Genomic DNA, 72,089 nt, shown 5'->3' on the forward strand with positions numbered 1-72,089 from the left:
GAACTGGAAGAATTAATATTGTGAAAACATTCTATTTTAACTACCAAATTGACTACCCAAATCAATCTATGGATTCAATGCAAAACCTATCAATATACCAATGTCATTTTTCATATATATGGGAAAAACAATCTTAAAATTTACATGGAATTACAAAAAGCTATGAATAGCCAAGACAATCATAAATAAAAACAGAACAATGACAAAAATAAAAAGCTGGAGGCATCACATGACCTCATTTCAAACTATACTACAAAACAATAATAATTAAAACAGCATGATACTGGCATAAAAATAGACCCACACTGACCAATGGAACAGAATTGATAGCCCAAAAATGAGCCCATGCATTTACAGTCAACTGATATTGGACAAAAGTAGCAGGAATATAAAATGGGAAAAAGAAAGTGTCTTTAATAAATGGTTTTGGGAAAAAGAAAAATGAAATTGGACCCTTTTCTCACACCATATACAAAAATCAACATAAGATGAATTAAAGAACTAAACATAAAACCTGAAACTGTTAAACTACTATAAAAAAATCATAGAGGAAAAACTACATAACATTGGTCTCAGTATTGCCTTTTTACATTTAACCCCCAAAGTGCAAGCAACTAAAGTGAAAGTAGACTAATGGGATTACATCAAAATAAAAAGCTTGTGCACAACAAAGGAAACAATTAACAGAGTAGGGAAACAATGTACAGAATGAGAGAAAATATTTGCAAACTATACATCTATCAAGGGGTTAATATCCAAAATACATAAGGAACTAGTCTGATAAGAAATGGGCAAAAGACATTGATAGACAATTCTCAAAAGAAGACATAAAAATGGCTAACAGATACATACAAAAATGCTTGACATCACTAATTATTAGGAAGATGCATATTTAAGCCACAATGAGGTATCACCTCACACCAGTTAACATGGCTATTATCAAAAAGACAAAAGGTAAAACAAATGTCAGTGAGGATGCAGAGAAAAGGGAATCATTGTATACTGTTGATGGGAATGTACACTAGTAGAGCTATTATGGAAAACTCTATGGAAGTTCTTCAAAAGTTAAAAATAGAATTATATAACTCAGCAATCCTACATCTAGATATTTACTCAAATATTTGAAAGCAGTTATGTTGAAGAAATGTCTGCATATCCATGTGCATTGCAGTACTAATAGCCAAGTTACAGAATCAATCTAAGTGTCCATCAGTGGATGCTTGGATAAAGAAAATGTGGTATATATACACAATGAAATATTATTCAAACTTTAAAAAGGATGAAATTCTGTCATTTGCAACAACATGGATGGTATTGGAGAACACTGTGCTAAGTGAAATAAGCCAAGCTCAAAAAGACAAATACTGTGTTCTCACTTATATGTGGAGTCTTAATCCATTGAACTCATAAAATCAGGGAGTAGAATCATAGCCACCAGAGTCTGGGTGTTGGGGGAATAGAGAGACGTTAATCAAAGGCTACAAAGCCTCTGATAGGAGTAATACATCTGCTGCACAGCTTGGTGAATATAGCTAATAACTGAGTGCTGCACATTTCGATACCACTGAGAGTAAATCTCAAATGTTCTCATCACAAAAAGTCAAATATTTGAGGTGATGGATAGATTAATTAGCTTAATTTAGTCATTCCACATTGTTTTAAAAAATTACAACATCATTTTAAACAGTGTAAATATAATAAATATGCAGGTTTCACATCCCATAAGCACTGTATTTTGAGTTTAGTTTTAAAAAATCTATGTATAAGTGAGCCCATGCAATTCAAATACCTGTCCCACAATAGGACATTTGCAAGCTGAGGTGTAAGAAAGCCAGTTTGAGTCCCAAAACCTCAAAAGTAGGGAAACTGACAGTGCAGCCTTCAGTCTGCGGCCAAAGGCCCGAGAGTCCCTGGCAAATCACTGGTGTAGGTCCAAGAGTTCAAAAGCCAAAGAACTTGGAGTCCAATGTTTGAAGGCATGAAGCATCCAGCATGAGAGAAAGATGAAGGCTGGAAGACTCAGCAAGTCTTCTCTTCCAGCCTCTCCTGACTGCTTTATTCTAGCTGCACTGGCAGCTGATTAGATGGTACCCACTCAAATTGAGGGTGAGTCTGCCTCTCCCAGTCCACTGACTCAAATGTTAATCTCCTTTGGCAACACCCTCCCAGACACACCCAGGAACAATACTTTGCACCCTTCAGTCCAATCAAGTTGACACTCAACATTAACCATCACACCCATCTTGTTACAAAAAAATAAAATAAAAATGAAATTAAAAAAAGATTTTGATAAAAGATCCATTCCACAGTGCATTCCCTGGCGATGAGGTTTCTGTTCATAATTTACAGCCCAGAGGTTTTGTCTGTTGGAAGAGACACTTAACCAAAGACTCCCTCCAACCTTGCCAACTCCAGTGGAAAGACCTATATTAGGTACTATTGACTAATCTGTGTACAGCAAAATTAGAGGGTATGGACTCGTTCATTCACATCTCTCATCTTAAAAACGCACAACTTTCTGAGTGAGCTGTAACTCCCACCAAAGATTTTCACCTCCAGTCACTAAACAGTGATGATCTTTGACCCAGAACTAGAAGGGGACTGACTATAGCTGTTTTGGACTGCTTTAACTCAAGACTCTGAACCAGGTCTGTATACAAATTAACACCTATGTTTATCATATAATAGTCACTATAATTATTGTCCTAAAGATACTGGCAGTTTTTATCGCCTTATGCAGAGAGGAACATGTGCCTTGTCTGTTTTAATGTCCTTTTTAGTAGTTAAAATGAATTTCACAACTTCACTTCTACTTATCCTCTGTCCATATGCTTTCTTGCCACTGCCACCCACTGTTGCCCATGAAACAAACCTGTTTCTACAATGGGCCCAGGATTATGTAGACAGATTACAATAAGATGTCTGATGGATATGCAGACTCATGCCTCTTTCCAGTGGCTCTAGCCTGCCATGGTGGGTATCTCCCTTCCAAGGTCAGCACTGGATAGAATACCAAAATTTTAATACATCACAGAAATAATCTGGCATCCTTAGCACTGACATAAGAAAAGACAATATGTATCATTGACCTATTAATAACACAGAAAAGGACAAGGGACATGGAGAATGCTTTTCAATGTTGTGAATGTTGTGGCTCCATTATGTTGTGAATGTTGTAGCTCCATACATTATGTTGTGACACATACCATGGTGTCCCTGCCACCTGCCATGGTGGTATCTCCCTTCCAAGGTCAGGACTGGATAGAATACCAAAATGTTATTACATCACAGAAATGATCTGGCATCTTTAGCACTGACATAAGAAAACACAATATGTATTGTAGACCCATTAATAACACACTAAAGGACAAGGAAATGGAGAATGCTTTTCAATGTTGTTAATGTTGTGAATATTGTGGCTAAATTATTATAGTACAAAGCACTGACTGGCATGCCACTGACTGGATGCAGTGACTGAGCATTTATTGGCTAGCTAAAAATGGGATATATGGCCTTGTGGCACTAACTTATGGATGTGGTTGCTCTTACTCTCACTGGACACGTTCTGTATTCCAATGGTACAATCACTTAGCTTCTATCTTTATACCATAAATGAGAATTGAAAATTTCATATGGCATATAGAGGACTTAACAAATGAAACCCAAAAGGCCCTAATTTATAGTTGATTAGTATCTCCTTGCTAAACAATGAGGTCTCACTTATGAGAAAAGCTGTGCTGTAAAATTGTATGACCTTGGACATACTCCCTTCAGAAATAAGGTAGAAATAAAAATGTTCCCATACAAACAAAATCTAAGGAAGATGATTTTCCCAAGGGTATCCTGTACCACCATAAAAACTGACTGTTGTGTTTATAACCCAGATTAATCAATAACATTACTTGACTTATGACTGATATGAAAACACAAATAATCAAGCTTTCAGACCCAAAACTCTCACGAATCAACTGCTTAAGTGGTTGGTTTGGGTCCTGGGGAATTTGGTGGCAAGAGCTACTGATTATAATAGGAATAATAATAACTTATGTTCTGCCTTGTTTTTTCTTACCATATTGTTAGGGCATATGTTTCCAACTAAGTCAACATGCAACCAAAAAGTTAGAATAATGATTGCCCCAAAATTTGTTCTGATTGAGGAGGCGGTAGCATAGCCTGAACCAGTTTTGAGGATTGCTTTCCCTTTGTTGCTATAATCTGGCCTTGGTTCCTTTTCTCCCCTGTTTTTTCTTTCTCTCCTCCTTCTGTTTCTTTCTCTCCATGAAACATGACCTCCTAGGAATGAGCCTTCTTGCAATGAGGGACCTAATCTTCTAGGAATAAACCATCCTAGTGACGAGTGATCAGATGAAATCTGTGAGTAGAGATTCATTTTCTTCTGCAATGCTTTCTCTAGAAGATTTTGAAGAACAGTGGGGAAATGTGAAAGAAAAACAGAATTTAGGGACCCCAAATTCATTATGCCAAAGGGAGAGTTAGGCTTGGGAACTGAGTCATGCCAAAACAAACTGCCTTCCTTTTGTTCTTAAACAGAGAGCTGCAATGACAGAAGGCCACATATCCCCCTGAGTGGCCTTCCTCACAAACTGCTCAGAAGGAAATTCTCTGTAGGCCCCAAAATCTTTCATGATACATATATCCCCAATAAACTAACCTTAAAACAGAGTTCTGTTGAATCTCGCCCTGACAATGTAAATTAACAGCTTACCTTTACAGGCATGGAACACAGACAAGACTAGAAGCAATCTTTTTGTCCACCCTGAGACAAATGCATAATTGACTTCATCCACTACTTTATGGTTACTTTATCTTATGTAAAATGTAGATATACTGAGTGTGAGATGAAGGCGTAATTGACAATCATCTTTTTGGTTTACAATCCTATACCAGTTTCACCATTGTACATTAGAAGCACAAAACTTCTTTTGTTTTTTATTATACTTTAAGTTCTAGGGTACATGTGCACAACGTGCAGGTTTGTTACATATGTATACATGTGCCATGTTGGTGTGCCGCACCCATTAACTCGTCATTTACATTAGGTATATCTCCTAATGCTATCCTTCCCCCTAGCCCCCAATAGGACCCCGTGTGTGATGATCCCCTTCCGGTGTCCAAGTGGTCTCATTGTTCAATTCCCACCTATGAGTGAGAACATGCGGTATTTGGTTTTCTGTTCTTGCGATAGTTTGCTGAGAATGATAGTTTCCAGCTGCATCCATGTCCCTACAAAGGACACGAACTCATCCTTTTTTATGGCTGCAGAGTATTCCATGGTGTATATGTGCCACAGTTTCTTAATCCAGTCTGTCACTGATGGACATTTGGGTTGATTCCAAGCCTGCTATTGTGAATAGTGCCGCAATAAACATACGTGTGCATGTGTCTTTATAGCAGCATGATTTATAATCCTTTGGGTATATCCCCAGTAATGGGATGGCTGGGTCGAATGGTATTTCCAGTTCTAGATCCTTGAGGAATCGTCACACTGTTTTCCACAATGGTTGAACTAGTTTACAGTCTGACCAACAGTGTAAAAGTGTTCTTATTTCTCTACATCCTCTCCAGCACCTGTTGTTTCCTGATTTTTTAATGATTGCCATTCTAACTGGTGTGAGATGGTATCTCATTGTGGTTTTGATTTGCATTTCTCTGATAGCGAGTGATGATGAGCATTTTTTCATGTGTCTGTTGGCTGTATGAATGTCTTCTTTTGAGAAGTGTCTGTTCATATCCTTTGCCCACTTTTTGATGGGGTTGTTTGTTTTTTTCTTATAAATTTGATTGAGTTCTTTATAGGTTCTGGATATTAGCCCTTTGTCCGATGAGTAGATTGCAAAAATTTTCTCCCATTCTGTAGGTTGCCTGTACACTTTGATGGTAGTTTCTTTTGCTGTGCAGAAGCTCTTTAGTTTAATTAGATCCCATTTGTCAATTTTGTCTTTTGTTGTCATTGCTTTTGGTGTGTTAGACTAGAAGCACAAAACTTCTTAATTTCACAGTGTCACAGTTAGCGAGGAATTTGCCTCAGTATGAATTTTGCCTTGGGTCTCACCCACATCTGATTTAAATGAGACTCTGGGCTTTGGGCTTTTGAGTTGATGCCGAAAGGAGTTAAAACTTTTAGGACTATTGGGGTGGAATAAATTTTTTTATATTGTGAGCAGGACAGTAATTTAGTGGGTCTGGGGTGAAATGTTGTGGTTTGAATGTGTGCCCCAAAATTCATGTGCTGGAAGCTTAATCCCAAATGCAACAGTGTTGAAAGGTGAGGCCTAATAAGAGGTGATTAGGTCATGAGGGCTCTGCCCTCATGGATGAATTAATGTTATTATCATGAGGGTAGGTTAGTTATTTTGAGAGTGGCTTTGTTATAAAAGTGAATTTGGACTCTTTTGCTCTCTTGCTATCACCCTCTCTTACCCTTACACCTTCCACAATGAGATAACACAGCATGAAGATCCTCAGAAGATGCCAGCACCATGCTCTCTTAGACTTCTCAGCCTCCAGGGCCAGGAGCCAAACAAATGTATTTTCTTGGTAAATTACTCAGCCTATGGTATTCTGTTATAGTCATACAAAACAGGCTAAGGCAGCATTATTACCATTGTGGAAAGCAAAATCCAAGCAGCAATCAGAAGGATCTGACCCACACAGACCTATGGCATTGGCTAATTAAGCATGGTGTTCCTAGAAGTGAAATAGATGACAAGCCTATTAAATTTTTACCTAATCTATATAAGCAGAACATTTCTAGGTTAAGTAAACAAAATTTTAACCTGAGCCATAAAGTCACAGCCTGCTTCTCAATCAAGTCCCAGACTACAGATCCAGAACCTTTGAAAGAAGGGGAGGCAAGGTCTCCTTTAGGAATAACTCCAGTACATTACTGAAAATTTGTACTGTTAATCTTTCTCCCAGCCTTCCCTAAAGGACCTACAGCCTTATACCAAAGTAAATATCCATTGGGGAAAGGGAAATAATCAGACTTTGCAGGGACTGCTGGACATTGGCTTTGAACTGACACTAATTTCAAGGACCTAAAATATCACTGTGGCCTTCCAATAAGAATATTGGCTTATGGAGGTCAGGTGATCAATGGCGTACGTCACTGTGGGTCCAGTGGGTCCCCAACCCATCCTGTGGTTACTTTCCCAGTTCCAGAATGCATAACTTGAGTAGACATACTTACATGCTGGCAGAATCTTCACATTGGCTCTTTCACCTGTAAAGTGAAAGCTACTACGGTGTGAAAGGCCGAATTTAAGCCATTGGAAGTGCCTCTACCTAGAAAAACAAACCAAATGCAATACCTCACTGGAAAAATTGCAGAGAGTAGTACCTTCATGAAGAGCTTGAAAGATGCAGGGGTGGTGATTCCCACCACATCTCCATTTAATTCTCCTATTTCACCTGTGTAGAAGACGAATGAATCTTGGAGAATGACAGTGGATTATTATAAGCTTAACCAACTGGTGACTCCAATTGCAGCTGCTGTGCCAGATGTGGTTTCATTGTCTGAGCAAATTAACACATCTCCTGGTATCGTGTATGCAGCTATCTGGTATCTTTTCCTCCATCCCTGTCCATATGGCCCACCAGAAGCAGTTTGCTTTCAGCTGGCAAATCCAGAAATACACCTTCACTGTCCTATCTTGAGGGTATACCAACTCTAAAGCCCTATGCCAGAATTTAGTTCAAATGTATCTTGATCACCTTCCCCTTCCACAAAATATGCTGGTCCACTACATTGATGACATTATACTGATTTCACCTAGTAATTGAGTAGCAGCAACCACTCTAGGCTTATTGTTAAGACATTTGTCTGTCAGGGAGTAAGAAATAAACCATAAATAAAATTCAGGGGCCTGCTACCTTAGTGAAACTTCTATAGGTCCAGTGGTATGCAGCCTGTTGAGATATCACTTCTAACATGAAGGATAAGTTGCTACATCTGGCCTCTCCCACAACTAAGAAAGAGACACAATGCCTGGTGGGCCTATTTGGATTTTGGAGGCAACACATTCGTCATTTGGGTGTGTTACTCTGGCCCATTTACCAATTAACCTGAAAAGTTGCTAGTTTTGAGTGAGGCCCAGAACAAGAGAAGGCTATGCAACAGGTTCTGGCTGCTCTGCCACTTGGACTACATAATCCAGCAGATCCAATGGTGCTTAAAATATCAGTAGCAGATAAGGATGCTGTTTAGAGCATTTGTCAAGCCGCTATGGGTAAACTGCAGCACAGGCCTTTAGGATTTTGAGCAAGGCCATGTCGTCATCCACAGATAACTACTCCCCTTTTGAAAGACAATTCCTAGCCTGCTGCTGGAACTTAGTACAAACTGAATACTTGATCATGGGCCGCCAAGTTACCATGTTACCCAAGCTGCCCATCATCAACTGGGTTATATCTGACCCACCCAGCCATAAAGTTGGGCATGCACAGTAGCACTCTATCATAAAATGGAAGTGGTATATATGTGATCAGGCTCGAGTATGTTTCAAAGGCATAAGTAAGTTACATGAAGAAATGGCCCAAATGCCCATTGTCCCAATCTGCTCCTGCTATATTGCCTATTTTTTCAAAGTTTCCTGGGTCTACAACTTGCAGGCAGTAGACTTCTCAGCCTCCAAAACCATGTGTGCCAATTCCCAAAATAAATCTGTTTCTCTGAGATATACATTGGTTCTGTTTTTCTGAAGTACCCTAATACAGAGATCTTTCCCTTTAATATGCATGCATATCTACATTTATAAAAGTGTGAAAAGAAATACAACAACACTTTAAATGTGGTTTTTACCCAGTGGTAGGATTACGCTGCTTCTTCATTCTGTTCAACTATACATTATGATTCTAGGATTTGTTTGCCCAGAAAACAGAAATGAAAGAAAAAAATGTTATTACAAATCAAATTTTAAAATATAAATTACATATTTATCCACTGAAAACACAGCAAAATTGAAATAATTATAATTCCTAGTTTAGAGCCTTTTGCAGAGAACTGGGTACCCTTTTAGAATGGAAATAACAGAGTAACCGTGTAAGTTGACACAACTTTATAAGTGGGAATTTGACTATGAAGTATAAGTTCTTAAAAATGATCTATAATTTTGTTTTTAATGTTAGAAGTATCTGTTATAGAAACGATTATGGATATAACTGTAAATTTAGGTAAAAGACAGTCAACATAGTGGTCTGAAATTAAAGGATAATTGAGGACAAATAAAATTTCCAACAACGTAGGAATGAAAAACATGAGCGAATTCATATACATAATAAATATTCAAAGACCATTTTAAATGATATTAAAAAACATGAAAATATATGAGGTCTATTATTAAACAAAGATTCCAGAAAAATGTAAAGATGTAAAGCATGATTTGGTATTGTGTATATATATATATGTAAATCATAATATGTAACAATATGTACATATTGTACAATGCCGTCTCTCTCTCCGTGTGTATATATATATATAGGTATGTATGTATATGTATATAATATAATCCTAGAAAGCTACTGACCAAAACATTAAAAGCAACACTAAAGATAGGGTTATAGGTAGTTTTAAATTCTTTTTCTTATAGCCAGAAATTGCTAATATTTTGTAATAAAACTTTATTTTCTATTTAATTGAAAAAGTGTAAAAATTAAAATCATATGTACTATATAGCAGCAATGGAGTACTCCATATTTGTTTGTAAGAATGTTTGTTCAGGAAACAATACTGAATGAAAGCAATGATTTCAGCATCAGAATATTCTTAGCAGCTTTGGTTTCAATGAGGAAACACCAGAAACAACAAACACCCAAATCTATCAAAATTGGAGGAGAGATGAAGGTGAAATCTATTGAAATAGATCCATGGCATAGATCAAAAGGTTGGCAATTATTATATATGGATAGGAGAATGATTACTGATTTTTATTTTTCCTATGAATGTTATTTGATTTCTTTTAAAAGTGAAGTTTCATTATTTGAATAACAAAACAAAACTTTTAAAAAAATTAAAAAGAAAAACAAAAAGTGAGATATGGTCCTCATAGCATTATATTGGCAAAAAAAAAAAAAAAAAAAAAATCCAAAGTTTAAAATATCCAAAGAGATACTTGTGCAGGAAATGGACATTCCCTAAAGTACTAGTGGAAATATAAATTGGTGTATTCAGGCTACTTGATAATATAGTTAAAGAATATTAAAAGGTTTCTACTTTTCAACACCCCTTTTAAGTATTTATCTTAAGTAAATAATACAAGAATGCTGCTGCAGAATTATTTACCACAGATTCATGTTTCTGGGAAAAATTTAGAAACTACTTTTTAAAGCCCAACGTGAAGAAACACTTAAAAAAACAATTCTGATCCACTTATACAATGGCAGTGAGTTGCAGGAGAATATTTAGTAGCAAAGGATGTTTTAGATGTATTTACAATATACTTAAATAAAAATTTTGACAGAATACTTTCACTATGAACACAGAATATACATTTAGTATAGAATATATTCAGTATGATTTTATAATGGTTTTAAAATTTACAAAAGGCAAAGCCTGCAAAGGCATAATCTCTTTAAAGTGGCTATTGTGCATATATAATATGTGTGTCTTTTTAAAGTAACGCACTTGTAAAACGAAATAATTTTTTAAAACTACAAGCCTAAATAATTTCCCATAACTTAAAAAAATACTAACTTAAGGAGATGGTAAAGGAAATATGCATTCTCTTACACTGTTGGAGGGCATAAACTTTGTGGAAGAAGCATTTGGCAGCAGAGAGCAAGGTATATAAGGCAATTAAATATTTCTTGATGTCAGCAAACATTCAGCTCCAAATGTGTTACGGAAAAGTCATAGCCATTTAAAAAAATATATTGAGGGCAGGATTTTGGAAATTATAGTTCATCTGTAAAATGAAACACTAAGTAAAAATAAAATTATAGGAGACTATTAAAGAATTTGGAAAGATGGTAAGTAAAATTTCTTATGCTGAAAATATACCATAATGAAACATACATCCTATATTACATTTTTGGAGGTATTAGTTATTTTCATGTATGTCTCAAATGCTTCAAAAGTTTTTTCTATTTTCGTCAAGTGGTAGAATCAAGAATGATTTTCAATTTTTTCTTTAGAATATTTTAAAAAATGCTTTTAGTTGATAATGTATTGTCTGCATAAAGATGAATGTTTAAAACAAATAGAAACAAAAAATCTCAAATTATAAGTAATTTAATATCAAGTCTCAAAAACTGTACAGGTATCCAGGTACACTCACAATATCTGCGTAGTTTATGAGGGTAAATTGGTACTATCTTTATCAATGGTCACTTACTAAAGAAGGAAAAAAAAAGATTTTAAGCCTCCCAATCTTTTCATCCTTCAATTATACTATGAACGTTTGTTCAGGAAATAAACATGAATGTAATGTTTGTGCACTGTGATCCTGTTGGCAGCTTTGGCTTGTGTAAGAAAACAAAATGAAACAACCCAGATGTCCAACAATTACTTAAAACAAATATATCCCTATATCTATATCTAATATGTACATATATCTATCACTCTATCCAGCCCAATCACACATTAGAGCACTAAACATCCATGAAAACTATTTTAGAAGAATATTTAATGACATGAAAGTTCAAGAATATCTATAAATCTATGTCTATAATATATATTTATGTGTGAAAAAGCAGATATTGAAACAGTATATACAATAATTTCACATATATATCACATAAAAATACGGGGCAGATACAGATGAAAATGTTTCAGGAATGTATAAGTAATCATCAGAAACGATTACGGGTGACATTAATTTTTCTCTGTTAACTTGTCTGCTTCGTGATTATTTTTTTTTTCCAGCAATGACGCTGAATTACTTTTCTGACAAAAGGGAAAAGGACAGGAAGTGGGCACAGAGGAAGGGGGTATTAAACAGTGTTGGATTGCAGCAGAACCACCGAAGACAGCGAAATACCCTTTGCAGCCCAACAAGCTGGCCAAGACACACACACAGACACACACACGCACGCACACACACAGGCACACACGCACACATGCACACACACATACCATCAATTACGGTGACCAGGAGACTATGCAGGGGAAACGGGCATACTCTTTACTAGCTGCGCTGGCCGGCACGAGTGCAAATCGGTACAATGCTTATGAAGGGGGCCTTTTGGCAACACACAGGAAAAGTCTTTAAAATGTCTCTATGTGGATCTTGCAAGTCCACAGTTAAGGAGACCACCCCACCGGGATGCTGGCAAAGATTTGGCTTGACAAGGAAGGATTCACTCATCAAAGCACAGAGCACACAATGTTGGTCTTAAACACAGGGAAAGAACTAGGCACCACCTGAATGTCCAACAACGTGGGAATGATTACAGAAATGTTAAGGTCCACGGATACACTGGAGCACTCTGCAGGCACTGAAGATGACGTTTCATAAGCCTGTTGATAACATGGAAAGAAGTTCAATGGGTTGATTTTTGTTTGGTTTTAGTTGCTGAAAAGCAGGTTAAGAAACACCACATACATGAACCATTCTATAACAGTGTGTTAAAAGGGAAGGCGGGGTGGGAGTGAGCAAAGGAGAGAGAGGGAGAGAAGAGAGCCTGGAAAAGCAGCACACCAAAAAGGTAAAAGTGGTTCTCTCTGGGGAGTAGGACCAGGGGAGCAATTACTCTCTTGTTTCTTCCCTCATCTAACATCCTTCTCCTTTCTGATGTTTCTACCATGAAATGGTATCACCTGTGCAGTAAACAAAGAGAGAATGAAAATGCTTTTTAAACCAAACCACAGGGAGAAGAGGCAGCCTTTAACCTACAAATGGCACAGATTAGTAAGATTATTCACAACGCCCTTGGTAGGGGTGGGCGGGGGAGAGGAAAGGAAGGAGAGGAGAGGTGGCGAGAGAAAATAGGAAGGGGGGAGCAGAGAGGGGGAGAGAGAGAGAGACCTGCACTCCCAATACAATAAATACACTGCTGGTGGGTTGGCGGGGGAGGGCTGGGGGTGGGGGGTTGTAAACCGGGTGTGAACCAAGGTTTGGCTCTGCTGGCTGGCTAGCTCCTGGGATGTCTTCATCGCAAGGTGGCCTCCTCGTCGGTGTCTTCCTCGAAATCCTTGACGTCAGCACTAGTGGACTGCCTGGCCCAGGCTCCCCTTTCGGCCTCTCGTTCTTTATGCGACTTGAATCTCCCGACGAAAATTTTGCGGTAGTTCAGGAACATGCCATTCATCACGTCGATGGCCCGCTCCGCGGATTCCTGCTTTTGGAAGTGCACGAACCCGTAGCCCTTGGGTCCCTTTTCGTCACAGGCCACTTTGCAGGAAAGGATGTTGCCGAACGCCGAGAAGATGTTGTACAGCGCCTTGTTGTCGATGGTCTTGCCCAGGTTCTTGATGAAGACGTTGCCCACCCCGCTCTTGCGGAGCGACGGGTCCCTCTGGGACCACATGATGCGCACTGGCCTGCCCTTTATGACATCAAAGTTCAGGGTCTCCAGGGCCCGCTTGGCGTCCACCGGTTGCTGGTAGTTGACATATGCGTAGCCCAATGAGCGGCGGGTGATCTTGTCCCTGCAGATGCGGATGGAGAGGATGGGCCCAGCTGGACTGAATTTCTCGTACAGCATTGCCTCGGTCACCTCAGGGTGCAGGTCGCCCACGTACAGGGAGGCCATCGGAAAATCTGGGTTCCCCTCACAGCCCCCGCGGGTCTCAGCATCCGCATCTGCATCGGCGGCGGCCGCCGCAGACGCCACAGCGGCCGCCACCCCCTCATTCGCATCCGCATCCGCATCCGCCTCCCCCAAGGGGGTCCCTGCAGCCTCCGCTGCGGCGGCGGCTTCGGCCGCGCTGCCCTCCGCCACCGCCACCGCCGATGCCGCCCGGGCGGCCTCCGCCTCCCCAGGGGTGGCCTCGGATGCTGCCTCCTCTATTGAGGCCTCGGCCTCCACCTCAGCCTCCACCTCTGCTTCCGCCTCCGCCACGGAGGCCTCCGCCACGGCCTCTGCCACGGTCGCCGCCGCAGCCTCCGCCGCCGCCGCCGCCGCCGCCGCCGCAGCCGCTGCCGCCACCGCCGCCGCCACTGTCGCTGCTGTCGCCACGGTCGCCGCTGCTGCCGGGCCGCTGCCGCGACCTCCCTTCCCACGAGCTGGGGGACGGAGAGGCGGGGGAGGGCAGGAGGGCCGGTGGGTGCCGGAATCCAGACCCGATGCGCAAGCGGGAGCTGGCGCAGGGGAACCGAACTGGCGAGTTCAAGTCACCTGGGATGGCAGGTGTTGCCAGGAGCGCGCCGGTGCGAGTCGCAGCAGCCTGCAGCCAGCTGCTGTTGCCGCCGCCGCTCGGTCGTGGGCTAGCGCGCAGGGTGCGGGGCGCGGGCGGGCAGGCAGCGTGTGGTGGGGGGCGGGGGGTGTTGGCGTCTGTCGTCCGGGCAGCTGGGAAGGCTTCTGTCTCTTTGGTTCCCCCTGTGGCTGCTGCGGGGCCGCGGGGCCGCGGGGCCGCGGGGCCGCGGGGCCGCGGGGCCGCGGGGCCGCGGGGCCGCGGGGCCGCGGGGCCGCGGGGCCGCGGGGCCGCGGGGCCGCGGGGCCGCGGGGCCGCGGGGCCGCGGGGCCGCGGGGCCGCGGGGCCGCGGGCGGTGGGAGAGGACGCCAGCAGTAGAGGGAGCGGGGGGCGGGAGCGGGGGCGGGAGTGCTCAGCCCCTCGGGTCGCCTGGATATTTATGAAAAGGGCGCCAGGGAAAGGGCTGCGCTGTAGACCGAAGGGATAAGGGTTCGATTCGGAAGGGAGCGTTATTTGTATCCCCTCTCTCCACATAGTGGAACGTTTAAATGATTAAATCAAGTACCTTGCAGGAGAGGCTGGGGTGGCCTTGAGGATACACTCAAGGCCTCAGGACATGCAGTCTGGAAGTGGTGGAATCAAGAGCACCCTGTCCCTAGTACTGTCCTCAATGATAAGGTGAGGAAAGCCAAACCCAGGGCTGAGAACAGGGCCTGGTCCAGAGCCAGGCACTTGTTTATTCTTGGCTCTGCTCTCAAGGCGCTGAGGTTCCCAACCTGGACCAAGAAGTACATATTCAGGTTCAAAAGATAAACCAAAACAAAACCTGAGCTCTCTCTCTAGAATGAAGTGCCTGGTCCCAGATCACCAGCTAATATTTATGGAAAGCTTATCAGGTACTTGGTACAGGGGGCTAAGGGGCCCACAATGTGTTAAGTGAGCAGGGAGTGTCGATGTGTTGGAAGTGTGGAGCAGGGTGAGAAGAGGTGAGCAGTGTGTGTGCGGTGAGCAGAGAGGCCACACAGAGCCAGATGCTGGGCGTATAGACAAGGGAGCCACCATGAGAGCTGAGTGTAACAGAAGCTACAGTCCCGCTTCCTCCAGAAAGGAGAACCAACCCCTAACTCTTCTTGGTAGCAATTAAGTGAGGCTGCACCAAAGACAGAACCCCCGAGGTGGGCTCTGAAACATGAGGAGCAGTCCACCATGTCAAGGCAGGAAGGAAGGCATTCTGGCCATGCCTAATAATCTGGCAGGGCCAGAGCTCATGGTCTCCAAGAGTACATGGTAGCAGACAGGGCTGGAAGGTGTGGGACCCTGAGAGTCAAGCTAAGGTGCTTCTACTGTATACCCAAGGTCACAGGGACCACTCAGCGTGTTCAAGGAGGGAAGCAGTATGATCAGAACTTTAGAATGAGTACAAATTAAACATCAATGTGCATGTATAAGTGCACATTTACACGTACACGCACGTACAAAACCAAGACAGGGCTGACAGAACACAAGGAAGAAAGTCAGATGTGACCAATTCAAAAAGAGTCTGAACAATCCTTCCCTCTGTCCCTTTTCATTCCATAAATAGGGGTCTCACATTTACCGTGAGCCAGTGGGGCCAGATATTTAAAAAGAGAAAACCCTAGTGCCTTCCCTCAGGATGCCTGCACTCTGCTAAAGCTCAGCCTGCCCCCACAGAAAACAGAAGTGTCAGCAGAGGACTGTAAGTGCTATGTGATTGGACTATGGTGGCCATGGAATTTCACCTGCCCGGCACATATTCTCTCATCCTCTCCTCCTCTGCCTTGTTTGGGTAAGTAAAGCCGTGTTCTGTGGTTGCAGTGATGGCTGGATCTTGTCCGTCATACATGATAGAACAACCGTGAACCTGAGGAAGTGACTGAGTCACTGTGGGGTGCGAGGCAGTGAGAACTCTTCATCGCTGGCTGGAAAGCATCCCAAGGTGGCTGAGAAGCAGATACACAGACATGTACCTCTCCAGCTTGCAAAGTCCAGCTCTCTGCCTGTAGGCAGGGCTAGAGCCAGCAAAGGCAAGGGACAGAGACCTAGGAAAAGCCTGCTGTACAGCGCATGCCTGACCAAGGTGATCACTGTCACTGCTGTTAAGAGCCATCTCCTGGGGGTCTAGGTTGCTTGCAGGCAGGGAACAGATGAAGCTGTGCCTCGCCATTTCCAGGTTAGTGTCCAAGAGGGACCTGAGAAGGCAGAGGCCAAGGGGGAAGCCATGCTCGCAGAGGGGTAGGGGATGTGGCGAGGATGAGAAGAGCTTCTCGGCCCATTGTTAGGAAACAGAAATGACAAGGAAGACCAAGTCGAGGACCAGGACTCAACAAGATCTCCTTCTCTGGTGTTGGTTTCCAGTACACAGAGCCAACCGAAATCAGTGAAACAGCAGGAGAAGGAAGTTCAGGGAAGTCATGCAATGGCTAGCAAATCCCCAAACCTGAAAACAATTCCTAGGATCCTGAAGCTCTAGCAACAGGAACAGGGCTACCAAAGAGACAAGGACACAGCTGGGACTGCTCCCCAAGTCCTTTCTCAGGGGCTTCCATGGAGTCGAGTTTCCACCTCCCTTTTGTTTTTTGTTTTTAAAGTTGCTTTGTGGTCAGTTTCTGCCACCTGCAAATGGAATGTGTTCTGACCATTACACACTGTGACGGGGCAAAAATAAAGAACCCTGTGGAGCCTCAACAGAGGGAGGGGAAGTTTCCTTTCCTGTGGGAGGAAGTGCTGCTGATTTTATTTATTCAGTGATTCAAGAAATATTCCTGGAGGGTCTTCTATGTACCGAGTATTCTGCCAGCCAGACTGTCCCTGCACTCAGGGAGCTCATTTTCTAGTGGGGAGACAGACAATGGACAGATGAGGGAATATGAAAACAGTTAAAGGTTGCTGTGAATGTTCTCGGGCATATAAACAAGGTGATTTGGTACATATTGCCTAGAACCCCAGAAAAGTGGCAAAACGGGAGACACGAAGCTCAGGGAAGGCCTTTCTGAGGACAATGATGAGCCGCCAGTCTTTCAAGGAACCAAGGGGGAAACCTGCCCAGCAGAGGGAACAGCAATTCCCCTGGCCCTGTGGCAGAAAAGAGAGGGTACTGGGGGTGGGAGTGGGGGCAGAAAGGGTGCCAATGTTGCATGGAGCCCAGTGTGAGCGGGGATAGAGGAAAGAAAGGGAGGAAGGTGCAGTGGTGGGTGGTGCCATGATGAAGAGTCTGGTTCTTCTTCAGAGGGCTCAGGAGAGCCAGAGAAAGGATTGAAGCAGGTAGTAGCATAATCTAATGCTTATTGAGTGGTTTCTCTCTAGCCCTTCTGTGTGGGCAATATCACAAGTGGGCAGGGCACAAAGGAAAGCAGGGAGACCAGTTAGGAGGCTCTTGCAGTAGTCCAGTCCAGAGAGAGCAGGGGCTTGTCCCAGACTGGAAGCCTCAATGTGGAGACTAGTGCATGGATTCACATGGTGTTTTGGAAGTGGGAGAGACAGCACTTGCGAGTGGATTAGAGGCAACCAGGGAACAAACTTAAGAAATGAACGATTACTACGAGAGTGTTTTCTTGGACATCCTCATCAGAGGTCTATGTACGGTCATAGGAAAGACAGAGAGTGGGCATGGTAGATTTGGAGAAGGCAGAAAGATAGATGGGTGTGTGTGTCAAGAACTCCTATTTGCACAGGCTTAGTTACTGAAGTCTGCTTGTCATCCATAGAGGCTGGAGAAGCAGAATTGTTGAGACAACAGGACACAGTTAGGGTTTAAAGTCACAAAACTGAATAGGATCACCCAGAGAGAGTATAGCCAGGAGAAGAAGGTACAGGGCTACTCCCTGAGATACTCTGACATTTAGAAGTTGGGTGGGGAACACAAGCCAGCAAAGGAGATTCAGAAGGACTGGACAGTGAACAGGACTCCTCTCTAAGGCCTTGCATGTCCAAACGTGTCTAAACTTCTCGCCAAGGCTTTTCATCACCAGCCTCAATGTCCTCATTGAGACTCTGCTCTCATGCTCCTAGCTGTACAATGCATGGGAGTTGGTTTAAAATGGGACAACAACAACTTTGTGTGCTTGGGTTTGGACTTCGCCTGCTGATAATTTCTCAGTGGAGCTTTCAAAAGAGAGAGAGGTTCAGATGCAGAGAACTTCAAAGAGTGGGGTAGGCACTGCTCTGCTATTTCATGTGGCCCATCTCCCTTTTCCTTTCAGGAGGGAGAAATCAGAAGGAGTGGGAATGCAGTTCAGAGAGCAGAGGAGAAGAGAAGAAAAGAAGGAAGAAGGAAGAGGACTGGGGGTGGGTGTGGGGGAGGACACCAATGGGAAGAGGGACAGATCAACTCTACACACAAAAGTAAATCAAAACACCAAAAACAGGGGTCTATGTAAGGAAGCCTCTTCCCATGAATTGCTCGTTGCATAGCTGCAGGGAGGGTGTTTGGGGGCATAGAGAATGAAAACACCTGTATTTTGGTGTAGGGAAATTGTTTCTGTCAATTCGCACCGTCCACACGCCACCTCCCACCCCAACCCCACCACTACCAAATTCCTCTAAATAAAAATAATTATGAGATACAGGCCAACAAAAACCGTCAGCCTTAGGCTGTTATTTAGGGAGAATTGGAAAGCGTTTGGATATGCCCCTGTTGTTTAATAAATGACAACAATGATTACTAAGTTGTCCTGAGTCAATACAACAAATTTAGCAAACGGTCCTTTGGGTCCTTATAAAGTGAAGACAGATTTGTATATGGGGCAGGGATGGAATGGTAGTGAGTCCTGGAGAGATAAGAACCCCAGGACATGATGAAATATGTATGTGTTTATCACAGAAACATTCATATTGGGCAAATTAGGGCACAGAGCAAGTATGCATCAGTTGAGGAATGACTGATACATTGGCAGTGCAGCCATTCTGAGGATTATTATACAACCATTAACAAGTATGAGTTATATCTATATGAGCAGATTTAAGGGGATTTCCAGAATGTGCTACTACCAGGCGAGAAAAGCAGGTTTGTTTTCGTCATTTTGGTGCAAACAAAAGGAGATGGGCCTTGGAGCCAGATTGGCTGGTAAGCTGAATTTCAGAGCAAAACACTTAACCACTCTTGAGCCTCTGTGTGTGCTCAGAGTTTGAATTTCAGAAACCTTAATTAAGCATCTTACAAATTTCCTTTGTAACAAGTAGTTTTGCCCCAGCTCTGCTTAGAAACCGAGCCAAAGGGCTGTATTGACTGATGGTTTTTACACAGCATTCCAGATATTTTTCTCTCTGAGAACCAATTCACCTTCTAACACACGCTTAAAGCTTTAACTCATGCCCTTCTTTGTTATAATTTTAGGCAATTCACAGAACTGATTTTATAACAATATACCTACAGATACACCCCAGGCCGTGACTTAATAGTTGTGCTTACTTTGGTCAAGGTACTTTAACCCCCTTTTTTTCCATCTTGGCTTTGGAGTCCTCATCTGTAGAAAGGGATATTTATAAGGATAACAAGTGATAATGTATGGTAAATGTTTTTCACAGTGCCTGACATGCATTCAATGCCCAATACAAAAGACTCCTTATTAATCTTATTGCCCTCTGTCCTGGGGATGTGCTTGTTCAGCTGGTTTTTGAAGGTCCAGTGTCTTGTCTTTCTGGTGCTCCAGGCAGCCTGAAATTTTCTCTCTAACCAGGAGCAAAGTGTCAGTACAGAGGGAGTCTGATCCTCTGGGTTCTCTGGCCTGAACTCGCGTAGCTCACACTCTCATTGAGCTTTTCCGTGCTAGTCCCAACCACAGGACCTTTTTATGATCCACTTACTTATTTTCTGGAGGCCCAGGGTCTTGCACATTAATTAACACATGAAAGCATGGCATTTTCTGTACTCAAGGAAACCACCCAGAAGATTTAATAACATGATCTCAACAAAAATGGGATATTGAGATGGGAGAGAATTTTCTGTCAACTGCTATTCATCCTTTTGAGCAACATCTTGGGGGCCATTTGAGAGGTAATTTACTGTAAGGTAATATACTCCTTCAGCTTCTTTGCTCCAGGCTACCGAACACACTTTGATGTCTCCATGATGTCTCTGGAACAATATTACCAATATTCACCATTGTGATGGGATGCATTCATGGATTACTGAAGCGTGAGTTGGCTGATATCCAGTATCGTGAGCTGCTGATCAATTTTAGGTTTTCACTTTGTTTAATACATGTAAAATGAAATCTCCTTCGATGTGGTAAAATCTTGCTAATGTCAAGGTGATTAACCTTGGAGCTTCCTCCCATACAGATCATCTTTTTAGAACTGTCTCCAAATAATTGTTCTTAATTTAAATACACACACACACACACACACACACACACACACACACACACACACATATATATATATGCATGGTAAATATAATAGGGATGATCAGAAAGTACAAAAGAGCTTATGATAAAAAGCAAAGATTCAAGGTCCCATCATTTCCTGCTCTCCAACTGTGCTTCCCAGAGTAGACCACTTTAACAATTTCTGTTTGCAGTGTTCTGACCATTACCTCCTTATATCTAAAGAAAATGCCTAATCTGCTAATTCAATAATTCACCAACTTCAGACATCATCAAGTGACCATCCTCTACCAGAGAGGAGGATTTAACTCACTCACACTATCTTCAATCTGCCCTCTCTTTCTTTCTGGCAATTTTTATATCTTTTGATCTTTAGTTCTTCTGTTGGTGACTCTAGTAACTTTAAGTGATATGCTTAACTCTCAGTTTCTAGCATACACCTTCGTCAGTTTCCCATAAAATAAGGATATTAGCACCCCTCCCCTTCCCTTAGCCTCTCCTCCATCTTTCTATATCCTGTTTTCCAAACAGACTGCTGTTCATTGACATCCACTTCTGAAACCTTAATTGAATTTTTTGGGCTTTGAAAAGCAACACAAGCCTTTTCAAATGAATCTCTTCGTTCACCTTTTAATGAATCTCTAATAATGTTGGCCACAAGGGCCACATTTCTTCACATTTTAAGGTGGGCCACTAGAGGGCGGTTAATCCTGATGAAAGTTAAATTAAAAAAAAAAAATCCAAAATTAATTAATGCAGACAGGAGGAGTAAGTGCAAGAGATCTTTTGTATGACACAGAAACTATATTTAGTAACACTGTATTGTGTACTTAAAAATTGGGGAAAGTAGATTTTAAATATTTTCATCTCAAAATATATGTGAAGTAATGAATATTTTAATTTGTTTGATTTACTTTCCCCAATCTATACATATATCTAAATTTCATATTGTTCATTACATATATATATTTGATTATAACATCAGTTACTTAATTTTTTAAAATAAAATCAATTAATGTAACCCATCACCTCAGCAGGCTAAAGAAGAAAAATCACATGACTATATCAGTAGATGAGGAAAAAGTGTTTGACAAAATCCAGCTCTCATTCATTAGCAAAACCCCAAATAATCAAGACATAGAGGATAACTTCCTCATCTTGGTAAATAGTTTCTTCAATAAAATACAGCTAACATTATACTCAATGGTTGGAAATTTGAAGCTAGCCTTCTAATAGCAGAAACAAGGCTAAGAATGTCCCCTCTCACCACTGCTTTCTACATTTTACTGGACGTCTTAGATAATTATATAAGACAATAAAAATATAAGTATATATATTGAGAAGGAATAAATGCAATTGTCTTTGTTCACAAATGACAAGGTCTATGTAAAAGAAATCCCAAAGAGTCAACAAAAAATACCTTCTGGAACTAATAAATGGTTATAACAAGGTTTAAGAATACAAGGTTAATGGCCAGGCATTGTGGCTCACACCTGTAACCCTAGCACTTTGGGAGGCCAAGGCGGGCAGATTACCTGAAGTCAGCAGTTCAAGTCCAACCTGGCCAATATGGTGAAACCCCGTCTCTCTAAAAATACAAAAAATCAGCCGAGTACAGTGGCCTGCACCTGTAATCCCAACTACCCGGGAGGCTGAGGCAGGAGAATCGCTTGAACCTGGGAGGCGGAGGTTGCCATGAGCTGAGATCACGCCACTGTACTCCAGCCTGGGCAGCAGAGTGAAACTTCGACTCAATAACAATTAAAAATATATATACAAGGTTAATATGAAAAATGTCAGCTGTTTTCCTATATACAAGAAATGAAGTGGAATTTTAATCTGCAGATGAATTTGGAGGGTAGTGGCATCTTAACATCTTAAGTCTGCCAATCTATTAACATGTAATGTTCTTCCATTTATCTTCTTTAATGTCTTTCAACAATGTTTTGTAGTTATCAGATCATAGGTTTGGCACTTATTTTGCTAAATATATTGGTAAGTATTTTTTTGTGATATTATTATAAATAGAATTGTTTATAATAAATATTATAAACAATTATATATTTGTTTGCTATTCTGTGATGCTATTATAAATATAATTGTTTTAATTTCCTTTTTGCATTGCTTATTGCCATTATCGAAAAATAAAATTGATGTTTGTGCATTAAAAAGACAAAATACCATTTACATTAGCATACTCAAAAAATGAAATACATAGGTATAAATATAACAAAATATATACAAGACCTATATTAGGAAAGCTACAAAACTATGATGAAAGAAAGCAATGAATAACAACTAAATGAATATGCTGTTTCTTTAATTTTATGTGTATTGTTGAGTTGCCTACCCTGTCTTACCTGACCAAGACCCCTAAACCTAACTTCTTTCTGGGTCAGGGCTCTCCTAGAGAGTATCTATCTTGGTAGGAATAAACTGGACACAGATCAGACAGGAGCCACATGATGTCTACCAGTGAAAACAAGTTTTCTGTGAGAGGGAAATCTGGTCATGGTTCAGACCCTTAGGAATTAGGCCATTCACCAGGATAAAGAAGTATCCTGTAAAAGATATATTGTAAACATTCATGACCAAATACCTTGAAGCCCTGACTGGAAGGGCTAGAGTTTTTAGCCATCCTCCTGAGGGAGATCTCAAAACCAAATTAAAAAGAGGAAAATAAAATGTCAAAGCTAGTTAAAGAATCCCACCAGAGAAAAAAATAGACTACTACTACCTTATTACTATTGATTTTAAAATTCTCAACAAAATGCTAGCAACCCAAATGCAACAATACATTAAAATAATTATAAACCAGGAACAAGTGGGATTTATCTAAGGAATACCAGAATGGTTCAACATATGAAAATCAATCAATGTAATACACTTTATTAATAGAATGAAGAAAAAATGGCGCAGCCTTATCTCAATACATGCAGAAAATCATTTAATTGACAAAAGTTAGCCCTCTTCTACAATTAGAAAACCACTCAGCTAACTAGGAATAGCAGAAAAATCTCTGATATGATAAAGGGCATTTATGAAAAACCATCAGCTAACATACTCAGTGGTGAAAACCTGGAAGCTGTTTCCTAAGATCAGAAACAAGACGAGGATGCTCGCTTTCGTCACTTCTTGTGTGTCTTTTTTTTTTTCATATGAATATATATTTTTTTATTATTATTATACTTTAAGTTGTAGGGTACATGTGCATAACGTGCAGGTTTTTTACATATGTATACTTGTGCCATATTGGTGTGCTGCACCCATCAACTCGTCATTTACATCAGGTATAACTCCCAATGAAATCCCTCCCCCCTCCCCCCTCCCCATGATAGGCCCCGGTGTGTGATGTTCCCCTTCCTGAGTCCAAGTGATCTCATTGTTCAGTTCCCACCTATGAGTGAGAACATGCGGTGTTTGGTTTTCTGTTCTTGTGATAGTTTGCTAAGAATGATGGTTTCCAGCTGCATCCATGTCCCTACAAAGGACACAAACTCATCCTTTTTGATGGCTGCATAGTATTCCATGGTGTATATGTGCCACATTTTCTTAATCCAATCTGTCACTGATGGACATTTGGGTTGATTCCAAGTCTTTGCTATTGTGAATAGTGCCACAATAAACATACGTGTGCATGTGTCTTTATAGCAGCATAATTTATAATCCTTTGGGTATATACCCAGTAATGGGATGGCTGGGTCATATGGTACATCTAGTTCTAGATCCTTGAGGAATCACCATACTGTTTTCCATAATGGTTGAACTAGTTTACAATCCCACCAACAGTGTAAAAGTGTTCCTATTTCTCCACATCGTCTCCAGCACCTGTTGTTTCCTGACTTTTTTTTTTTTTTTTTTTTTTTTTTTTTTTTTTTTTTTTGAGACGGAGTCTCACGCTGTTGCCCAGGCTGGAGTGCAGTGGCGCGATCTCGGCTCACTGCAAGCTCCGCCTCCCAGGTTCCCGCCATTCTCCTGCCTCAGCCTCCTGAGTAGCTGGGACTACAGGCGCCCGCCACCGCGCCCGGCTAATTTTTTGTATTTTTAGTAGAGACGGGGTTTCACTGTGGTCTCGATCTCCTGACCTTGTGATCCGCCTGCCTCGGCCTCCCAAAGTGCTGGGATTACAGGCTTGAGCCACCGCGCCCGGCCGTTTCCTGACTTTTTAATGATTGCCATTCTAACTGGTGTGAGATGGTATCTCATTGCGGTTTTGATTTGCATTTCTCTGATGGCCAGTGATGATGAGCATTTTTTCATGTGTCTGTTGGCTGTATGAATGTCTTCTTTTGAGAAATGTCTGTTCATATCCTTTGCCCACTTTTTGATGGGGTTGTTTGTTTTTTTCTTGTAAATTTGTTTGAGTTCTTTGTAGGTTCTGGATATTAGCCCTTTGTCACATGAGTAGATTGCAAAAATCTTCTCCCATTCTGTAGGTTGCCTGTTCACTCTGATGGTAGTTTCTTTTGCTGTGCAGAAGCTCTTTAGTTTAATGAGATCCCATTTGTCAATTTTGGCTTTTGCTGCCGTTGCTTTTGGTGTTTTAGACATGAAGTCTTTGCCCATGCCTATGTCCTGAATGGTACTACCTAGGTTTTCCTCTAGGATTTTTATGGTATTAGGTCTAACATTTAAGTCTCTAATCCATCTTGAATTAATTTTCGTATAAGGAGTAAGGAAAGGATCCAGTTTCAGCTTTCTACTTATGGCTAGCCAATTTTCCCAGCACCATTTATTAAATAGGGAATCCTTTCCCCATTTCTTGTTTTTGTCAGGTTTGTCAAAGATCACATGGCTGTAGATGTGTGGTATTATTTCTGAGGACTCTGTTCTGTTCCATTGGTCTATATCTCTGTTTTGGTACCAGTACCATGCTGTTTTGGTTACTGTAGCCTTGTAGTATAGTTTGAAGTCAGGTAGCGTGATGCCTCCAGCTTTGTTCTTTTGACTTAGGATTGTCTTGGAGATGCGGGCTCTTTTTTGGTTCCATATGAACTTTAAAGCAGTTTTTTCCAATTCTGTGAAGAAACTCATTGGTAGCTCGATGGGGATGGCATTGAATCTGCAGTATGGACTTCATGTCTAAAACACCAAAAGCAACAGCAGCAAAAGCCAAAATTGACAAATGGGATCTCATTAAACTAAAGAGCTGCTGCACAGCAAAAGAAACTACCATCAGAGTGAACAGGCAACCTACAGAATGGGAGAAGATTTTTGCAATCTACTCATGTGACAAAGGGCTAATATCCAGAACCTACAAAGAACTCAAACAAATTTACAAGAAAAAAACAAACAACCCCATCAAAAAGTGGGCAAAGGATATGAACAGACATTTCTCAAAAGAAGACATTCATACAGCCAACAGACACATGAAAAAATGCTCATCATCACTGGCCATCAGAGAAATGCAAATCAAAACCGCAATGAGATACCATCTCACACCAGTTAGAATGGCAATCATTAGAAAGTCAGGAAACAACAGGTGCTGGAGACGATGTGGAGAAATAGGAACGCTTTTACACTGTTGGTGGGATTGTAAACTAGTTCAACCATTATGGAAAACAGTATGGCGATTCCTCAAGGATCTAGAACTAGATGTACCATATGACCCAGCCATCCCATTACTGGGTATATACCCAAAGGATTATAAATTATGCTGCTATAAAGACACATGCACATGTATGTTTATTGCAGCACTATTCACAATAGCAAAGACTTGGAATCAACCCAAATGTCCATCAGTGACAGATTGGATTAAGAAACTGTGGCACATATACACCATGGAATACTATGCAGCCATAAAAAAGGATGAGTTTGTGTCCTTTGTAGGGTTTTGGATGCAGCTGGAATCCATCATTCTTAAGAAACTATCACAAGAACAGAAAACCAAACACCGCATGTTCTCACTCAGAGGTGGGAACTGAACAATGAGATCACTTGGACTCAGGAAGGGGAACATCACACACCGGGGCCTATCATGGGGAGGGGGGAGGGGGGAGGGATTTCATTGGGAGTTATACCTGATGTAAATGACGAGTTGATGGGTGCAGCACAGCAACATGGCACAAGTATACATATGTAACAAACCTGCACGTTATGCACATGTACCCTACACCTTAAAGTATAATAATAATAAATAAATTAAAAAAAAAAAGAAATTGAAAGTGGTCATTGAAGTCTCCAACTTCTTCACTGAGTTGTTTATTTTCAATTCTGTCAGATTTTGCTTTGCATATTTTTCAACTCTGTTGATATGTGCACATGGATTTAGAATTATTATGTCTTCTTGATATATTGAGCTCTTTGTCTTTATAAAATACATTTGACCCTTGAACAACATGGGTTTGAACTGCACTGGTATACTTATACGTAGATTTTCTTCCACCTCTGCCACATTGGAGACAAGACCAACCCCTCCTGTTCTTCCTACTCTTCAGACTACTCAACGTGAAGATGATAAGGATGAAGACTGCAGGGGCCTTTGAGAACAGTATGCTGAGAATAGATAGGGCTCAAGGACAGTATCTCCAATTGAACTTTTAATGAACTCCCGTAGGTGCCAAGAAGGCAGGCAGATAAGGAAGAGCATAGAAACAAAGAACTGAGTAGAAGGTTACATCTGGGAAAAGAAAGTTTGTTTTGCATTGCATTCTTTCTGCTGACGTGGGGTTTATGGAGTATAAATAAAGTGAGGCGGAGGCTCTGAGCGCGGCCGCCATGTTTGCTGTGTGTCTTTGTCTTTTGTGTGTTCTTTCATTCTCCACCACCCCCGGCACGGACCCCAACAAGTGGCGCAGCGAGCAGGGTCAGCACGGGTGAGTAGGGGAGAATGAGAAGGGGAACCCCCTAGGAGCGGGTAAGGCTCGGATGTTGTTAATGGGAACCTTCTTAAGCTTTCATTATGGGAAACCATCTCTCTGGCCTCAGAATATTTATGGCTGTTTCAAGGACTGTTGCTGTCTATGGGAGTAGAAGTGAAAGAAAAAGACTTTGAAGCGATTGTTTGCCCATGTTGAACAACATTGTTACTGGTTTCAGTATCAGACTAAAGTGCAGCTGAATCGGAAAAAATGGTTACAGGTAGTAAAAGCTCTGCTTAGAGCTCTCCAGTTAGGGGATATTATGCCTCTAAAATTGTGGACCTTGTGTAACTCTATCACTCAGACATTAGAGTTACTTGAGACTGATCCGGAGTGTGGTAATGTAGCCACAGGAGGAAAGGTATCTGAGGATTTGGAAAAATAAAATAAAATAAAATAAATCTGAAATGGAGCCCATTTGTGCCAGGGTAGCAAAAGGGGGAGAAGAGAAAAAGCCAGCTCTTCCTTCTTCTAAGGGAAATTCTGACATGCAGTGTATTATGGAAATGCTTCAACAAATATTACAGATACATTCTTCTAATTCACCTTTGTGAGCTTTCCCTGTTTCTTTTCCTTCTGCCCTGTTAAAAGAGGATTTTCCAGTGCCTCCAACCCCCTGGCTTCCTTATCTTTACCTTTGTTTGGCAAAGTTTTCTCAGTGCCTTGCCCGCCATTGGGGGAGGGAGAAAAGGAAAAGATTAAAAAAAAAAAAATTTAAGGAGCTGGATCTGTTTCCAATTATTTGTGCTTCTTTTGCTCCTAATGCTCAGTTTTCAAATGGTAGCAATAATGTCCAATTTAATGCCTTACAAATTAAATTTTTAAAAGAAATGAAAGCTGCCATTTCTAACTATGAACCCCTATCCTTGGTCTTCTTGATATTTTTTCATCAGAAAATTTCATAATTCATATAGACTGGAAGACTTTGGGGAAGGCTTTTCTTGATCGTTCTCAGTGGTTACAACTGCACAGCTGGTAAATGAACAAGGCGCATGTACAGGCTAGGAAAAATGTTATGTGTGATCCCCCTGGACCCACTGAGGAACAACTCACAGGCACGGGCCAATATACTACTCTTAATGCTCAGGCTGGTCTAGATGATGTTGCCCTTACTCAAATCAAGACTTTGTTTTTACGGGCCTAAAATAAGGTAGAGATAACAGGAAAATCTTCCCTTTCCTCTGTGAAGATTTTACAGGGCACAAATGAACAATATTCAGATTTCGTAGCCCGTCTTCAGGATGCTGTCTTGAAAATTGTGGGTGCTGACCTTGCTTCAAAAATTTTGTTACAAACGTTGTCTTTTAAAAATGCTTATGCTGACTGTCAAAAATTGTTAAAATCGTTAAAGGCCAATGGGGCCAATTTAGATAAATATATTAAAACTTGTGTTAGTGTTGGAGGGGCTATTTATAATGCTCAATTATTTGCTGGAGTTTTGTCTAAAGCCTTAAAAGGAAATAACAAACAAGGTGTTTGCTTTCAGTGTGGTAAACCTAGACATTTCAAAAAAGAATGCCATAAAAATTGAACACTTTTATCCCTCAAGGCAGAAAGCTGCCTTCAGAGGTGTACAAATGTTTTGGTAAAGGTCGACATTGGACAAATAAATGTCGTTTCAAAACTGATAAAAGTGGAAATTTACTGTCTCCTCTCCTGGGAAATGGGAGCCGGGGCCCACAGGCTTGGGGCCCCAACAATTTATGTCACCAGGTCTGAAAGTGTAGTTGGTTTGTCAGTCTTTACAAATGAGAAATATAAGAAAGGAAAAGAATGCACAAACTAACTAGGTTTCTTGTAATAAATCACTAAACTAGTCAAAGGACCAAAAAATACAAGATCAGCGTGACTCTGAAGGATGTGAGATTATGGTTCTGCACTTGTTACATTAAAGAGCTAAAATAAATAGACGTAATATTAACAATAATAACAGTAATAATAGCCATAGTATACTGAGTACTTACTATGTGTCCACTACTGTGAAAAAATCTTCACTTGCATTTAGTTCTTCCAACATCCCTTTAAGACTGACAAATTTTATAATTATTACCATTTTGTAGACAGGAAAACAGAGTTAAGACAGTTTTATAAATGTATCCAAGGTCATATAGCTATTATATTTTGAAAATATGACTTTCTGTCCCCAGAGCTTACATGCTTAACCCTTTCCTCTAGACTGCTCTATAAAGTACAAAAATGGTAGTCACCCTCCTTGGAATAATCAGAGGAAAGAAAAATCAATAACTAAGTAAAAGTTGTATCTCAGCACCAGATCCAATCCCAATTTCAAGTATGCATTTAGCCTTGGATAGCATCACTGTGTTTTGAAAACCAAAATCCGTTGAGTATTTTGTGGTCCACCATCTTTTACAAAGCAGATACTCTATTGAATAGTAAGCTACGAACTGAATTTCTGTACCTGTAATCACCTTATTTGTTTACAAATATTTGTTATTGACTGAATCTGCATACCATACCCAGTGAGCAATGGCCTACAACATCAAGGAATAAATTCAAGTCCTCCTTAAGGATCCCACACCTTACCCCAGTTTCTCAGCCTTATGCGGCAACTAAGCAGAGCGCCGCTGCTGACTTAGCTATTACTCAGCCTTATACTTTGTCTCCTAATAGAGGAGTATATAAATTAGCTATTAGAGTGTGTGGCCCTTTGCCAAAAGGACATGATGTTACTAATAAAATTCTTATTATGGTTCAAGTCTCACAATTTATATGCCTAGAGGCAGGGGAACGTATTCTCAATAGGGAGGGTTTGGTAGCACAGAAAAAACTGTTTTTTGGGAAACTTTAGTTTCTAATCAAAAGCCCTTATGTTCATTGCACATTAATGAAATAGTTTTTAAAGGGTTAATTGATACGGGGGTGAATATGTCTATTATTTGTTTAAATTAGTGGCCTATACAATAGGAAAAAAGACAAGTTTCAGTTATACTCACTGGCTTGGGTGCTGCTTCTGTGGTTTATCAAGACGTAGAACCTTTAACCTGTGTCGGTCCTAAAGGTCAACAAGGTCAAGTGTTTTTTTTATTTTTATATTGTTCCTATCAATATTAATTTTTGGGAACAAGATCTTTCACAACAATTTGCTGCTTTTTTAAACATTCCTCATATTTCCTCAGCTGCCAAAAATATGATGTTCAAATTGGGCTACAATCCTTTAAACTCATAGCCACCACTCCTATTTAGGTGAAACAGTGACCATTATTTAAAGAAATACTTAGGACTCTAAAAGAGTAAGTCAAAAAACAAATGGCCGAGAGGAATATAAAGCCACGTATTTCTGCATGGAATTCCCGTCTTTGTCTTGTCTTAAAACTATAAATGTTTACATTAAACCTAGGGAAAGTTTACAGCCTGGTCTTCCTAATCCTGCCCTTATCCCACAAAGTTAAAAATTAATGGTCATAGATCTCAAAAATTGTTTTTTCTCTATTCAGTTACAACCTCAAGATTGTAAAAAGTTTGTCTTTATTATTCCTAAATATAATAATGGACAACCCATTCAAAAATATCAGCAGAAGCTTCTTCCTCAGGGTATACTTAATATCCCTACTATATGTCAAAAATTCGTACATAGGACTTTAAATCCTGTAAAAAATCAGTTTCCAACTGTGTTAATTTATCATTGTATGGATCTTCTCTGTCCCTGTTTTTAATAATTCTCAGCCACTTTCTCGATATCAATGGAAAGTTTTATCTCAAGGTATGTTAAACAGCCCTACCTTGTGTCAAGAACTTGTCCTTTTGCATCATTACAAACTCAGCTTTCTTTCTATTCACTTAATATTGCCCCAGAAAAAATTCAACTGGATTTTCCTATTCAATATTTAGGTTATACCTTAGGAGCACAAAATATTCGACCCCAAAAAATTCAAAGTCGACGTGATCATTTCAAAATATTAAATGACTTTCAAACGATGCGTCCTGTTTTAGGAATATAACATCTTTTTTCTATTCTAGAAGGAGACAGTCACTTGGACAACTCACGCCATTTAACTCCTTTGGCTTTACAGGAACTCCAGCTTGTAGAAGAGCAACTTTAAAAGGCCCCTTCCTGATGTTCCCCTTTCCTTTTGTTTATTTCATACTTTACATTCTCCTACAGGAATGATTCATCAGACCAATCGGCCGCTAGAATGGATCTTTTTGTCCAATAAAACATCTAAACTCTTGGCAACTTATATCGATCGTTTAGCTGAACTGATCATCAAAGGACGGCATCACTGTCGACAACTTTGGGGAGGAGATCCTTCCTTAATTATCTCTCAATTCACTCATAGTCAGATCACTTATCTTCTTGCAACTTCTGATTCTTGGCAAGAAGCTTCATCAATCTTGAGTTACAGTTTATCCTTATCCCTCGGTGCAACAGGGAGAATTGTTTGCTATTCTCATGGTCTTACTTGATTTCCCTACTACTGGTTGTAACATTGTTAGTGATTCTCAATACACCGTTTATGTTACTACTTATATTTCTCAGGCCACTTTACCTCTTTGTGTGCTACTTCTCTTCAGAAATTCTTTTCTTTGTTATCCTTTACTTTGAGCCAATGTCGAGCTCCTTTATTCATCAATCATCTTCGTTCTCATTCTCAACTTTCTGGACCATTAGTTCATGGTAATACTCAGATTGGTTTGCTTCTAATCAGCCACCTACATGCTGCAGAACAAAAATATACTCTACATCACACTAATAGTTCTGACCTTCAACGATGGTTTCATTTAACTCATAAACAAGCTCGTTCTCTTATTCGAGCTTGTCCTTCCTGTGCTCCTTTGAGCATTCCATCCTTCCATCCTGGGGTTAATCCACGAGATGTCCCTTCTTTTGGACGATTAAAATGTTCATCATACCATTGATACCTTTTCTCATTTCTGTTATTACTCATCTCTTAGTTTGTTTCACCATCATGGGCATTCCTCTTATACTTAAAACTGATAATGCCCCTGCTTATGTCTCTCATAAATTACAAGTTTTCTTACAGCAATACAATATTCAACATATCACTAGTATCCCGGGCAACAGTCAAGGTCAAGCCATCATTAAGCGTGCAAATTTAACCTTAAAAACTCAACTGCTAAAACAAAAAGGGGGAAATGAGCCCCCCAAAAAACCAGATTTTTTTGAAGGTTAACCTTTCTACCTTAATTTTTTTGATTTTGAAGGTTCTTTTTACCTTAATTATTTTTTGAATCAGTGGAGACAATTGCAAGACTCCGCTGTCGTAACCCATCTTTCCTCACCTCCCTCGGTGATAGTCCCTGCTGACAATTTAAAGATTTGGTATCCTAATGAAGAAGGTAAGTATGTTCAAGGGCAAGTTCTAAAACAGGGACGGGGCTATGCTCTTGTCCTTACAGGGAGCGGACCTGAGTGGTTTCCTACAAGATGATTGAAACCCTGTTGAAAAGAAAACTGGATTCAGCATGCATTTCTTCCTTTGTTGGATGTGCCTTGGCGGGGGACTTATTTCCTTTAGTGAGGCTTTGTATGAATATTGCACTTATATTCCCTTTCCACCCTTGTATCAGGGAGTTGCCTGGGGAGAGGCGGAAATTAAGGTTTTCACCAATGACACTACTTGGATGCCATCCCCCTATATAGACAAGGACAATATAGAACGGGAAACGGGAATTATAAACAACACATACCAATTTGGAGTGGAAGAACTTCCAATATGCATGGGAAATAGTTCTCATTGTCTCCGAAAATCGCATGAAGCCTGGGTTGTTCGCTATAATCATAGTCATGTGGCTGCTAATACTGTTATTATAATCATACTGTATATAGTAATGAAACTATTCCTAGTTCTTTACCTTTTTGTCATATTCCAGAAGTTTCTCCTAATATTGAGGTGCTGGAGTGGCAACAATGTCGGGGAAATAAACCCCGGATTTTATTAGAATACAATGGGATGCAAATAACTGATTGAAGTGTGCACGGTGATTTTCAAACAAAATTTAGTCACATACCTTTGAAATGGCACCGGGTAAATAAAAGTATTGCTGCTAACAATAATGAGACCTTAGTATGGCGTGAAGGAGGCCTAAGTACAGAGTCATCTTTGGAAGTTGTTAGCTGCAGGCGATGCCATTAGCATTTTTGTGGGGAATATGCCCCTTAATCTTTCTAACCCGAATAACTCCTTTCATATTCAGTTATATCGAAATACCTTCTGATATATTATTGCTTGTGTCTGTAAGCCCTACCTATTATTAGCAGGGAATTTGACATGGGATAATGATATGGGGATTGTTCATTGTACAGATACGTGTACATTTTTGTCTTGCCTCAATCATTCATGGTGGCACAACTTTACTGAGGATATTTATATCCTCAGGGCTCGTAAGGAAATTTGGCTACCTGTTAACCTTACGTGACCATGGGGGGCATCACCTCTTGAGACTTATATTTGGACTTCTCTCCAGCGAACCCTCCGTGCCCTTGGACTTATAATTGCCTCGGTGATGAGCCTTGTCGCCATCGTCTCCACTGCGGCCGTAGCAGGGCTCGCTCTTCATCAAAGCATACAAAATGCTGAATTTGTGCAGCAATGGCAGGAACAATCTCACCAGTTATGGCTTCAACAACTAAACATTGATTCTCAACTTGCTGAAAGATTGGACAACATGGAACAAGCCTTGACATGGCTTGGAGATCAGCTCACTGTCCTCAGTACTCGGATAACATTACAATGTGATTGGAACTCCACTCAATTTTGTGTAACTCCTGTGCTTTTTAACATCTCTCAAAATTGGACTGTAATCCGAAAATTATTAATAGGCCATAAAAATATTAGTTTGGACATCCAAGAGCTCACTCAGAACATTTCCGAAGCATTTCGACAACAATTACATGTGTTGTCCGGAACTGTAACCCTTCAGGAGCTGGGTCAGCGCCTTGCTGCCTTTAACCCATGGACCCAGATGAAGACATGGATTTCTACAATCTCTGGAAGTATATTGCTTTGGGCACTCTGATTGGGTCTACTTCTTTTGGTGATTTGATGCTCCCTCCGTCGCCTCCAAAAACAAAAGAAAACACAAGAACAAATATGGGCTACCTTTTTAGGATTGAGGCAAAACAAAAAAAAAGGGGGGGAAATGCAGGGGCCTTTGAAAACAGTATGCTGAGAATAGATAGGGCTCAAGGACAGTATCTCCAATTGAACTTTTAATGAACTCCCGTAGGCGCCAAGAAGGCGGGCAGATAAGGAAGAGCATAGAAACAAAGAACTGAGTAGAAGGTTACATCTGGGAAAAGAAAGTTTGTTTTGCATTGCATTCTTTCTGCTGACGTGGGGTTTATGGAGTATAAATAAAGTGAGGCGGAGGCTCTGAGCGAGGCCGCCATGTTCTCTGTGTGTCTTTGTCTTTTGTGTGTTCTTTCATTCTCCACCACCCCCGGCACGGACCCCAACAGAAGACATTTATGATGATGATCCATTTTTATCTAATGAATAGTAAATATATTTTCTGTTCCTTTCTTAATAACATTTTCTTTTCTCTAGCTTACTTTACTGTAAGAATGTAGTATATAATACATATAACATAAAAATATGTGTAAATTGACTTTATGTTATCAGTAAGGCTTCTGGTCAACAGTAGGCTATTAAAAGTTAAATCTAGGGGAGTAAAAAGCTATACATGAATTTCTGACTGCCTGGTGAGTCAGTGCTTCTAACCCCTGTGTTGTTCAAAGATCAACTGTATATGTTTTTCTCTCTAGTAAAAAATTTTTATTCTTTTTTTTCTTCCTCCTTTTCTTGGTATCTAGTAAAAAAAATTTATGCCTGTTTTATCTGATACTATTACCACCACTCCCAGTCTCTTTTGGATACTACTTGCATAGTATATCTTTTCTATTTTTTTGCTTTTAACCATTTTTTTTTTCATTTATTGTAAGGTGTAGTTCTTTTTGAGAGCATTTATATAGATCATTTATTTTTTATCCATCTGCCAATAGATGCTTTTAGTTGAAGTGTTTAATACATTTGTATATAACTACTTTTAAATTAGGGTTTACATCTGAAACTTTTCAATTTGATTTCTATATATTATCAATCTTTTCTCCCTTTATCCTTCTATAACAACCTTCTTATGTGTTCAATAGGTATTTTAGTACACTATTTTAAATCCCTTAACATTTATTCTACTACATTATTCAAAGTTAGTTCTTTAGAGGTTACCCTGTGATTACAATTAACATATAAACCTTAAAAATCTAGTGAGAATAATACCAACTTAAATAGTATACAATTTTCCCCTATGTAGCTTCATTTCTTTTACCTACTTTATGCTATTATTGTCATACAAACTATATTTTTATACATTATATGCCTATCAACACCAATTTATATTCATTGCTTTTCCCAGTTTTTCTTCTTCTTATTATTACTATACTGTGTTTTAGAGATGGTTCTTGGCACACACTCTGAAACATTTAATGGTAAATGGGACATGATATCTGAAACATATTTTAAAAAAGCAACACGTGTATGCTACAGAGAGAAAATAATAAAGCAAATGTGGAAAATGATTAACAGTTGGTGAATATGGGTGAAGAGCATACAATTTTGTACTAGTCTTGCAACTTGTCTATGTTTGAAATTATTTCTATTTTTATTTTTTATTTCACTAGTTTTTAAGGTACAGATGATTTTTGGTTACATGGGTTACATGGATAAGTTCTTTTTTTTTTTTAATTATACTTTAAGTTCTAGGGTACAAGTGCACAACGTGCAGGTTTGTTACATATGTATACTTGTGCCATGTTGGTGTGTTGCCCGCATCAACTCATCGGCACCCATCAATTCGTCATTTACTTCAGGTATGACTCCCAATGCCATCCCTCCCCCCTCCCCTCTCCCCATAATAGGCCCCGGTGTGTGATGTTCCCCTTCCCAAGTCCAAGGGATCTTATTGTTCAATTCCCACCTATGAGTGAGAACATGCAGTGTTTGGTTTTCTGTTCTTGTGATAGTTTGCTGAGAATGATGGTTTCCAGCCGCATCCATGTCCCTACAAAGGACACAAACTCATCCTTTTTTATGGATGCCTAGTATTCCATGGTGTATATGTGCCACATTTTCTTAATCTAGTCTGTAACATTTCAGTTAATTCCAAGTTTTTGCTATTGTGAATAGTGCCGTAGTGAACATACATGTGCATGTGTCTTTATAGCAGCATGATTTGTAATCCTTTGGGTGTATACCCAGTAATAGGATTGCTGGGTCATATGGTGTTTCTAGTTCTAGATCCTTGAGGAATCACCATGCTGTTTTCCATGATGGTTGAACTAGTTTACAATCCCACCAACAGTGTAAAAGTGTTCCTATTTCTCCACATCCTCTCCAGCACCTGTTGTTTCCTGACTTAGACATTCTAACTGGTGTGAGATGGTATCTCATTGTGGTTTTGATTTGCATTTCTCTGATGGCCAGTGATGATGAGCATTTTTTCATGTGTCTATTGGCTGCATGCATGTCTTCTTTTGAGAAATGTCTGTTCATATCCTTTGCCCACTTTTTGATGGGGTTGTTTGTTTTTTTCTTGTAAATTTGCTTGAGTTCTTTGTAGGTTCTGGATATTAGCCCTTTGTCAGATGAGGATTGCAAAAATTTTCTCCCATTCTGTAGGTTGCCTGTTCACTCTGATGGTAGTTTCTTTTGCTGTGCAGAAGCTCTTTAGTTTAATGAGATCCCATTTGTCAATTTTGGCTTTTGTTGCTGTTGCTTTTGGTGTTTTAGACATGAAGTCCTTGCCCATGCCCATGTCCTGACTGGTATTACCTAGGTTTTTTTCTAGGATTTTTATGGTATTAGGTCTAACATTTAACTCTTTAATCCATGTTGAATTAATTTTCGTATAAGGAGTAAGGAAAGGATCCAGTTTCAGCTTTCTACTTATGGCTAGCCAATTATCCCAGCACCATTTATTAAATAGGGAATCCTTTCCCCATTTCTTGTTTGTGTCAGGTTTGTCAAAGATCACATGCCTGTAGATGTGTGGTATTATTTCTGAGGACTCTGTTCTGTTCCATTGGTCTATATCTCTGTTTTGGTACCAGTACCATGCTGTTTTGGTTACTGTAGCCTTGTAGTATAGTTTGAAGTCAGGTAGCGTGATGCCTCCAGCTTTGTTCTTTTGACTTAGGATTGTCTTGGAGATGTGGGCTCTTTTTTGGTTCCATATGAACTTTAAAGCAGTTTTTTCCAATTCTGTGAAGAAACTCATTGGTAGCTTGATGGGGATGGCATTGAATCTATAAATTACCTTGGGCAGTATGGCCATTTTCACGATATTGATTCTTCCTATCCATGAGCATGGTATGTTCTTCCATTTGTTTGTGCCCTCTTTTATTTCACTGAGCAGTGGTTTGTAGTTCTCCTTGAAGAGGTCCTTTACATCCCTTGTAAGTTGGATTCCTAGGTATTTTATTCTCTTTGAAGCAATTGTGAATGGAAGTTCATTCATGATTTGGCTCTCTGTTTGTCTGTTACTGGTGTAGAAGAATGCTTGTGATTTTTGCACATGAATTTTGTATCCTGAGATTTTGCTGAAGTTGCTTATCAGCTTAAGGAGATTTTGGGCTGAGACAATGGTTTTCTAAATATACAACCATGTCATCTGCAAAGAGGGACAATTTGCCTTCTTCTTTTCCTAACTGAATACCCTTGATTTCTTTCTCTTGCCTGATTGCCCTAGCCAGAACATCCAACACTATGTTGAATAGGAGTGGTGAGAGAGGGCATCCCTGTCTTGTGCCAGTTTTCAAAGGGAATTTTTCCAGTTTTTGCCCATTCAGTATGATATTGGCTGTGGGTTTGTCATAGATAGCTCTTATTATTTTGAGGTACGTTCCATCAATACCGAATTTATTGAGCATTTTTAGCATGAAGGGCTGTTGAATTGTGTCAAAAGCCTTTTCTGCATCTATTCAGATAATCATGTGTTTTTTGTCTTTGGTTCTGTTTATATGCTGGATGACATTTGTTGATTTGCGAATGTTGAACCAGCCTTGCATCCCAGGGATGAAGCCCACTTGATCATGGTGGATAAGCTTTTTAATGTGCTGCTAGATCAGGTTTGCCAGTATTTTATTGAGGATTTTTGCATCGATGTTCATCAGGGATATTGGTCTAAAATTCTCTTTTCTTGTTGTGTCTCTGCCAGGTTTTCGTATTAGGATGATGTTGGCCTCGTAAAATGAGTTAGGGAGAATTCCCTCTTTTTCTATTGATTGGAATAGTTTCAGAAGGAATGGTACCAGATCCTCCTTGTACCTCTGGTAGAATTCAGGTGTGAATCCGTCTGGTCCTGGACTTTTTTGGTTGGTAGGCTATTAATTATTGCCTCAATTTCAGAGCCTGCTATTGGTCTATTCACGGATTCAACTTCTTCCTGGTTTAGTCTTGGGATAGTGTAAGTGTCCAGGAAATTATCCGTTTCTACTAGGTTTTCTAGTTTATTTGCGTAGAGGTGTTTATAGTATTCTCTGATGGTAGTTTGAATTTCTGTGGAGTTGGTGGTGATATTCCCTTTATCATTTTTTATTGTATCTATTTGATTCTTCTCTTTTCTTCTTTATAAGTCTTGCTAGCAGTCTATCAATTTCGTTGATCTTTTCATAAAACCAACTCCTGGATTCATTGATTTTTTGGAGGGTTTTTTTTTTTGTGTCTATCTCCTTCAGCTCTGCTCTGATCTTAGTTATTTCTTGCCTTCTGCTAGCTTTTGAATGTGTTTACTCTTGCTTCTCTAGTTCTCTTAATTGTGATGTTAGGGTGTCAATTTTGGATCTTTCCAGCTTTCTCTTGTGGGCATTTAGTGCCATAAATTTCCCTCTACACACTGCTTTAAATGTGTCCCAGAGATTCTGATATGTTGTATCTTTGTTCTCATTGGTTTCAAAGAACATCTTTATTTCTGCATTCATTTCGTTATGTACCCAGTAGTCATTCAGGAGGAGGTTGTTCAGTTTCCATGTAGTTGAGCGGTTTTGATTGAGTTTCTTAGTCCTGAGTTCTAGTTTGATTGCACTGTTGTCTGAGAGACAGTTTGTTATAATTTCTGTTCTTGTACATTTGCTGAGGAGTGCTTTACTTCCAATTACGTGGTCAATTTTGGAATAAGTGTGATGTGGTGCTGAGAAGAATGTATATTCTGTTAATTTGGGCTGGAGAGTTCTGTAGATGTCTCTTAGGTCTGCTTATTGCAGAGATGAGTTCAATTCCTGCATATCCTTGTTAACTTTCTGTCTCATTGATCTGTCTAATGTTGACAGTGGGGTGTTAAAGTCTCCCATTATTATTGTATGGGAGTCTAAGTCTCTTTGTAAGTCTCTAAGGACTTGCTTTATGAATCTGGGTGCTCCTGTATTAGGTGCATATATATTTAGGATAGTTAGCTTTTCCTGTTGAATTGATCCCTTTACCATTAGGTAATGGCCTTCTTTGTCTCTTTTGATCTTTGATGGTTTAAAGTCTGTTTTATCAGAGACTAGTATTGCAACCCCTGCTTTTTTTTTGTTCTCCATTTGCTTGGTAGATCTTCCTCAATCCCTTTATTTTGAGCCTGTGTATGTCTCTGCATGTGAGATGGGTCTCCTGAATACAGCATACTGATGGGTCTTGACTCTTTATCCAGTTTGCCAGTCTGTGTCTTTTAATTGGAGCATTTAGTCCATTTACATTTAAGGTTAATATTGTTATGTGTGAACTTGATCCTGCCATTATGATATTAACTGGTGATTTTGCTCGTTAGTTGATGCAGTTTCTTCCTAGCCTCGATGGTCTTTACATTTTGGCATGTTTTTGCAATGGCTGGTACCGGTTGTTCCTTTCCATGTTGAGTGCTTCCTTCAGGGTCTGTTGTAAGGCAGGCCTGGTGGTGACAAAATCTCTAAGCATTTGCTTATCTGTAAAGGATTTTATTTCTCCTTCACTTATGAAACTTAGTTTGGCTGGATATGAAATTCTGGCTTGAAAATTCTTTTCTTTAAGAATGTTGAATATTGGCCCCCACTCTCTTCTGGCTTGGAGAGTTTCTGCCGAGAGATCTGCTGTTAGCCTGATGGGCTTCCCTTTGTGGGTAACCCGACCTTTCTCTCTGGCTGCCCTTAATATTTTTTCCTTCATTTCAACTTTGGTGAATCTGGCAATTATGTGTCTTGGAGTTGCTCTTCTCGAGGAGTATCTTTGTGGCATTCTCTGTATTTCCTGGATTTGAATGTTGGCCTGCCCTACTAGGTTGGGGAAGTTCTCCTGGATGATATCCTGAAGAGTGTTTTCCAACTTGGTTCCATTTTCCCCCTCACTTTCAGGCACCCCTATCAGATGTAGATTTGGTCTTTTTACATAATCCCATACTTCTTGCAGGCTTTGTTCATTTCTTTTTCTTCTTTTTTCTTTAGATTTCTCTTCTCGCTTCATTTCATTCATTTGATCCTCAATCACTGATACTCTTTCTTCCAGTTGATCGAGTCAGTTACTGAAGCTTGTGCATTTGTCACATATTTCTCGTGTCATGGTTTTCATCTCTTTCATTTCGTTTAGGACCTTCTCTGCATTAATTACTCTAGCCATCAATTCTTCCACTTTTTTTTCAAGATTTTTAGTTTCTTTGCGCTGGGTACGTAATTCCTCCTTTAGCTCTGAGAAGTTTGATGGACTGAAGCCTTCTTCTCTCATCTCGTCAAAGTCATTCTCCGTGAAGCTTTGATCCATTGCTGGTGATGAGCTGCGCTCCTTTGCCGGGGGAGATGCGCTCTTATTTTTTGAATTTCCAGTTTTTCTGCCCTGCTTTTTCCCCATCTTTGTGGTTTTATCTGCCTCTGGTCTTTGATGATGATGGTGACGTACTGATGGAGTTTTGATGTGGGTGTCCCTCCTGTTTGTTAGTTTTCCTTCTAACAGTCAGGACCCTCAGCTGTAGGTCTGTTGGAGATTGCTTGAGGTCCACTCCAGACCCTGTTTGCCTGGGTGTCAGCAGCAGAGGCTGCAGAAGATAGAATATTGCTGAACAGCGAGTGTACCTGTCTGATTCTTGCTTTGGAGGCTTCCTCTCAGGGGTGTACTCCACCCTGTGAGGTGTGGGGTGTCAGACTGCCCCTAGTGGTGGATGTCTCCCAGTTAGGCTACTCAGGGGTCAGGGACCCACTTGAGCAGGGAGTCTGTCCCTTCTCAGATCTCAACCTCCGTGTTGGGAGATCCACTGCTCTCTACAAAGCTGTCAGAAAGAGTTGTTTGTGTCTGCAGAGGTTTCTGCTGCTTTTGTTGTTGTTTACTGTGCCCTGTCCCCAGAGGTGGAGTCTACAGAGACAGGCAGGTTTCCTTGAGCTGCTGTGAGCTCTGCCCAGTTCGAGCTTCCCAGTGGCTTTGTTTACCTTCTTAAGCCTCAACAGTGGCGGGCGCCCATCCCCCAGCCTCGCTGCTGCCTTGCCATGATATCGCAGACTGCTGTGCTAGCAATGAGGGAGGCTCCCTGGGTGTGGGACCCTCCTGGCCAGGTGTGTGATATAATCTCCTGGTGTGTCTGTTTGCTTAAAGCACAGTAATGGGGTGGGAGTTGTCCGATTTTCCAGGTGTTGTGTGTCTCAGTTCCCCTGGCTAGGAAAAGGGATTCCCTTCCCCCTTGTGCTTCCCAGGTGAGGCGATGCCTCGCCCTGCTTCAGCTCTCACTGGTCGGACTGCAGTAGCTGCCCAACACTGATTGTCTGGCACTCCCTAGTGAGATGAACCCAGTACCTCAGTTGAAAATGCAAAAATCACCGGTCTTCTGTGTCGCTCGTGCTGGGAGTTGGAAACTGGAGCTGTTCCTATTCGGCCATCTTGCTCCGCCCCCTCTAATGAATTTTTAAATCAGTTATTGAATTTTTGAGCTCCTGAATATGTTTGGTCTCATTTTATAATTTCTCTTTGTAAACATTCTATTTTTTCTTTTTAGAGATGGATTCTCACTCTGTTGCCCAGGTTGGAGTGCAGTGGCATGATCTCAACTCACTGCAACCTCCATCTCCCAGGTTCAGGCAATTCTGCTGCCTCAGGTTCTCCAGTAGCTGGGACTACAGGTGCATACTGCCACACTCAGCTAATTTGTTTGTATTTTGGTAGAGACGGGGTTTCACCATTTTGCCCAGGCTGGTCTCAAACTTCTGAGCTCAGACAATCCATCCACCTCGGCCTCCCAACGTGTTGGGATTACAGGCATCAGCCACTGCACTCTGCCTAATATTCTAATTTTTATATAAAATTTCTCTGATATCCTTTAGTTTTTTGTCTGTATATTTTGACCATTTGAGCACATTTAAGTCTGTTGTTTTAATTACTTTGTCTAGTTATTCTGATGCCTGCGTTTCTTTTTCTTTGCTTTTTTTTTTTTTTTGAGACAGAGTCTAACTCTGTTGGCCAGGCTGCAGTGCAGTGGCATGATCTCAGCTCACTGCAGCCTCCGCCTCCCAGGTTCAAGTGATTCTCCTGCTTCAGGCTTCCCAAGTAGCTGGGACTACAGGTACTTGTCACCACACCCAGCTAATTTTTGTAATTTTAGTAGAGACTAGTTTCATTATGTTGGGCAGGTTGGTGTTGAACTCCTGGTCTCAAGTGATTCACCTACCTCAGCCTCCCAAAGTACTGGAATTACAGGCATGAGCCACCACACCCAGCCTGCCTGTGTTTCCTGAGTGTTGATTTTCACTACTTTAATTTATTTATTTCAATGGGCCAGGTTTTCCTGTTTCTATGAATGCCTTGTGAGTTTTTGTTGTTGTTTTTGCAGTTGTTATTGAAAATTGCACATTTGGAAAAAAGCCACCTCTTCTAATCTTTGCAGACTGCTTGTGCGTGGGACGTCCTTCACTAATTAGCAGGGCATGTTCTGACCCTAGGGATCAGTCTGAGTAGAAAGATTAATATCTCTTCACTTCTTTTCTGAGCATACATATTGCCTGGGCTTATATGTTGCTTTTTCAATTCTCTCACATATATGACTGTGGCAGAAAGTCAGGGACCCCGAATGGAGGGACTGGTTGGAGCTGTGGCAGAGGAACATAAATTGTGAAGATTTCATGGACATTTATCACTTGCCTAATAATACTCTTATAATTTCTTACAGCCGTCTTTACTTCAATCTCTGAACATAAATTGTGAAGATTTCATGGACGTTTATCAGTTCCCCAAACTAATACTTTTATAAGTTCTTGTGCCTGTCTTACTTTAATCTCTTAATCCTGTTATCTTCAGAAGCTGAGGATGTATGTCACCTCAGGACCACAATAATTTTATCTAACTTTACAAATTAATTGTAAAACGTGTGTGTTTGAATAATATGAAATCAGTGCACCTTGAAAAAGAACAGAATAACAGCGATTTTAAGGAACAAGAGAAGACAATCACAAGGTCTGACTGCCTGCGGTGTCGGGAAGAATAGAACCATATTTTTCTTCTTGCAGAGAGCCTATAAATGGACGTGCAAATAGGAGAGATATCACTAAATTCTTCTCCTAGCAAGGAATATTAAATATTAAGACCCTAGGAAAAGAATTGCATTCCTGAGAGGAGGTCTATAAATGGCCGCTCTGGGAGTGTCTGTCTTATGTGGTTGAGATAAGGACTGAAATATGCCCTGGTCTCCTGCAGTACCCTCAGGCTTATTAGTGTGGGGGAAAAAATCCCACCCTGGTGAATTTGAGGTCAGACCAGTTATCTGCTCTCGAACCCTGTTTTCTGTTGTTTAAGATGTTTGTCAAGGCAATATGTGCACAGTCGAACATAGACCCTCAGTAATTCTAATTGTGCCTTTGCCTTGTGATCTTGCTTTTCCCTTTGCCTTGTAATCTTTATTGGCCTCAGAAGCATGTGATCTTTGTGACATACTCGTTGTTTGTACACCCCCTCCCCTTTTGAAATCCTTAATAAAAACTTGCTGGTTTTGCAGCTCAGGGGACATTAGGGACCTACCAATATGTGATGTTACCCCTGGAGGCCCAGCTGTAAAATTCCTCTCTTTGTACTCTTTCTCTTTATTTCTCAGATCAGCCAACATTTAGGGAAAATAGAAAGGACCCATGCTGAAATCTTGGGGGTTGGTTCCCCGATACATGCTGCTTTAAATATTTTAATTTTCCAAACACTCTCACCTCAGCTTTTCCTCAGGGCCTTCAATGGTTGAGTGTACATCTCCACTTGCGACATCTTGGCCCAGACATCTGTGGATCCTTTTATTAGTCAGGGTTCTCTAGAGGGACAGAACTAATAGGATATATGAATATACAAAAGGAGTTTAATAAGAATAGTTGACTCACACAAATGCAACTTGAAGTCCCACAATAGGCCATCTGCAAGTTGAGGGCAAGAAAACTAGTGGTGGCTTAGTCCAAGTCCCAAAACCTCAAAAGTAAGGAACCCAATAGTGCAACATTTGGTCTGTGGCCAAAGGCCCAGGAGCCCCTGGAAAGACACTGATGTGAGTCCAAGAGTACAAAAAGCTGAAGAACTTGTAGTCTGATAGTCAAGTGCAGGAAGCATCCAGCATGGGAGAAAGATGAAGGTGAGAAGACTCAGCAAGTCAGCTTCTTCCATCTTCTTCTGCCTGCTTTTTCTAGCTATGCTGGCAGCCAGTTGGATGTTGCCCTTTGAGTTTGCCTGAGCGTGGGTCTTCCTCTCCCAGTCCACTGACTTAAATGTTAATCTCTTCTGGCAACACCCAGAAACACCCAGATACACCCAGAAACAATACTTTACATCCTTTAATACAATCAAGTTGACACTTAATATTAACCATCACAATCCTAGTCCCACAGATTTTATACACCACATTTGCTGCTTTCTGCTGCTTTTTCTGACATGAGCTCTAAGAGAGATACAACAGAGACTTGTTCTTCAGGCAGCTCTCAGTTTAGGACATGCAAATATTGTCCTCTTTTCTTCCTCCAGTTGGAAGGTGGAAGTTAAGAACTGGGCTACTGCCCCCTCCAGAGCAAGATTATGTCACTCTGGAGAAGGTAGGTGGAGTGAGAAAAACCAAAAAATGTTTTACTATTTGGTATGTGTTTTTTTTTTCTTTTTTGTCCTTTCACTTAGTTGTTGACTCTTTTTCAGGGTTCCCAGAAGATTACTTTAGCCAAATTTTGGTTGCTTTTCAATATTTCCTTGGGGGAACAATGTATTGGACCTTCCTAGTCCACAATTCTACTAACATCACTCATACATAGCTGCATTCACATGTCTTAATTTTCAAAAGAGTCTCACTCCAGCTTCTCCTCAGAGTGTTAGATGGCCTATTGTGTATCTCATGTATAATCTTTTTTCATTATTATACTTTAAGTTCTGGGATACATGTGCAGAACGCACAGGTTTGTTACATAGTTATAAATGTGTCATGGTGGTTTGCTGCACCCATCAACCAGTAATCTACATTAGGTATTTCTCCTAATGATATCCCTCCCCTACCCCCCACCCCCCCAACAGGCCCCAGTGTGTGATATTCCCTTCCCTGTGTCCATCTGTTCTCATTGTTCAACTCCCAATTATCAGTGAGAACATGCAGTGTTGGTTTTCTGTTCCTGTGGTAGTTTGCTGAGAATGATGGTCTCCAGCTTCCTCCATGTCACTGCAAAGGACATCAACTCATCCCTTTTTATGGCTTCCTGGTATTCAATGGTACATATGTGCCACATTTGCTTTATCTGGTCTATCATTGATGGACATTTGGGTTGGTTCCAAGTCTTTGCTATTGTAAATAGTGCTGCAATAAACATACATGTGAATGTGTCTTTATAGTAGAATAATTTATAATACTTCAGGTATATACCTAGTAATGGGATTGCTGGCTCAAATGGTATTTCTGGTTCTAGATCCTTGAGGAATCATCATACTGTCTTCCACAATGATCCAACTAATTTACACTCCCACCAATGGTGTAAAAGCATTCCATTTCTCCACATCCACTCCAGCATCTGTTGTTTCCTGACTTTTTAAGGATCGCCATTCTAACTGGTGCGAGATGGTATCTCATTGTGATTTTGATTTGCATTTCTCTAATGACCAGTGATGATGAGCTTCCTTTCATATGTTTGTTGGCTGTACAAATGTCTTCTTTTGAGAAGTGTCTGTTCATATCCTTCATTTACTTATTAATAGTATTGTTTGTTTTCTTCTTGTAAATTTGTTTAAGTTCCTTGTAGATTCTGGGTATTAGCCCTTTGTCAGATGGATAGATTGCAAAAATTTGCTCCCATTCTGTAAGTTGCCTGTTCACTCTGATGATAGTTTCTTTTTCTGTGCAGAAGCTCTTTAGTTTAATTAGATCCCATTTGTCAATTTTGGCTTTTGTTGCCATTGCTTTTAGTGTTTTAGTCATGAAGTCTTTGCCCACGCCTATGTCCTGAATGGTATTGCCTAGGTTTTCTTCTAGGGTTTTTTATGGTTTTAGATTTTCAGTTTAAGTCTTTAATCCATCTTGAGTTAATTTTTGCATAAGGTGTAAGGAAGGGGTCCAGCTTCAGTTTTCTGCATATGCTTAGCCAGTTTTTCCAATACCATTTATTAAATAGGGAATCTTTCCCCATTGCTTGTTTTTGTCAGGTTTGTCAAAGATCAGATGGTTGTAGATGTGTGGCGTTATTTCTGAGGCCTCTGTTTTGTTCCATTGGTCTATATATCTGTTTTGGTACCAGTACCATGCTGTTTTGGTTACTGTAGCCTTGTAGTATACTTTGACGTCAGGTAACGTGATGCCTCCAGCTTTGTTATTTTTGCTTAGGATTGTCTTGGCTATACGGGACTGTTTTTGGTTCTGTATAAAATTTAAAGTAATTTTTTCTAATTCTGTGAAGAAACTCAATGGTAGCTTGATGGGAACAGCATTGATTTTGTAAATTACTTTGGGCAATATGGACATTTTCGTGATATTGATTCTTCCTATTCATGAGCATGCAATGTTCTTCCATTTGTCTATGTCCTCCCTTATTTCTTTGAGCAGTGGATTGTAGTTCTTCTTGAAGAAGTCCTTCACATCCCCTGTGAGTTGTATTTTTAAGTATTTTATTCTCTTTGTAGCAATTGTGAATAGGAGTTTAGTCATGATTTGGCTGTCTGCTATTCTATTATTGGTGTATAAGAATGCTTGTGATTTTTGCATATTGATTTTATACCCTGAGACTTTGCTTAAGTTGCTTATCAATTTAAGGAGATTTTGGGCTGAGATAATTGGGTTTTCTAAATGTACAATAATGTCATCTGCAAACAGACACAATTTTACTTCCTCTCTTCTTATTTGAATACCCTTTATTTCCTTTTCTTGCCTGTTTGCCCTAGCCAGAACTTCCAATATGATGTTGAATAGGAGTGGTGAGAGAGTGCATCCTTGTCTTGTGCTGGCTTTCAAAGGGAATGCTTCCAGCTTTTGCCATATTCAGTATGATATTGGTTGTAGGTCTGTAATAAATGGCTCTTATTATTTTGAGATACTTTCCATTAATTCCTAGTTTATTGAGAGTTTTTAGCATGGAGGGGTATTGAATTTTATCAAAGACCTTTTCTGCATCTATTGAAATAATCATGTGTTTTTGCCATTGGTGCTGTTTATGTGATGGATTACATTTCTTTGTTGCATATGTTGAACCAGCCTTACATCCCAGGGGTGAAGCTTACTTGATTGTAGTGGATAATTTTTTTGATGTGCTGCTGGATTTGGTTTGCCAGTTTCTTGAGGATTTTCACATTGATGTTCATCAGGGATATATGTCTGAAATTTTTTGTTGTTGTTGTTGTGTCTCTGCCAAGTTTTGGTATCAGGATGATGCTGGCCTCACAAAATGAGTTATGAAGGATTCCCTTTTTTTTCTATTGTTTGGAATCATTTCAGAAGGAATGGTACCAGCTCCTCTTTGTACCTCTGGTAGAATTCAAGTGTGAATTCGTCTGGTCCTGGGCTTTTTTGGTTGGTAGGCGATTAATTACTGCCTTAATTTCAGAACGTATTATTGGTCTACTTAAGGATTCGATTTCTTTCTGGTTTAGTCTTGGGAGAGTGTATGTGTCCAGGAATTTATCCACTTCTTCCAGATTTTCTAGTTTATTTGCATAGAGGTATTTATAGTATTCTCTAATAGTAGTTTGTATTTCTGTAGGATCAGTGGTGATATTCCCTTTATCACTTTTTTGTGTCTATTTGATTCTTCTCTCCTTTCTTCTTTATTAGTCCGGACAGCAGTCTATTTTTTAATCTTTTCAAAAAAACCAGCTCCTGGATTCATTGATTTTTTGAAGGGTTTTTCATGTCTCTATCTCCTTCAGTTCTGCTCTGATCTTAGTTACTTTTTGTCTTCTGCTAACTTTTGAATTTGTTTGCTCTTGCATCTCTAGTTCTTTTAATTGTGATGTTAGGGTGTCAATTTTTTATCTTTTCTACTTTCTCCTGTGGGCATTTAGTGCTATAAATTTCCCTCTAAACACTGCTTTAGCTGTGTCCCAGAGATTCTGGTACGTTGTGTCTTTGTTCTCATTGGTTTCAAAGAACTTATTTATTTCTGCTTTTTGTTATTTACCCAGTAGCCATTTGGTTTTCATCTCTTTCATTTCGTTTATGACCTTCTCTGCATTAATTACTCTAGCCATCAATTCTTCCACTTTTTTTTCAAGATTTTTAGTTTCTTTGCGCTGGGTACGTAATTCCTCCTTTAGCTCTGAGAAGTTTGATGGACTGAAGCCTTCTTCTCTCATCTCATCAAAGTCATTCTCCATCAAGCTTTGATCCATTGCTGGCGATGAGCTGCGCTCCTTTGCCGGGGGAGATGCACTCTTATTTTTTGAATTTCCAGCTTTTCTGCCCTGCTTTTTCCCCATCTTTGTGGTTTTATCTGCCTCTGGTCTTTGATGATGGTGACGTACTATGGGGTTTTGGTGTAGGTGTCCTTCCTATTTGTTAGTTTTCCTTCTAACAGTCAGGACCCTCAGCTGTAGGTCTGTTGGAGATTGCTTGAGGTCCACTCCAGACCCTGTTTGCCTGGGTATCAGCAGCAGAGGCTGCAGAAGATTGAATATTGTTGAACAGCAAGTGTTCCTGTCTGGTTCTTGCTCTGGAAGCTTCCTCTCAGGGGTGTACCCCACTGTGTGAGGCGGGGGGTGTTGGTCTGCCCCTAGTGGTGGATGTCTCCCAGTTAGGCTACTCAGGGGTCAGGGACCCACTTGAGCAGACAGTCTGTCCATTCTCAGATCTCAACCTCCATGTTGGGAGATCCACTGCTCTCTTCAAAGCTGTCAGACAGTGTCTTTTATATCAGCAGAGGTTTCTGCTGCTTTTTGTTTAGCTTTGCCCCATCCCCAGAGGTGGAGTCTACAGAGACAGGCAGGCCTCCTTGAGCTGCTGTGGGCTCCACCCAGTTGGAGCTTCCTGGAGGCCTTGTTTACTTAAGTCTCAGCAATGGCGGGCACCCCTCCCCCAGCCTTGCTGCTGCCTTGCAGTTAGATCTCAGACTGCTGTGCTAGCAATGAGGGAGGCTCGCGTGTGTGGGACCCTCCCAGACTGGTGTGGGATATAATCTCCTTATGTGCCATTTGCTAAGAGCCTTGGTAAAGCGCAGTATTAGAGTGGGAGTTACCCGATTTTCCAGATGTTGTGTGTCTCAGATTCCCTTGGCTAGGAAAAGGGATTCCCTTCCCCCTTGAACTTCCCAGATGAGGCAATGCCTCACCCTGCTTCAGCTCTCACTGATCGGGCTGCACCAGCTGAGCAGTATGGATTGTCTGGCAGTCCCCAGTGAGATGAACCCTGTACCTCAGTTGAAAATGCAGAAATCACCCATCTTCTGTGTCGCCTGCACTGGGAACTGGAGGTTGGAGCTGTTTCTATTCACCATCTTGCTCCAGGACCTGGATGAGTTCTTTAGTGGTGATTTCTGGGATTTGGGTGCACCTGTCACCAGAGCAGTGTACACTGTACCTAATATGCCATCTTCTATCACTCATCCCTCTTCCGCCATTCCCTGCTGAGTCACCAAAGTCCATTATATCATTCGTATGCCTTTGCATCCTCATAGCTTAGAGTCTAATTGAAATTGAGAACATACAATATTTGGTTTTCCATTCTGAGTTACTTCACTTAAAATAATGGCCTCCAGCTCCATCCAAATTCCTGCAAAAGACATTATTTCATTCATTTTATGGCTGAGTACTTTTCCATGGTGTGTGTGTGTGTGTGTATATATATATATACCACATTTTCTTTATACACTCATTGTTTGGTTCCATATTTTTGCAATTGTGTGGCTGTAAACATGCTGGTGTGTGTCTTTTTCACATAATGACATTTTTTTTCCTTTGGGTAGATATCCAGTAGTAGGATGACTGGATTGAATGGTAGTTCTACTTTTAGTTCTTGAAGGAATCTTCATGCTGTTTTCCATAATGGTTGTACTAGTTTACATTTCTACCAGCAGTGTAAAAGTGTTCCCTATTCACCACATCTACACCAACATCTATTATTTTTTTACATTTTAATTATGGCTATTCTTGCAGGAGTGAGCCCATATCTTATTGAGGCTTTAATTTGCGTTTCCCCGATAATTAGTGATATTGAGCATTTTTTCATATGTTTGTTGGCTGTTTGTCTATCCTCTTTTGGGAATTGTCTATTCATGTCAGTTGGCCACTTTTTGAAGGGATTTTTTTTTATTTCTTGCTGATTTGTTTGAGTTCCTTTTAGATTCTGGATATTAGTCCTTTGTTGGATGCATAGTTTGTAAACATTTTCTCCCTCTCTGTAGGTTGTCTGTTTGCTGATTATTTCTTTTGCTGTGCAGAAGCTTTTCTGTTTAATTCGGTCCCATCTATTTATTTATTTTTGTTTTTGTTGAATTTTCTTTTGGGTCTCAATCATGAATTCTTTGCCTAAGCCAATGTCTAGAAGAGTTTTCCTGATGTTATCTTGATGTGTTCTTCAGTGTGCCAGTTGCATTTTGCATTTTCAGAATTTCTGCTTGATTCTTATTAATTATTTTAATCTCTTTATTAAATTTATCTGATAGACTCCTGAATTCCTTCTGTGTTATCTTGAATTTCCGTGAGTTTCCTTAACACAGCTATATTGAATTTTCTGTCTGAAAGTTCACATATCTGTTTCTCCAGGAATGGTCGTCCTTGGGGCCTTATTTAGTTCATTTGGTGAGTTCATGTTTTCCTGGATCATATCAAAGCTAGTAGGTTTTCTTCACTGCTTGGTCAGTGAAGGATTGAATATTTATTGTAGTCTTCACTTTCTGGGCTTATTTGTAGCAGTCCTTCTTGTGAAGAATTCCCAAAGTTTTGAAAGGACTTGGGTGTTATGACCTAAGCTGTATCTGCTTTACGGGAAAACCCCAAGCCCAGAAACACTGTCATTCTTCCAGACTCATAGAGGTACTGCCTTGATGGTCTTGCACAAGACCTAGGAGACTTTTCTGGATTACCAGGCAGAGACCCTTGGTCTCTTTTTTATTTTACTTTCTCCCAACCATACAAAGCCTCTGTCTGTGTTCTGAGACACCTTAAGCTGAGAGTGGAGTGATACAAGCACCCCTGTGTCCACTACAAGTTGGACTGCACTGGGTCAGACCTGAAGCCAGCACAGTGGTGGGTCTCATTCAAGGCCTGCTGTAACCCTATGTTTTCTCAAGACTCTGGGGCTCTATAATCAACAAGTGGCAAAACCAGCCAGGCCCGTGTCCTTCCCTTCTTGGTGGCGATATTCCTAAAGCCCAAAAATGGTTTTAGAAGTGGTGTCCCATCTGGGAGTCAGAGACTAGATTAAAAACCTTAGAAATCTACCTGGTGTTCTAATGCAGCTGAACTGGCTTTCAAACCACATGACACAATCCCTTTTACTCTTCCTTCCCCTTTCCAAAGGCAGAGAAGCATCGCTTCATAGCCACTACCACCCCAGGCCCTGAGGAGTACTGCTAGACTACCATGGATGTTTCCTGAAGGCTCAAAGTCTTTTAAGTCAGCTTGTCATAAATGCTGCCTGACCTGGGACTCACCCCTCAGGGCAGTGAGCTCCCCTCTGGCTCAGGACAGGTCCAGAAATCCCATCCAAGATCCAAGTCCTGAAATCAGGGACCTCAAAAGCCTACTTGGTGCTCTATCCTCCTATATCCTTCCTGGCGCCTAAGGTACAAGACAAAGTCCTCTTTACATTTCCTTATACTTTTCTAAAGCAGAAGGAATTTTACCCTGTAGCCACCAGAGCTGGTTATGTGCTGAGTCTTACCTGAAGCCAGTAAGTCTCAGAGGCTTACAGAAGGCCCTTGATGTAATACCTGGGTATCACTACTGGTTTTTCAGGGAACAAGGGCTCTTCAGTTAGCAGGTAATAAATACTGTCAGGGCTTGGTTCTTTCCTTCAAGGCAATAGGTTCTCTTCTGGCCCAGGGTGTGTCTGGAATTGTCATCTTGGAGCCAGGGCCTGAAACAGAGGTCTCCTGCCTCTGACTGGTGCCCTATCCTGCTGTGGTTGGGCTGATATCTTAAATGTAAGACACAGTCCTCCCCACTCTTCCCTTTTGTCTCCTCAAGTGGAAGGAAGGGGTCCTAAACCTAAAGGGGGCTATGAGCTGTGCAGCCTGGGATTAGTGGAGGGATAATGAAAGCACTCCCTTGGCTGCTCCAGCTGGTGTCTGTATGTCATGTGCCCCCCTACCCCAGTCCACTGTCTCTGGGCCTAATTCAGCAATAGGACTCACCTTAGAGTTGCAGTCCTTATGGCCTAGACTGCCTTTCAAGTTTACTTGGAGACCCATAATGCTGTAGTTCTTGTTGCAGAGGTTTGTGGGTACTCAAGTTTAGACCCCGGGGTTGGTGATTCCCCTCTGGCTAGGGCTGGTTTAAATGCTCCCTCCGTGGATGGGTGTCAGTTGAGTTTGGGCTACCTTTCCTTTCTGCTCTAACAAGACAGCACTGAATTCATTGCCTCACAACTGCTATGTTCTCCTTCCCCCAGTGCCCAGAGATGCTGTCCACACTACACTGCCTCTGTGGTGGTGGGGGGTGGGGTGGGGAGGAAGGGGTGGGGTTGATTCAGGACTGTTTTTTGTATCTCTTCAGTGCATTTTTCCAGTTATTTGAAGTTAAAACCAGGTGTGTTATGGTTTGGATTTGTGTCCCTGCCAAAATCTAGTGTCGAGCTGTAATCCCCAATCTTGGATGTGGGGCCTGGTATGAGGTTATTGACTCATGGGGGTTGTTTCTCATAGTTTAACACCATCCCCCTTAGGATTGTTCTCCTGATAAAGAGTAAGTTCTCAGGAGATCTGGTTATTTAAAAGTGTGTAGAATTTCCCTCCTCTCTCTCTTCCTCTTCCATTTCCCTCCTCTCTCTCTTCCTCTTCCCCCAGCCATGTGAAGTGCTGGTTCCACCTTTGTGTTCTGCCATGATTGTAAGTTTCCTGAGGCCTCCTCAGAAGCTGAGCAGAAGCCGCTATGCTTCCTATACAGCCTGTGGAATCATGAGCCTCTTTTCTTTATAAATTATCCAGTCTCTTTTCTTTATAAATTATCCAGTCTCAGGTATTTCTTTATAGCAGCAGGGAACAGACAAATACAAGATACTGTAAGTGCTCATCGGATTTTGGGTTCTTATGAAGGTGTTTTTTTTTTTTTTTTTTTTTTCTGTGTAGATAGTTGTTAACTTGGTGTCCTTGCGGGGGGATGATCGGTGAAGCTTTCTATTCCATGATCTTGCTGTACTCCTCATCCACATTTGAGTTTGATTTATATTTGAATTATGCATCAAATACAAACTCTATGTCTCTCTCACACACAAGCACTTAAATGGTAGACAGGCAATTGATTATTAAGCCACTAATGCCTACAACAACCTATGAAATAAGTGTTATTATAATGTCCATTTTACAAATAGGAAAACTTTCAGTACTGAGGGTTCAAATAACCTGCCTGAGATCTCACATATAAGTGGCAGAGTCTGGAATGTGATTCAAAGCAAGGCAGTCTTGTTCCAGAGTTGATCCTGTGACCACCATGTTATTTTACACTGAGCTGCCCTCTCTTGGTTTATCAGAGTCTATAAATATTACCAAATTAATATTTGGTTGAATGCTATTGAAACAGATAGAACAATTCACAGATGTATTTTTTTAAAGGTTAACAATACCCTTACTATGGCAACCCCATCCAATCTCACACACTTGAGATTACAGAGAACACAATTATCTGTTTTATTTTATGCTTTTCTCAAGTTCATACAAACACAGGCATACTTTATTTAATTGTGCTTTGTTTTACTGTGGTTTGCAGATAATATATATATATATTTTTTTACAAACTTAAGGTTTGTGGCAACCTAGTGTCCAGTAAGTCTATCAGCTCCATTTTTCTAACATCATATGTTCACTTTGTGTGTCCTTGTCACACTTTGGTAACCCTCCCAATATTTCAAACATTTTTATTGCTGTCATGTCTATGATGGTGATATGTGATCAGGCATCTTTGATGTTCCTATTACAGTTGTTTTGGGGCAACACAAACTGCACCCATGTGAGACAGCAGGCTTAACTGATAAATGTTATGTGTGTTCTGACTGTTCCAACATCTTTCCTCTCTCTTTGGGCCTCCTTATTCCCTGAGAGACAATATTATTGATATTAGGCCTACTAATAACCCTACAATGACCTTTAATTGTTCAAGTGAAAGGAAAAGTTCCATTCTTCTAAATTTAAATCAAAAGCTAAAAATGATTGAGCTTAGTGGAGAAGGCATATAGAAATCCAAGAGAAGCCAAAAGCTAGGTCTCTTATGTCAAATGGTTAGCCAGGTCGTGAATGTAAAAGATCAATTCTTAAAAAAAAATTAAAAGTGCTACTCTAGTGAACACATGAATAAAAAAGCAAAACAGCAATATTGCTGTTATGAAGAAAGTTTTAATAGTCTGGATAGAAGATCAAACCAGCCACAACATTCCCTTAAGCCAAAGCCTTATCTAGAGCAAGGTCCTAACTCTTTTCCATTCTATGAAGGTTGAGAGAGATGAGGGGGCTGCAGAAGAAATGTTGGAAGCTAGCAGAGTTTGGTTCATGAGGTTTAAGGAAATAAGCCATCTGCATAACATAAAAGTACGAAATGAAGGAGCAAGTTCTGGTGTAGAAGCTACAGCAAATTATCCAGACAATCTAGCTAAAATTATTGATGAAGGTGGCTACATTAAACAGATTTTCAATTTAGGTAAAAGAGCCTTATATTTGAAGAAGATGGCACCTATTACTTTCATAGCTAGAGAGGCGAGGTTAATGCCTAGTTTCAAAACTTCAGTAAACAGGCTAAGTGTCTGGTTAGAAGCTAATGTAGCTGGTGACTTTAAGTTGAATTTAATGCTCAAATTTGGAATTGCTCATTATCATTCCAAAAATTCTAAGGCCTTGACTTAGTGTGCTTTTTGTTGTTTTTAACAGAACATTGGAAACTGGGTAATTTATAAAGAAAAGGAATTTATTTCTTACAGTTATGGAGTCTGAGAAGTCCATGGTCAAGCATCCATATCTGGTGAGGGCCTTCTGGTTGTTGGAGACTCTCTGCAGAGTCCCAAGGCAGCATAGGGCGCCACAGGGTGAGGGGACTGAGTGTACTGGCTCAGGTCTCTGTTTTCTTATGAAGCCATCATTCCCATGCCTATGATAACCCAGTAATCTATTAACATATACATTCATCAGGCCTCAACCCTCATAACCCAGTCATCTCTTAAAGGCCCCATCTCTCAATATTGCCACATTGGAGATTAAATTCCGTGGGTCCTATGTCAAAACTTATTCAGTTGTTTACTTTATATGTATCTATTGTTGTATGTCAGTTATACCTCAATAAAACTTCGAACATCAAAGAAACAATAATGGAATGAAACTCACTGACCTATAGGCCAATACTGAGTTACTAAACCTACACGTAATTAGCGTTTCTGAAGAAAAAGGGAGTGGGGCGTGGGGAATGGAAAAATATTTGAAGAAATAATGTTTAAAAAATGTTACAAATATGAAGAAAATGATAAACTCACAGCTACAAGAAGTTCTATGAACTCCAAACAGGAAGCAAAATGAAGGGCTCACCAAGACCTACAATAAACATATTGCCTAAAATACAAAAGTAGAGAAAAATTCTTAAAAGCAGGCTAATTAAAGAGACACATTACAGACAGGGAAAAATAATAAGAATGAGTGAAGTCTTTTATCTGTAAAGATAAAACATCAGACACAATCAGGGAATTGTTACATGAGGTCCAGTTTATTCTTAATGTGGATGTTTGTGCAAATTTTAATCAAAACAATTTATTCGATCTATGTGTGTTAGCCTTTTCTGTGAATGTAGAAGTTCCAGAAAAATGTAGTGTTTGATCTCATTTTTGACAAAATGGTAAAAAAAAAAAAAAACCCTCAAAACTCACACAGGAAAATTTCAATATACACAAGCATACCTTGCAGATATTTCAGGTTTTGTTCCAGACCACCACAGTAAAGTAAATATGGCAATGAAGTGAGTCACACAAGTTTTTTGGTTTCCCAGTCCATATAAAAGTTTCTATATGTTTACACTATACTGTAGTCTATTAACTGTGCAATATAATTATGGCTTAAAAACAGTGTACAAACCTTAGTTGAAAATACTTTATTGTTAAAAATGCTAATGATCATCTGAGTCTTCAGTGAGTTGTAATCCTTTGGCTGATGGAGGCTCTTGCTTCGATGTTGATGGGTACTGACTGATAAGGCTGATAGTTGCCGAAGGTTGGGTTTACTGTGACAATTTCTTAAAATTAAACAATAACAAAGTTTATAATATCAAATGACTCTTTCACAAAATATTTCTCTGTAACATGTGATGCCGTTTTATAGCATTTTACCCACAGCAGAACTTCTTTTGAAATCAGAATTAATCTTCCCAAACTATGCTGCTGCTTTATCAATTGAGTTTATATAATGTTCTAAATATTTTGTTGTCATTTCAACAATGTTCATAACATCTTCACCAGAAGTAGATTCCATCTCAAGAATCCACTTTCTTTACTTAACTGTAAAGAGCAACTCCTCATTCATTCAAGTTTCATCATGAGATGGCAGCAGTTCAGCCACGTCATCAGGTTCCACTTCTAATTCTAATTCTTTTGCTATTTCCACCACTTGTGCAGTTACCTCCTCAGCTGAAGTCTGGAACCCCTTCAAGTCATTTATGAGGGCTGCAATCAACTTCTTCAAAATTCCCTTTAATGTTAATGTTAATATTTGATCACAAATATTCTTAGTGGCAACTAGACTGGTGAATCCTTTCCAGATTTTCAATATACTTTGCCCAGATCCGTCTGAGGAATCACCATCTATAGCAGTTTTGCCCTATGAAATTTATTTCTTAAATAATAAAACTTGAAAGTCAAAATTACTTCTTGATCCATGGGCTACAGAATGGTGTTGTGTTTAGCCAGCCTGAAAAAAACATTACTCTTCTTGTTTATCTCCATCAGAGTTCTAGGTACATTGTCAATGGGTAGCAATATTTTGAAAGGAGTCTTTTTTTCTGAGCAGTAGGTCTCAACAGTGTATTTAAGATAAAAGATATTTACTTATGTCCCTTCCGTTCCCTCCCTGTAATTCTTCCTCACACTGTCCTCTCCATCACCAGGCAACCACTGATCTGTTTTCTGTGGCTACAGATTACTTTTTGTTTTCTAGAATTATGCACAACTGGTGATTGACACACACACACACACACACACCACAATATGAACTCTTTTGGCCTGGCTTCTTTCAATCAGAATAATTATTTTGGAATTCTTTGTGTTGTAACGAATGTGTTGTGTTGTTTGTGTTATAATATGTTAATAAATAGTGATGACCTATTGATTGCTGATAAGTACTCTATTGTATAGATATGCAACAGTTTATTCATTCACCTGTTGATGGACATTTAAGACGTTTCTAATTTGTGGCTATTACAAATAAAGCTGTTATGAACATCCATGTACAAATTTTGTGTGGATATATGCTTTCATTTGACTTGGGTCAATCCCTTAGAATGAAATGCCCAAAGCATATAAGTGTATATTTAACTCTTTAATAGGTTGTAAAAACTGTTTTCCAAAGTGGTTGTACCATTTTTACATGGTTATTGGTGGTATATGACTGTTCCAGTTCCTTCACATCCTATCCCAGACTTGGTATGGAGAGTCTTTTTAATTTTAGCCATTCTAATACATGTGTAGTGGTATGAAATTGTGGTTTTTAGTTGTAGTTTCATCATGATCAGAAATATTAAACATATTTTCATGTGCTTATTTCTCATCCATGTCTCTTCTTTGGTAAAGTAATTTGCTCTAATATTTGGTCTTCTTTCAATTTGGTTGGCTGTATTTTTATTACTGAGAATATACACATAGTTCTATGTGTGTGTTCTGGATAACAGTCCTTTATCAGATAGATGTTGTATTAAAGAAAAGTTTGCCTAACACAAGGTCATAACAGATTTTCATATGTTTTTGCCTAGAATTTAAGCTTACATTTAGGTCTGTGATCTATATTGTCAATTCTGGCCTATGAATGAGGTATGGAGCAATGTTTTTTTGAGGGGTTATAAATACCCAATTGTTTCAACACCATTTGTTAAAAAGTCTATCCTTTTTGCCCTGACTTGTCTTTGTACCTGTGTTGAAAAATCGGTTGTCCAGCAGCAAAAGCCAAAATTGACAAATGGGATCTAATTAAACTAAAGAGCTTCTGCACAGCAAAAGAAACTACCATCAGAGTGAACAGGCAACCTACAGAATGGGAGAAAATTTTTGCAATCTACTCATCTGACAAAGGGCTAATATCCAGAACCTACAAAGAACTCAAACAAATTTACAAGAAAGAAACAAACAACCCCATCAAAAAGTGGGCAAAGGATATGAACAGACATTTCTCAAAAGAAGACATTCATACAGCCAACAGACACATGAAAAAATGCTCACCATCACTGGCCATCAGAGAAATGCAAATAAAAACCACAATGAGATACCATCTCACACCAGTTAGAATGGCGATCATTAAAAAGTCAGGAAACAACAGGTGCTGGAGAGGATGTGGAGAAATAGGAACACTTTTACACTGTTGGTGGGATTGTAAACTAGTTCAACCATTATGGAAAACAGTATGGCGATTCCTCAAGGATCTAGAACTAGATGTACCATATGACCCAGCCATCCCATTACTGGGTATATACCCAAAGGATTATAAATTATGCTGCTATAAAGACACATGCACACGTATGTTTATTGTGGCACTATTCACAATAGCAAAGACTTGGAATCAACCCAAATGTCCATCAGTGACAGATTGGATTAAGAAAATGTGGCACATATACACCATGGAATACTATGCAGCCATCAAAAAGGATGAGTTTGTGTCCTTTGTAGGGACATGGATGCAGCTGGAAACCATCATTCTTAGCAAACTATCACAAGAACAGAAAACCAAACACCGCATGTTCTCACTCATAGGTGGGAACTGAACAATGAGATCACTTGGACTCAGGAAGGGGAACATCACACACCGGGGCCTATCATGGGGAGGGGGGAGGGGGGAGGGGGGAGGGATTGCATTGGGAGTTATACCTGATGTAAATGACGAGTTGATGGGTGCAGCACACCAACATGGCACAAGTATACATATGTAACAAACCTGCACGTTATGCACATGTACCCTACAACTTAAAGTATAATAATAATAAATAAATTTAAAAAAAAAAAAAGAAAAGAAAAATCGGTTGTCCTTATATGGGTATTTTTTTCTGCATTATCTATTTTGTTCCATCATCCATTTTTTTTTCTATTTTTATGCAGTATCACACTGTCTTGATGACTGTTGCTTTATAATAAGTCTTAACTCTCCAACTCTGTCCTTTTTCATGGTTATATTGGCTATTCCAGGCCCTTTGTAATTCCATGCAAATGTTAGAATATTCTTGTCTAGTCTGCAAAAATCCCATCTGGAATTTTGAATGAGATTGCATCAATTCTATAGTTCAATTTGGGAGAATTGACATGTTAACTATATTGAGTCTTCTGACCAGTGAGAATGAAATGTCCCTCAATTTGCTTAGGTCCTCTTTAATTTCTCTCAGCAGCAGTTTTCAATATATAGATCTTGAAAATATTATCCCTAAGTATTTCATATTTTTGCTTGCTGTTATAAATTTATTTCAATTTCTTACCACTTGTTACTACTATATAAAAATAAAATTGAGTCTTTATATTGATTTTCTATCCTGAAACCTTATTAAACTGACTTCTTAGTTCTAGTTTCTCTTTTGTGGATTCCTTAAGATTTTCTACATACAAGATTGTATTATCTGCAGTGAGATAGTTTTACTTCTTCCTTTCCAATCTGGATGCCTTTTATTTCCTTTCTTGGCCTAATTGTCCTGGCTAGAAGGCACATAGAAGTGGTAGAATGAACAGCCATGTCTTATTCCTGATCTGAAGGGGAAATGATTCGCTCTTTCATCATTAAGTATGAGGTTAGCTGTCAGTTATTCGTAGGTGTCCATTATCTGGTTGAGTAAATTTCCTTCTGTTCCTAGTTTGATGAGGCCTTTTATCATGAAATGGTGTTAAATTTTATGAATGCTTTACTGAGATGAGCATATGATTTTTCTGTTTTTAGTTTGTTCACATGATGAATTATATTGTCTGTTTTTTAGAAGTTAAATGAATCTTGTATTTCTAGGTAAACCCCATTTAGACACAATGTATTAACTTTTTAAGATATTGTTGGATTAGACTTGCTAAAATATTGTTTTAAAATGTTCCATCTTCCTCATGTGATATTAGTTTATAATTTCCCTTTCTTATATCTTTTTATTATTTTGGTGTCAAATTAATGCTGGCATCATATGAGTTTGAAAATTAAATTAAAATTATCTGAAAAGGTTTATATAGAATTATTATTTCTTCCTTGACTGTTTGGCTCAATTTGCCAGTGGCCTGTATGGAACTGGCCTGTATTTCTTTAATGGGTCTGTTATTAGTTATAAATTCAGTTTCTTTAGTAGATATAAAACTTATTAGTTATAAATTCAATTTCTTTAGTAGATATAAGACTCTTTAAGTTGTTTATTTCTTCTTGAGTAAATTTTGGCAGTTTGTGTATTTCAAGAAATTTGCCCATTTCATCTAAGTTGTCGAAGTTTCTGGTATACAGCTGTTCACAATATGTGTTTATTATCATTTTGATACCTATATGCTCTGTGGCGAAGGCATCTGCCTAATTTTGATATTGGTCATTTATGACCTTTTTCATTTATTTTCTTAAACAGTTAACCTAAAATATTATCAGTTTCATTGATCTAAACAAAGGAAATAGTTTTTTGTTTCACTGATTTACTCTGAAGCTTTCTGTTTTTGTTTCATTGATTTATGCTGTCATCACTAATATTTCCTTTCTTCTACTTATTTTGGCCCAAATTTTCCACTGTTTCTTAAAATGGGTTATGAGGTCATTGATTTGAGACAGTTCATCTTTACATAGAGAGTGTGTTTCTTGTAGGCAACATAATTGGGTCCTTTATTAACATTTCTAAAAAATTGGCAGATAACATATGTTTGTATCCTTTACAACATAATGTTTTGAAGTATATATACATTGTGGAATGGTTAAATCTAGCTAATTAACAAATGTGCTACCTTTCATAGTTATCATGTCTTTTTGTGTGGTGAGAGCATGTAATATCTACTCTCTTTACACTTTTTAAGAATACAATATATCATCATTGACTATAGTCACCTTGCTGTGCAATAGATCTCTTGAAAGTTACTTTACATATCTAACGGGAATTATGTATCCTTTGGACATCAGCCCAACCACCCTCTGGCCCCCAGCCAAGTCAGCATCTGATAACCATCATTATACTTGCTACTTTTTTTTTTTTTTTTAGAAGGAATCTCACTCTGTCACCCAGACTGGAGTGCAGTGGTGCAATCTTGGCCCACTGCAACCTCTGCCTCCCAGGTTCAAGCAACTCTCCTGCCTCAGTCTCCCAAGTAGCTGGGATTAAAGGCACCCCCCCACCACATGCTCAGTTAATTTTTTTTCTTTTTTAACATTTATTTTTATTTTTATTTATTTATTTTACTTTAAGTTCTGGGATACATGTGCTGAATGTGCAGGTTTTTACATGGGCATACATGCACCATGGTGGTTTGCTGCACCTATCGACCCATCACCTAGGTTTTAAACCCCTCGTGCATCAGGTATTTGTCCTAATGCCCTTCCTTCCCTTGCCTCCCACCCCCAGACAGGCCCCCGTATGTGATATTCCTCTCTCTGTGTCCATGTGTTCTCACTGTTCAACTCTGAATTATAAGTGAGAACATGCAGTGTTTGGTTTTATGTTCCTGTGTTTGTTTGCTGAGGAGGATGGTTTCCAGCTACATCCATGTCCATGCAAAGAACATAAACTCATTTGATTCGTTTTTATGGCTGCATGGTATTCCACAGTTTATATGTGCCAGATTTTCTTTATCCAGTCTATCATCGATGGGCATTTGGGTTGGTTCCAAATCTTTGCTATTGTAAATAGTGCTGCAGTAAACATAAGCATGCATGTGTTTTTATAGTAGAGTGATTTATAAATCTTTGGGTATATACCCAGTAATGGGATTGCTGGGTCAAATGGTATTTCTGGTTCTAGATCTTTGAGGAATTGCCACACTGTCTTCCACTCCCACCAATGGTGTAAAAGCATTTCTGTTACTCCACATCCTTGTCAGCATCTGTTGTTTCCAGACTTTTTAATGATCGCCATTCTAACTGACATGAGATGTTCTCATTGTGGTTTTGATTTACATTTCTCTAATGACCAGTGATGATGAGCTTTTCTTCTTGTATTTGTTGGCTGCATACATGTCTTCTTTTGAGAAGTGTCTGTTCATATCCTTTGTCCACTTTTTGATGGTGTTGTTTTTTTCTTGTAAATTTGTTTAAGTTCCTTGCAGATTCTGGATATTAGCCCTTTGTCAGATGAATAGATTGCAAAAATTTTCTCCCATTCTTTAGGTTGCCTGTGCACTCTAATGATAGTTTCTTTTGCTGTGCAGAAGCTCTTTAGTTTAATTAAATCCCATTTCCAGTTTTTGCTTTTGTTGCAATTGCTTTTGGTATTTTAGTCATGAAGTCTTTGCCCATGCGTATGTCCTGAATGGTATTGCCTTTTTCTTCTAGGGTTTTTATGGCTTTATGTTTTACATTTAAGTCTTTAATCCATCTTGAGTTATTTTTTGTATAAGGTGTAAGGAAGCGGACCAGTTTCAGTTTTCTGCATATGGCTGCCCGTTTTCCCAGCACCATTAATGAAATAGGGAATCTTTCCTCATTGCCTATTTTTGTCATGTTTGTGAAAGATCAGACGGTTGGAGATGTGTGGTGTTATTTCTGAGGTCTCTGTTCTGTTCCACTGGTCTATATATCTGTTTTGGTACTAGTACCATGCTGTTTTGGTTACTGTAGCCTTATAGTGCAGTTTGAAATTGGGTAGCGTGATGCCTCCGGATTTATTGTTTTTGCTTAGGATTGTCTTGGCTATACAGGCTCTTTTTTGGTTCCATATGAAATTTAAAGTAGTTCTTTTCCAGTTCTTTGAAGAAATTCAGTGGTAGCTTGATGGGAATAGCATTCAATCTATAATTACTTTGGGCAGTATGGTCATTTTCATGATATTGATTCTTCCTATCCATGAGCATGGAATTTGTTTTCCATTTGTTTGTGTTCTCTCTTACTTTTTTGAGCAGCGGTTTGTAGTTCTCCTTGAAGAGGTCCTTCACATCCCCTGTGAGTTGTGTTTTTAAGTATTTTATTCTCTTTGTAGCTATTGTGAATGGGAGTTCACTCATGATTTGGCTCTCTGTTTGTCTGTTATTGGTGTATAAGAATGCTTGTGATTTTTGCATATTGATTTTGTATCCTGAGATTTTGCTGAAGTTGTTTATCAGCTTAAGGAGTTTTTGGGCTGAGACAATGGGGTTTTCTAAATATACAGTCATGTCACGCGCAAACAGAGACAATTTGACTTCCTCTCTTCCTATCCGAATACCCTTTATTTCTTTCTCTTGCCTGATTGCTCTGGCCAGAACTTCCAATACTATGTTGAATAGGAGTGATGAGAAAGGGCATCTTTATCTTGTGCTAGTTTTCAAATGGAATGCTTCCAGCTTTTGCCCATTCAGTATAATATTGTCTATTGGTTTGTCATAAATGCTATTATTATTTTGAGGTATGTTCCATCAATACCTAATTTATTGGGAGTTTTTAGCATTAATGGTTGTTGAATTTTATTGAAGGCCTTTTCTGCACCTATTGAGATAATCAAGTATTTTTTGTCATTGGTTCTGTTTATGTGATGGATGACATTTATTGATTTGCATATGTTAAATCAGCCTTGCATCCCAGGGATGAAGCCGACTTGATCGTGGTGGATAAGCTTTTTGATGTGCTGCTGTATTCAGTTTGCCAGCATTTTATTGACAATTTTCGCATCAATGTTCATCAGGGATATTGGCCTGAAATTTTCTTTTTTTTGTTTTGTCTCTGCCAGGTTTTGGAATCAGGATCCATCTTGAGTTGATTTTTGTATAAGGTGAGAGATGCGGATCCAGTTTCATTCTTCTACATGTGGCTTGCCAATTATCCCAGCACCATTTGTTGAATAGGGTGTCCTTTCCTCACTTTATGTTTTTGCTTACTTTGTTGAAAAACATTTGGCTGTGTATTTGGCTTCATTTCTGAGTTCTCTATTCTATTCCATTGTTCCGTGTGCCTATTTTTATACCATTACCACACTGTTATGGTGGCTATGGCCTTACAGTACAGTATAGTTTGAAGTCTGGTAATGTAAGGCCTCCAGATTTGTTCTTTTTGCTTAGTCTTAGTTTGGCTATGTTCACTGTTTTTTGGTTCCATATGAATTCTAGGATTATTTTTTCTAGTTCTGTGAAGAATGTTGGTGGTATTTTGATGAGAATTGCATTGAATTTGTAGATTGCTTTTGTCGGTATGGTCATTTTCACCATGTTGATTCTACCTGCCCATGAATATCAGAGATGTTTCCATTTGTTTGTGTCATCTATGATTTCTTTCAGCAGTGTTTTGTAGTTTTCTTGTAGAGGTCTTTCACGTCCTTGGTTAGGCATATTTGTAAGTGTTTTATTTTATTTTTGCAGCTATTGTGAAAGGGGTTGAGTTCTTGATGTGATTCTCAGTTTGGTCGCTGTTGGTGTATAGTAGAGCTACTGATTTGTATACATTAATTCTGTATCCTGAAACTTTGCTGAATTCATTTACCAGCTCTGGAATATTTCTGGAAAATACTTTAGGGTCTTCTAGATATATGCGTTTGTCATCAGCAAACAGCGACAGTTGACTTCCTCTTTACTGATTTGGATGCCCTTTGTTTCTTTGTCTTGTCTGATTGCTCTGACTGGGACTTCTAGTATTATGTTGAATAGAAGTGGTGAAAGTGGGCATCTTTGTCTTGTTCCGGTTCTCAAGGGGAAATGTTTTTAACTTTTCCCCTTTCATTATAATGTTGGCTGTGGGTTTGTCATAGATGGCTTTTATTACCTTAAGGTATGTCCCTTCTAAGCTGATTTTGCAGAGGGTTTTAATCATAAAAGGATGTTGGATTTTGTCAAATGCTTTTTCTGCATATATTGAGATGATAATGTAATTTTTGGTTTTAATTCCGTTTATATGGTGTATCACATTTATTGACTTGCATATGTTAAATGATTCCTGTATCCCTGGTATAAAACCCACTTGATCATGGAGGATTATCTTTTTGATATGCTGTTGGATTCTGTTAGCTAGTATTTTGTTGAGGATTTTTGCATCTATGCTCATCGGGGACATTGGTCTGTAGTTTTCTTTTTTTGTTATGTTTTCTTCTGGTTTGGGTATTAAGGTGATACTGGCATCATAGAATGATTTAGGGAGGATTCCGTGTTTCTCTATCCAGTGGAATAGTGTCAATAGGATTGGTACCAGTTATTCTTTGAATATCTGATAGAATTCAGCTGTGAATTCACTTCGTCCTGAACTTTATTTCTTAACAATTTTTTTATTACCATTTCAATCTTGCTGCTTGTTATTGGTCTTTTCAAAGGTTTTCTCTGATTGAGGAGAAGAGAGGAAAGAGTGAGGAGGACTTTCTCTTGCATCTTGGATACCAGATCAGACACAGCATGATAGGGCACTGGTCGCAGTCATGAGACCCCCTTTCCAGGCCCTAGCTCCCAGACAAAATTTCTAGACACACCGCTGGCCAACCAGAAGGGAAAATGCTGCCCCTAAGGGAAGTGCCCAGTCCTGGCAAGATTCATTACCTGCTAACTGAAGAATCCTTGGTCCCTGAATAAGCATAAGGGTTACCCAGGCACTACATCAAGAATTTTGAATGATAAGCCTCTGAGACTTGCTGGCTTCAGGTAAGAATCAGCACATTCCTAGCTGTGGTGGCTACTGGGCAGGACCCCTTCCGCTTGAGAAATAATGGAAGCAAAAGTAAAGGAAACTTGGTCTTGCACCTTAGGCAACAGCTTGGCCACGGGGGGTGGGTAGAGCATGATGCAAGTTATTGGGGTCTTTGATTCTAGGACTTAGCTCTTGGATGGTATTTCTGGACCTGCCCTGGGCCAGACGGGAGCCCACTTCCCTGAAGAGTGAGTCCCAGGCCAGCCAGCATTCACCAAAAGCTGACTGAAGAGCCCTTGGGCCTTAAGGAAATATTCATGGTAGGCTTGCAGTATTCCCTGTGGACTTCTGGCAGCAGTGGCCATGGGGTGAGGCTCCTCTGTCTTGGGAAAGCATAGGGAAGAGTTGGAAGGACTACATCTTGTGGTTTGAGTGCCAGCTCAGCCATAGTGCAGTAGAACAACAGTTGGGCTTCTAAGGTTTTTAACTCTAGTCCCTGGCTCCCAGACTAAACCTGCCAAGGGCCTGGGGGGAGCTCACCACCCTGAATGGAAGGACACAGGTGTGGCTGGTTTTGCTACACGCTGATTGTAGAGCTCCAGGACCTTGGGAAAACATAGGTGGTAGCTAGGGAGTGGTCAGAGTGGGCCTTAAATGAGACCCAGTAGTGTGCTGGCTTCAGGTCTGACCCAGTACAATTTTAGTGGTGGTGACTCCAAAAGTTCTTTTGTCACTCCACCCCCAGCTCCAGGTGGCTCAGAACACAAAGAGAGACCATGTTTGTTCAAAAAAAGTAAGAGAAAAGAACACGAGTCTCTGCACAAGAATGTTATAGAGCATCAAGCAGATTTAACCCAAAAACCACTATTTAAAGGCATTTAATAATCAAACTTCCAAAGGTCAAGGGTAAGGAAAGGATTATAAAAGCAACAAGGAGAAAGAAACAAATAACAATGTGTCTCCAATATGTCTCATAGGAGACCTTCCAGTGGAAACTTTACAGGCCAGGAGAGAGTGGCATGACATATTTATAGTGCTAAAGGGAATAAAATTTTTACCCTAGAATAGTATATTAGGTGAAAATATCCTTAAAATGAAGGGGAAATAAGGCTTTCCCCATCAGCAAAAGCTGATGAATTTCATCAATACTAGACCTGTCCTGCAATAAATGCTAAAAGGAGTACTTCAGTCAGAAAGAAAAGAATGTTAATGAGCAATAATAAAAAAAAATCATCTGAAGGTACAAAACTCACTGACAGTAGCACACAGAAAAACACAGAACATCATAACATTGTAACTGAGGCATCTAAACTGCTCTTATCTTAAATAGAAAGACTAAGCAATGAACCAACAAAAATAATAACTACAACAACTTTTCATGACATTGACAGTACAACTAGATATAAATATAAATAACAAAAGGTTAATAAGCAGGGGAATGAAGTTAAGGCATAGAGTCTTCATTAATATTTTCCCCTTGTTTGTATGTTTTCTTATGCAATCAGTGTCAAGCTGTTATCAGCTTAAAAAGTGGGTTTTAAGACAGTAGTTGCAAGCATTTATGGTATCTTTACAACAACAGATGCAAAAATTGTAAAATGCAATAAATCAAATCATATCGACTGAGAAAATCACTTTCACATAAAGGAAGAAAAAAAGGAAGAGAAGACCAAAAAACAAGAAAAAAAATTACAAAAAATCAGGAGTAAGTTCTTACTTATAAAAAATAACATTGAATATAAATGTGCTAAACTCTCCAATGAAAACATATATAATGTCTGAATGGATAAAAATATCAATGAATCTGTTGCCTACAAGAAACACACTTCATGGATAAAGACATTCATATACTGAAAATAAAGGGATGGGGAAAGATATTCCATACCAATGGAAGCCAAAAAAAAAAAGAGCTATATGTGTATCACACAAAATAGATTTCAAGACATAAACTATAAGAGGAGACAAATAAGGTCATTATATAATGATAAAGGGATTAATTCAACAAGAGTATGTAACAATTGTAAATATATATGAACCCAATACTGGAGCACCCAGATATATAAAGCAAGCATAAGCACTAAGGAGAGTTGTAGATCCCACTACCCTAATAGTTGGAGGCTTCAGCATCCCACTTTCAGCACTGGACAGATATTCCAGAAAGAAAATCAATGAAGAAACTTTGGACTAAGTCTGCACTATACGAGAGTGTAGATGGCCGAATAGGAACAGCTCCAGTCTCCAGCTCCCAGCGCGAGCGACACAGAAGAGAGGTGATTTCTGCATTATCAACTAAGGTACTGGGTTCATCTCACTGGGGAGTGCCGGACAATCGGTGCCGGTCAGCTGCTGCAGCCCGACCAGCGAGAGCTGAAGCAGGGCGAGGCATCACCTCACCTGGGAAGTGCAAGGGGGAAGGGAATCCCTTTTACTAGCCAGGGGAACAGAGACACTCAACACCTGGAAAATTGGGTAACTCCCACCCCAATACTGCGCTTTAAGCAAACGGGCACACAAGGAGATTATATCCTACACCTGGGCAGGAGGGTCCCACGCCCACGGAGCCTCCCTCATTGCTAGCAGAGCAGTCTGCGATATCGCCGCAAGGCAGCACCGAGGCTGGGGGAGGGGCGCCCGCCATTGCTGAGGCTTAAGTAGGTAAACAAAGCCCTGGGAAGATCAAACTGTGTGGAGCTCACAGCAACTCAAGGAGGACTGCCAGTCTCTGTAAACTCCACCTCTGGGGACAGGGCACAGTAAACAACAAAAGCAGCAGAAACCTCTGCAGATGCAAACGACTCTGTCTGACAGCTTTGAAGAGTGCAGTGGATCTCCCAACACGGAGGTTGAGATCTGAGAAGGGACAGACTGCCTGCTTAAGTGGGTCCTTGACCCCTGAGTAGCCTAACTGGGAGACATCCCCCACTAGGGGCAGTCTGACACCCCACACCTCACAGGGTGGGGTACACCCCTGAGAGGAAGCCTCCAAAGCAAGAATCAGACAGGTACACTCGCTGTTCAGCAATATTCTATCTTCTGCAGCCTCCTCTGCTGCTGCCACCCAGGCAAACAGGGTCTGGAGTGGACCTCAAGCAATCTCCAACAGACCTACAGCTGAGGGTCCTGACTGTTTGAAGGAAAACTATCAAACAGGAAGGACACCTACACCAAAACCCCATCAGTACGTCACCATCATCATCAAAGACCAGAGGCAGATAAAACCACAAAGATGGGGAAAAAGCAGGGCAGAAAAGCTGGAAATTCAAAAAATAAGAGCGCATCTCCCCCGGCAAAGGAGCGCAGCTCATCGCCAGCAATGGATCAAAGCTTGACGGAGAATGACTTTGACGAGATGATAGAAGAAGGCTTCAGTCAATCAACCTTCTCAGAGCTAAAGGAGGAATTACGTACCCAGTGCAAAGAAACTAAAAATCTTGAAAAAAAAGTGGAAGAATTGATGGCTAGAGTAATTAATGCAGAGAAGGTCATAAATGAAATGAAAGAGATGAAAACCATGACACGAGAAATACGTGACAAATGCACAAGCTTCAGTAACCGACTCGATCAACTGGAAGAAAGAGTATCAGCGATTGAGGATCAAATGAACGAAATGAAGCAAGAAGAGAAACCAAAAGAAAAAAGAAGAAAAAGAAATGAACAAAGCCTGCAAGAAGTATGGGATTATGTAAAAAGACCAAATCTACGTCTGATAGGGGTGCCTGAAAGTGAGGGGGAAAATGGAACCAAGTTGGAAAACGCTCTTCAGGATATCATCCAGGAGAACTTCCCCAACCTAGTAGGGCAGGCCAACATTCAAATCCAGGAAATACAGAGAATGCCACAAAGATACTCCTCGAGAAGAGCAACTCCAAGACACATAATTGCCAGATTCACCAAAGTTGAAATGAAGGAAAAAATCTTAAGGCCAGCCAGAGAGAAAGGTCAGGTTACCCACAAAGGGAAGCCCATCAGACTAACAGCAGATCTCTCGGCAGAAACTCTCCAAGCCAGAAGAGAGTGGGGGCCAATATTCAACGTTCTTAAAGAAAAGAATTTTCAACCCAGAATTTCATATCCAGCCAAACAAAGTTTCATAAGTGAAGGAGAAATAAAATCCTTTACAGATAAGCAAATGCTTAAATATTTTGTCACCACTAGGCCTGCCTTACAAGAGACCCTGAAGGAAGCACTCAACATGGAAAGGAACAACCGGTACCAGCCATTGCAAAAACATGCCAAAATGTAAAGACCATTTAGGCTAGGAAGAAACTGCATCAACTAACGAGCAAAATCACCAGTTAATATCATAATGGCAGGATCAAGTTCACACATAACAATATTAACCTTAAATGTAAATGGACTAAATGCTCCAATTAAAAGACACAGACTGGCAAACTGGATAAAGAGTCAAGACCCATCAGTCTGCTGTATTCAGGAGACCCATCTCACATGCAGAGACATACACAGGCTCAAAATAAAGGGATTGAGGAAGGTTTACCAAGCAAATGGAGAACAAAAAAAAGCAGGGGTTGCAATACTAGTCTCTGATAAAGCAGACTTTAAGCCATCAAAGATCAAAAGAGACAAAGAAGACCATTACCTAATGGTAAAAGGATCAATTCAACAGGAAGAGCTAACTATCCTGAATATATATGCACCTAATACAGGAGCACCCAGATTCATAAAGCAAGTCCTTAGAGACTGACAAAGAGACTTAGACTCCCATACAATAATAATGGGAGACTTCAACACTCCACTGTCAACATTAGACAGATCAATGAGACAGAAAGTTAACCAGGATATCCAGGAATTGAACTCATCTCTGCAGCAAGCAGACCTAATAGACATCTATAGAACTCTCCACCCCAAATCAACAGAATATACATTCTTCTCAGCACCACATAGCACTTATTCTAAAATTTACCACATAATTGGAAGTAAAGCACTCCTCAGCAAATGTACAAGAACAGAAATTATAACAAACTGTCTCTCAGACCACAGTGCAATCAAACTAGAACTCAGGACTAAGAAACTCAATCAAAACCGCTCAACTACATGGAAACTGAACAACCTGCTCCTGAATGACTACTGGG

The 72,089-nt window shown here is 40.0% G+C and overlaps 2 protein-coding genes and 1 long non-coding RNA gene across 3 annotated transcripts; 2 read left to right on the top strand and 1 right to left on the bottom strand.

Moving 5' to 3' along the window:
• Positions 1-11,625: 11,625 nt before the first annotated feature.
• Positions 11,626-14,400, bottom strand: LOC135969311 (polyadenylate-binding protein 1-like 2). The gene has a single exon (XM_065538712.2). The coding sequence runs from the start codon at positions 13,708-13,710 to the stop codon at positions 13,108-13,110; it is 603 nt and encodes a 200-aa protein (XP_065394784.1). The 5' UTR covers positions 13,711-14,400; the 3' UTR covers positions 11,626-13,107.
• An 822-nt stretch (positions 14,401-15,222) lies between these two features.
• On the top strand, positions 15,223-18,989 carry LOC141409386 (uncharacterized). The gene is made up of 2 exons (XR_012429872.1): positions 15,223-16,118; positions 18,532-18,989. It is a non-coding gene; the product is annotated as an uncharacterized lncRNA (long non-coding RNA).
• An 8,413-nt stretch (positions 18,990-27,402) lies between these two features.
• Positions 27,403-34,897, top strand: LOC135969355 (endogenous retrovirus group K member 18 Env polyprotein-like). The gene is made up of 2 exons (XM_074029218.1): positions 27,403-27,470; positions 33,963-34,897. The coding sequence occupies exon 2, from the start codon at positions 34,002-34,004 to the stop codon at positions 34,512-34,514; it is 513 nt and encodes a 170-aa protein (XP_073885319.1). The 5' UTR covers positions 27,403-27,470; positions 33,963-34,001; the 3' UTR covers positions 34,515-34,897.
• The last annotated feature ends 37,192 nt before the right edge of the window (positions 34,898-72,089 follow it).

Source organism: Macaca fascicularis, chromosome X (assembly GCF_037993035.2).
Source record: "Macaca fascicularis isolate 582-1 chromosome X, T2T-MFA8v1.1".
Lineage (NCBI taxonomy): Eukaryota > Metazoa > Chordata > Mammalia > Primates > Cercopithecidae > Macaca > Macaca fascicularis.

Bases quoted from the DNA above. Each gene is read 5' to 3' on its own strand.
- LOC135969355 (XM_074029218.1), top strand. From the start codon at position 34,002: ATGAGCCTTGTCGCCATCGTCTCCACTGCGGCCGTAGCAGGGCTCGCT.
- LOC135969311 (XM_065538712.2), bottom strand. From the start codon at position 13,710: ATGGCCTCCCTGTACGTGGGCGACCTGCACCCTGAGGTGACCGAGGCA.